General features: G+C 48.3%; 1 protein-coding gene across 1 annotated transcript; it reads left to right on the plus strand.

The window, feature by feature from the left end:
• The first annotated feature begins 23,287 nt into the window (after positions 1–23,287).
• Positions 23,288–55,890, plus strand: MYT1 (myelin transcription factor 1). Its single transcript, XM_057365897.1, has 21 exons — positions 23,288–23,342; positions 25,189–25,219; positions 28,365–28,427; positions 29,136–29,385; positions 30,188–31,058; positions 31,695–31,829; positions 33,158–33,248; positions 33,745–33,858; positions 35,291–35,505; positions 38,093–38,217; positions 39,123–39,392; positions 40,090–40,244; positions 42,143–42,205; positions 42,418–42,486; positions 46,483–46,545; positions 47,127–47,210; positions 51,795–52,016; positions 52,722–52,813; positions 53,694–53,797; positions 53,918–54,061; positions 55,698–55,890. The coding sequence occupies exons 1-21, from the start codon at positions 23,288–23,290 to the stop codon at positions 55,836–55,838; spliced, it is 3,357 nt and encodes a 1,118-aa protein (XP_057221880.1). The 3' UTR covers positions 55,839–55,890.
• Positions 55,891–57,893: the final 2,003 nt, after the last annotated feature.

Here is a 57,893-nt window from a genome sequence, read left to right on the forward strand (position 1 = left end):
TTTCCTTGAATTGATGTTGTGTGTCTGTAGGATCGCCGCCACACAAAGAGTAGGAAAACTCCTAAAAGTTGTGTTTTTCCCTTCCCGGAAAGCCGACGGGAGCTGTCCTATGTGTCCCGGCGGATTTGGGGTCCGGAGCGCCTGGTCCGTCTCTGTCCCGGGTGCTGTTACCGAGGCTGCGGTCGGGGTTGGCGATTTCCCGGGGGTCCCGTCGAGAAGGGGTTTGTGGGGGCAGCTCCGTTTGTCCCCGCTCAGTCCCGAGCGAGTGGTGCTGAATCCCCACCCCCTTTTCATCCAAGGATTCTCCATCCTTGCCGTCCCGCGGCAGCTCTCGGGGGGCGAGGGGCAGCGGGGGCGCTTCGTACTGTAGGAAAGAGAAACTCGGCCCCTCTGCTCCTCCGGGGAGCTCCGGGGCTCGGTCAGCCTGGAGGGGTGTCCCGCTGCGGGACGGTCCTTAAGGTCACTGCCAAGGGTGGCGTTGGTGACTTTGGGACCGCGCTGCCCCCTCCTCTTTGGGCAAATCCTGGGCTGGAAGTGGGAGAGGACCCCTTTCACCTGGAGAACCCAAACCTCCCCCTTTCTCCCCACTCCTCCACTCTCCATCCGTCTGAGCTACTCGGTCCCTTTGCCCCCGGAACTGTCCTTGTCCCCAAATCAGGAGGGACAGCAGATCGGGGGTCGGGACACTGCCACCCCTCCATCTCCCGGGTCCTGTTGAGGAGAGCCGGGCTGTGCCCGTGAGTGTCCCGGGCTGGGCTGGGGGAGAACAGGGGCACAGTGACTGCCCGGCGGGGCCGGGACTGTCCCCAACATTCTGGAGTCACAAACTGGGGGCTGGGGGTGGGCAGGGGCAGGCGAAACCCCGGCTCTGCTCTTCCCCCGCCCCGTCCCGCAGAACCCCGGGAGTCGGAGCAGTTCCCGGCAGTCAGATGATGATGATGATGATGATGATGAGGGCAGGGCTGACTTCGCAAGACGTAGCTGGGCGTCAGAGCAGCTGCCATTTTAGCAGACAGTGCTAAACCCCCCCTCCACCCCCCGGAAAGCTCGGCTTTGGGGTGCTGCCTCCAAACTTGTGTTCTGGATGGGACACGCTGCTCCTCTTGGGCTTTGGGGGGAGCAGCGCGCCCTAAGTCAGCAATATCCTCGGAATGACACAGCTTTAGGGCTCAGGAATAGAAACTCTCTCCCCCCGCCGGAATCCCACCCTAGTTTTGAGTCAGGGCTTGAGGAGGACAGGTGAAGTTACACTCCTAACCCCCCCAAATCGTCCGTGCAATGCAAAATGGTCCCTCCCTCCCTGTCCGGCGAGGGGCAGAGCCCTCCTTTCGCAGCCTCGGGGGGTTTTATTTTGCAAGAGATGCTCCCATCCCCGACTCAGAGATTGGGGGGACCGGGACCCTCWGCCCCCCGAGAGCAGAGCGAGGAAGGGGAAGCAGAGGATTTACAGTAAAGGCTGGAGCCAAGGCTGGGCTGGGCTTCCCAGAAGACACGAAATGAGGCGTGTGAAGGGGAGGGAGAGGCGGGGAAGCATCGCCTCACCACGGGGAATCAGATGCYGAACTTTAATGGAGAAGTGGAGTACAGGGCCCACTCCTGCCTTTGCTTCGTGTGTTTGTGTGAGTTTGTAGATGGAAGGGCTTATCTTTTCCAGCTGTAAACTGCATGGCTGAGTTGTCAGAGCTCTTCCCTTCGTGACAAAGGGCATCTCCTGTCGTCACTTTATGGCTGTTCCTCTCTCTATGCACGGGAGCTGAACATGGAGAATTCTCGTTGCAAACTTCCAGAGCTGGGAATTCACTGCTTGCTGTGTGTTACTCTTCTTTCCCCAGCAAATCCCCTTTTGGGTTATTTGCTGTGCAGATGCTGTTTGCTCCCTGGCTGTGCAGACCAGGAGGGAGGCTGAGATGGGGCCCCAGACTCAGGGTTTATTTGGCTTTTGGGGGGTTTGTTCTTCAGCAGCTCCATGAAAGGATTATCAACCTGGGGTTAAGTGCCACGCAGCCTCTCAATTTCCAGGGATTTCTGGAGTTTTGACAGGGCAGAACTTGCTGCCAAGAAACTCTTTCCACCATTTTCTCTGTCTTTTGCTTCTTTCTCCTGTCTTTTGCTGGTTTCTACCCAGAAAAACTCCACTCGTGCTCATCCTGGTTCTTCCTGGGTGTGTGGTGCAGAGTCCAATGCTGTCTCTGACATCCTAAAGGCTGGGTTGTGTGGAACTTCCCATCTTAAAATATTCTGTATCACTTCTGAGGCTATTTACCTTTGCAAAGTGGAAGTTGATCCATAGCCCAGACCTTAGAGAGGAGAATCAGGGTGGGAACAGAGAAATGGTGTGATAAGCACAGGCTGGGAAAAGTCTCTGGGGTGGAGGAATGCCCCRAAATACCTTGATCCTAGAATGAAATTAATTTATGTAAAAGTTTCCTCTCTGGAATCTGAGTGCCAGTTCATGAGAAATGACAAAGAGCAGGGCTGGGCCTTCCCTTCTGCTCCCTTCTGCCACCTCCCACTCTCCCCAATATTTTCATCAAGGAGAAAAGGGCTTTATGGGTTTATATTTGGAGTTTCCCCTCTTGGCAGGTTAATCTGTCAAAGGGGATTTCTGGAAGTGCAGCGTTTGTCCTKGCAGAGCTCTGGAGCTGTGTGGTGGCTTTGCCCTTTGGGACAGGACTTGCACTGAGAAGGTGAGGAGCATTTCCAAGCACCTCCTGCCCATGCAGGTTCCCCAGGAGGGCATTCCTTGGCTCCCCTGAGCTGCTTTCCCACAGAATTTTGTATGGGAGAGAGGGTATTTCTGCCTTGGGAGCAGCTGAAGTTGAGCACTGAGGTGAGGACATCTCAGGGGCGTGAACATTTATTGAATAATTATGTTTAAAGGCTTTAAACACTAAAAACCATCRAAGTGGAGCAAATGCTCAAAAACTKTAAACACTGTGGATTTTCTATGGATTCTTTCATAGAAGGCACACACTGGAGTTTTTAGGAAAAAAATGGTTGAATATACAACACAAAATGAGTAGTTTTGTATTGTTGCAGTTACTCAATCCTGMAATGCTCCTGAGAGGCCTTGCTGTGGGAGCAGGTGGGGAGGCAGAGAATGTTTCTGGGCTGGAGAGGTCCAGACAAACACTGTGGGCTCTTGCTGTAAAATCCCTTGGTGAAAAAGGGAGTTTGCCCTTTGAGAGGCTGTATTTTGAACAGCTCTGGCTGCTTTTTAAATCCATGCATCCCTCCGTGCTACAGGAGCCTTGGTGGGGTGGTGCCTGTAGGAAACCGGTCCAGGAGCGCCCTGGATGGACCTGGTGCTGGRAATTGTGGCTGGATTCAGGCAGACCCATGAGGGAACAGGCAGATGTGGCTGTGGCCCGTTTTTGGATGAGTTTAGGGAGAAGATTTGGACTGAGAGCGTGGCTGGGGCTCCATCCCAMCCCTGCTCCTCTGCTGCTCCCATCAGAGCATCCTGGAACATCACACACACGTTCATGTCTGCCTCAGATGTCAGGAGTGTTTTGTAGCAGCAAGGAAATGAATTTAGCTGAGAAAGCTCATCCAGGGAAGGGTCTGGTGTGAAAAAATGTCAGGAAAGGGAAATAGGGAATTCCCAGACATAGTTTGGTTGAGGAAAAAGTGTCTGGGATCACCTTGTTCTACCAGCTGGGTGGTTCCTGGAGAATGTCAGTCTTAGGGCAGAACAGTGAAGTGCCACGCTCTGCAATCCTCTGATTTCCAGTTTGGTTTGGTTTAGGGAAAAAAAAAAAAAAAGAGAAAAAATTTCACTTGAATTAATATACTTTTGATCTTTGTCTTTCATTGAACTTTTTGCTTCAGAGAGAATAGATTAATAAACACTTTCAAATGGAAAAACATAGTTTGGAAAGGTTCTCCTTTCATCTTTAACACAGAGCTTTAATGCTAACCTGGGCATGAGCCGGCTGTCTCCCCCCATTCCTTTTCCCTTGCTTTTTTTTTTTTTATCTTAACAACAATAACTTTGCTTTTATTGTGATTACGCTGGCCTTTACTGGTCACTTTTTATTCTTTCCTTTTTTATTTTGAAGTCAGCACGTTGGAAAAAAAATCGCAATGTTATTTTAATCAGACCAAATGAAAGAGCAAATCAGAGCGAGAATTTTAATCTGCCCCAAGCAAAACTGCCTTGTACATCTGTCATGTTGGGATTAGTGGAACTCTTTAAAGAAGCTGAAGACTTTTAAACAAAGTATTAAACATTTGTGACCTGATTTCCATTCTTACAATATTCTCATTAATAAGAGTGCAGGCTGAAAAGACATCTGTTAGGTCCTATTTGTTTTAAGGATATTAAAGGCTAATAAGAATATTGGAGGGTGGGGGTGTGTGTGTGGGGGGAGTTCAAGTGTAATATTTAGAGGTAAATCTCGGAGCTGCAGTTTTTCAAAGTGGTTTTGGTGCAGGTTGGAGTAAATACAAATCTTGGACCTTGAGTTGGATGCTGCATGTTGTTGCTCATGGTCAGTTTAGGCTGTTGGTGCTTGGGTGAGGCTTCTCTTTGAGCTGGGAGCTTTGGCTGGGGATCCATCCCTGCTTAGGGAGTGGAGAAGGAGAACCTTTACCTTTCCAAGATAAAATTTAGGCTGAAATGGTGCAGAAGCAGAGATACAGCCTTAGATTGTACACAAATACAACCGCTGTGCGTGTGTCACCTGCGCTCATCCAGTKCTGCTTTGGACCAGCCAGGAAACAGAGTAGGGAGGGAGTGAAAATGCCCTCCTTGGGTTTGCTGCCTGTGTTTTGCTTGATGGGAAGGCAGTTAAAGTAAATGGCCCAGCTTGGACCCCTAAGGAAAAGATAAAGCCAGGCATGTGTTGGGTAAAGCACTCACTGAAAGAAGCCTTCGCTATTAACGTGCATATATGGTTTAAGAGAAGGTTGCTGTCGACTGCAATCTTTGCATCTTGTTTATGCTTGCTGGGTAAAATATTAACTAAAGCATCTGAACATAAAGTTCTGGTGTGAAAGAATATCAGCAGGGGAGAGCCATATGGTGCCAGGCTGCTAACAAAATACCAAACGCTGGAGATTCCTTTTTGCAGAAGCCTGAAAACTCTCGTTCCCATCCATAATACATGAGTTCACGCCTTTGATTACTCCAAACATTAGTCCAAGCGGTGCAGGCGTCTCTTTGGAGCTTACACAACTTAGGGCACGCCGTGCTCTTCCCCCCTCTTCCTTTACATAAAAGAAATCGATGTCGAGCTGTTAAGATACAAATATCCAATATGCTGTAAGACAATATGTTTCCAAAACTGCTGCGTAAGCTGCCTTCCCCTCTAATTAAATATAAACTGCAGTAGAAACTCGGCTTTCTTCGTTCCTCTGCTTGAAATCGTTTGGCAAGCGTGTGGCTCTCCCTAGGACAGCATCTGCAAGCGAGGTTGGTGCCAGTTTTGGGGAAGCCTCTCGCTCCTTGTGGGTGCAATCAGAACCTTTCTGATCGATGCTGAGGGCTGTAATCGTCTCTCTGAGCTGCAGCTCCCAGGCACGTTTTTCTGAACCCTCTCTGCAAGTCCAGGGTCGGGTGTATTCAGCAGCAAAGGATTCAAACCCAGCATTAGGGGGATCCCCTGGTGAATATTATTATAAGGTACCAGAGATGGCTCTGGGGGAGCTTTCATGCAYGCAGTATTTAAAAACCAAGTGATTGCTGGCAAAATCTATAGGTGATGGTCTGAGCACTTTGGAAAACCTTTTTTTTCTTTTTTTTTTTAAACAATCCCTTGAAACCAACAATTTGATGCTGAACAACTTGTGCTTGTCACTGGGCTCCCAGAGTGTGGCTGGTTAAGGTTTGTGGTGAGCACCCCATTCCCTGAGCACAGAAACACCTACAGAGTGCAGAGAAACCTCCCCAAAAACCCTTTTTGGTTAACCCAAATTTCAGAGCTGGGGCCTTTCCCTGCTCCTGTTGTTTCTCCAGCCTGGGGGATGCAGCTCTAGAGGAAGGAAGGCAATGGTTCTCTGGCAGCCCTGGGTTTGGGGCCAAAGCTTGCATTTGAGTCACCTGTTTCAGCTCTTGGATGTCCAAACCCTCTTGGAAGCACATCAGGTTTAGCACCTAAATTCAGAATTAAGCTTTCCTTTCAGCACTGGCTCTTCCTGTTGTGGCTCTGTGGGCCATTGCAGGGTGATGGGATGGGAGTTTAAAGTCAATGCCAAAATGCTGCTGGCTGAATGTCTGTCTGAAGTTTTGGGTCAGGGAAGGGTCAAATCTTCAGTGTTGTGTCCCAAAAAAAGGCTGCTCTGGGGAGCTGCTGGGATAAGCAAAGGTGTCAGATGAGCTTTGAGAGAAGTTGCCTGATTTCAGGTAGAAACTGCCTTCTAGTGGGGCTTGAAGCCTAAATTGAGCCTTTTGGGGGGATATATGTCCAGTCCTTGCTCTGCACAAGTCCAAGGCACTAGGTGGGAATGAGAGGAAAACAAATAAATTTACTTCCACAGTGAAGGAAAAAAAGTCTTTGTTTGTAAAAAATCAAAATCTTTGGGTGGGTGAGATTCCAGGTAAAATTATCTTAGCAAAGTTAGCCCAACTTGAGAGGCTCTGAAGAGAAGAAAGGGTTCATCGCCCTAAATGCAGATGTGGGCATGAGCATGTGTGGAATTCCAGCTTCTCCTGCTTTTGCATAAGTTTCTCTTCCATAACTCTGAAGCTTTGCATCTAGCGAGCTTCTGGCAAGTGGAGTTAAAGGTTTGTTTGTTGCCCTCAATATTTTGATGTAATTAGTCAGCGAGCAACTCGCTGCTTTTGCCCAGAGAAACGCGCTCTCCAAGAACACAAGTGACAGGAGAGGATTAATAGCCTTCTGGAGAGAGCTGCTCCATTTTTTATTTAAAAAAAAAAGGGAAAAAAAAAAAAAAGTGCCTGGGAGCAATGCTATTGCTTTAAAAAAAATGACATTCAAAACGGTTAACTGTGCCTGCAGTGTCTCAGCAAAGCACAGAGTTGTCAGCTCCTGTCCCACATTCCCCAGAAACTTTCAGCTCCCTCTCATCACAGAGTGGCTTTCCTGGCTCCCAGGGAGGCAGGTGGCTCTGGCAGGGTGGCTGCTCCTGCTCTGCTCACACCCTGCCAGAAAGGGGAGGGTTGGGGTAAAATGGTTTGGAGCAGAGAGAAGCTTGTGACTTGTGGGATATGAGCTGGTCCTTGGGGCCTGGGGCTGTCACCCGTGGGTTTTCCCTGCTCCTGGCTCTGTTTTGGGGCAGAACGTGGAGCACAGAGGGTTCAGCTCATGAAAGAGGCTGAGAGTGGGGATGAAAGCTGCTCTGAGAGCAGCGCCCATGGGCATCCAGCTGCTGCCTCATCCCTCCTCCTCGTCATCCCTGCGCTGTATTCCCGAGCAGGCAAAGGCTGCAGGAAGGACAGAAAGGTATCACTCGCCTCTATTTAATTCCAATTACACGGAGCCCGCAGGAGCGCTCAGAGCGCTGCCAGCAGGGCTATAAACTCAACGGATTTGATGATTCTCCTTTTTTTTCAGGCAAATGGTGCACAGCAGCCGCCCCATTCAGCAGCAATAATCCTGGGGGGCTGTGACACTCGTGCTGCAGTGGACTCCTGTTAATGAGCTGACCCTTCAGAAGGCATTAATTGCCTCGTTTCGTGGTGGGCAGCGTGGCACTCTGCCCCTGCCCCTGGTCTGGGGGGCCTGGCGAGGGAATGGTTTGGTTTGAGTGTGCCAAGCCCAGCAGGGGGATGCCTGGTGGGGGCTGAGAGCCAGCGGGCACRGAGCAGAGCTGCCTCGTAGCCCTGGGGAGTTGTTGCTGCACGATGATCTCACCTCCTTTTATGCCTTATTGCTTCTGTCTGCCTGACTCCATATGACACACGCTTACGTGTCAACTTTTCACTTCTTATATGGCAGCAGAGAGAAAAGGCTTAATATCATAAAGACAAGCTGGCAGCTGGGAAGTAGCCCATTTAGTCATCTAACTTTGCGTCAGAGGCAYTGCCAGCCCCTTCCCTGGCTCTTCCAGGCAGYTTCTSCCTCCTCTGCCCGACCTGGTGTCACATGTGGCAGAAATTCCTGTCAGRAAATCACCTCCTCGAGCAAAAGCTGTTGATGGACCACAGTCCCGTGCTGGGGGTGAGGGGGTTTGTGTTCCACAAACATCATATTGGGCCAAATTTGGGCAGAAACTACGTGGAGATTTTAATTTAGCTTTTGGGGGTTTGCAGCTGTTTTTTACCAGAACCTACAGGGCTGAGGGTGAGGTGCCACAGCAGATTTGAATTCACCTGGGCTGTGACAGTCAGCACTGGGGAATCTCAGGAGGTTTGGAGCCTGGAAGGAACACACGAATCATTGACAACTAAATCTCTGGATGACTAAAATGATAAACGAAAGAGCAGTTAATATTTCCCCTGTTTCTTCTATTCTTTCCCTGCACAATAGGGTAATCTGTATTTGCTCCTCACARGCAGGTACTGAACCCCGTGCTGCCCCATCCCAAGAAGGTTGTCTGTAGCTGAATTTTTACATTTGGCTTCTCCTGAGTGCTCAGCCTTGTCCCCACAGTGCAAGCACCGTGCTGGGGCTCTCCCTTCTCCCTTGGTTTCCARGCTGATGATGGAGAGGTTTGGATGCAGCATGTCAGGTACTCGAGCTGGATCAGTGCCTGCAGCTCAGTCTGACACCCACCCCTGCAGGGAGTAGCTCCCTGTGTGGGTTCAGAAGAGCTGTGGGAACAGGGACTTTGCTTTCAGCAGTTTCTGACACCTCCTTTCACCCCTCAGCCTGYTGGGGTGGGCTCCTGTTAGCAGTTTGGTGGGACAGCCCTGTCCCCATGGCTGAGATGATGCTCAGGGTGCTGGTGCTGTCACTGCTGCTGTGGGGGGGGGTGGAATCAGCCCTGTGCTGCTCTCCCCAGAGGTTTGCCCTTCTCCCAGCAGCTGGGAGAACGAGAGGTGAATTAGGGGTGYCTTGGAGCTGAAATCTCCTACTCTCATTTGTTCCTCTTAATGCATCATCTCCCCGTGGTTCCTTCCTCACTGCCCCCTTCTTCAGCCACACTTCTCCCTGTTCATCTTCAGGCCCCGGGGTCCCAACGCTGCCCTGGAGCCTCTTTGTACCTCACAGAGTTCACACACAGCCCTAAAGCTCTTCCCAGATGTCCTCAGCTGGGGAAGGACATCGGTTCCTGACAGTGACACTGCCACTGGACACAYTCCTTGTTCCTCGTTCCTGTTCTCACCCTGGCTTACACAGGTTGTTTTCCCACTCGTGGGGGCACCTGTGCATCAGCAGCACAATTGGCAGGGTTTTCCAAGACTCTTGTAACCTCCCCCTGAGCCATCAGGTTGTTTTCCTTCAGCAGCAACACATCTTGGAGCTGCTTCCTTCCCACTGGTCCAAGATGTGCTTATCCAAAAGCATCTCCAAGAATTTATCTGCCCTGAATTCTCCTGCTGCTGTTTCGACACGTCGGCTCCACAGAGGCTTTCAATTTGGTATGAAAAGTAATTATTGCCAGGCTGCAGTTTAGCTGTTGTGTTTTACAGTGCTGGTAAGGTTAAAAGAAATAATAATAATAATATAAGAAAGACTCAGCCAGAGTAACTGCCTGCAACATGCTATTTGCATTTTTAAGGAAATACTTCTTTGAGACAGCTTGGGTGAAAGGTCGGCATTTGCATATAAATGGAAAAGAAAGTGTGTGATGCTGGAAGTTACATCTATATTATTTTCTCAGCAGTGAGCTGCTGTTTTGGAGATTAAGGGACGCCGCTTGCATTTGGCTTTTGTTGAATAGAGAAGGTASCGGGAAAGGCAAATTAGAACAAAATAATGAGGGAAATGTGCAAGAAGAAAGAAGCAACATCCTGTTACTGGGAGATGCTCTCCTGCATGTCTGGCACCTCACATGCCTGCTTGCACACGCACTGGGCACGTGTGGGTGATGTGGCTGAGAAGAGCTCCCTTTGCACGTACAAAAGGATGGATGCTGGAGATGAAGCCAGTGGCAGGAGTGGTCCCTGCTGTGAATAAGCCTGGCAGAAAGGATGATGATGGTGCTCATCATTTGGAAGTGATATGCAAGGGCTTGCTTGATTTTATTTTTTTATTGTTATTTTTTCTTTTCACTCAGGCTCAGGTATGTTTGGAGAGGAATTATCAGCCTTCTCAGTGAGGTTCCTCCAATYGCAGTAGGAACATTCACACTCAGGGTAAAGGCAGGAGGCAGAGAAGTCCACAATTCAGGTCTTGCTCTTGCCTTGGAGGGGCCAACATTGGCTAAAAGATTTTCCAGGCCCTGCAAACACCAGAAGGATTCTCTGGTGGAGAACCCCAGTGCTTTGTTTCCCCTCTTGCTGGTGGCCTCGCTCGCCACACTCAGAGCAGCTTTGTGCTTTGACAGCTCCCCCACGGAGCTGGGGGAAAATGGGATGTTGAACAATGTTCCCTCTTTAATCTTTTTGATCAATACTTAAGAACACTGAGCAGACAGCAGCGGTGCTGTGGGCACGCAGCTTTTGTTCCTCTCGCCAAGAGTACACAAGTGGTGCGAGGATGGAAGGTGAAAAACACCTCCTTTTATACCTTCTGCTGCGTCCTACTGCTGCGTGCTGCGCTGCTGCCACTCGGCAGGGGAAGAAAAAAGGCACTAATAAAAACTCTTATTAACCGGCCATGAACACTGGAGCATGAATATTGCTCTTAATGAGGAGACATCGCAGCCTCATTTGYTTCCCTCGCATTGTAGGTGCACAGGGCTTCAGCTCCTGCAGCGCTGGGTGACACAGAGAAACGGGATGGAATGCTGCTCCTTCCCTGGAGGGGCTGGGAAGGGATGGAAAGAGGGYTCCAGGGGAAGTGTGACAGCACAGCCATCACCAGGGTTTGGGTGTGCCAGGACCCATGGCAGGGTGATGTCTGTACCCGGCTCCTGGTGGATTCTGAGGTGGTAATGGCCCCCACCACTGAGGGTTTTGCTCCTTCCTCAAGGAGCAGTTTTCAATGCTTCTCACCATTGCAATATTTTTTTATGTTTGGGAAATTKGAATCTTCTTGTGATTCAACCAGTTGCTCACTGTCCTGTCCTAGGGCTGTGTGGATGAGATGATTCCCTTTTCCCATCAAGGGGTRGACAAAGGGCTCAAGAGCATGCAAAGGTGCCAGGTATGACAGGGCAAAGCATGAGCTGGCATGGCTGAGGTGACCACAGGGGCTGACACAGCCTGGGGACAGGGGGACAGCTGACAGCATCAGCAGCAGGATGAGCCAGGAGGTGAGGTGGCAGGGGCTGGGAAGGAGGACGTGAGTCACTGGTGCTTCAGGCAGTGCTGGAGGAGGGAGCTGAGCAGGGGATGCTCCCTGGGCTGCAGGAATTGCTGGAAGGAGAGTGGCAGGTTCYTGTGGCAGGAGATGGGGAAGGAGCAGCACTGCTAGCAGTGACCTGCCCTCTTTCCCTTGGCATAGCCTGGTGCTGCCCTGCCCTGCCCTGTGCCCYAGGAGCTGCAGAGCTGAGCAGGATGTACTCTACTGTGGGCATCCAACCCCTCCGAGCTGGGCTGCTGCTAAACCACTCACTCACTGTGTCATCAAGGCATGCTGTGCTGTAGGGAAAGCACTAGAAAGGCTTGTTCCTGCTGAAATCAAACCCTCCCCTTCCTCTGGGTATGGGGAAATGGAAGGTCAGAGCGCACATCACAGAGGTTACGATGTCAGTGTGTGGTTTGGCAGCAGGGTGGGCTAAGGCAGCACTGTGTGTTTGTTGGGTCAGTGGGATCAGCAATGCAGGGCACTGGTGCAGTGAGTTGTGGGGTCTCTGGACAGCCATGCAGGGCACCCTCTGGCTCTGTGCTGCTGTGAGAGGAGCCATGGCTGGCAATGATGAGGGGATGAGGAGCAGAGGGCTCAGAGCAAATGTTGTGAGCTGTGCAAACACAGTCGCGGGGACAGGCCCCCAGCTCAGCCACAGCTTTTAGGAGGAAACTGCTCATGACCCTTTAATTTTTCCTTTTAAAGAGATGATGTGTTTAAGAAAAGATTGGATGTGGCAGTGCCATGGTTTATTTGATGAGGAGGTGTTGGGTCATAGGCTGGACCTGATCATCTTGAAGGTCTCTTCCAGCCCCGCTCATTCTGTGTGTATAAACCCTCTGGGACTTGTCCAGTTAAGCTCCCCGGGGTAAGATATCATAGCTCAACCTCCCTATCCCTGGAATTGTCCCAGGCCAGGCTGGATGGGGCTTGGAGCAACCTGGGATAGTGGAAAATGTCCCTGCCCATGGCAGGGAGGTGSAATGAGATGATCTTTGTCCTTTCCAACACAAACCATTCAATAATATCCCTGGTGATGGCCCAGCTCCTTCTCGAAACACGATAAGCAAAAGTATCTTTAGGTCAGTAAGTGAACAAAGCAAAAYCCCAGTCCAGCCAGCCATGCTGCTTCTCCCATCCATACATCCCATCTTAACTAATTATTAAATCATATTTGCTGATAAGTATGAGATGTAATATCTATTACACAGCTGTTAAACCTCAATTAATATGTTTTAATGATCAGTCGTTTGCTGTGCAATATACAATTAACATCCGGTATTAGATCTTAAATTAAATGCGTGTTTGGGAAGCTAAATTTGCAGCACTGAACACAGCCCTGCTGCAGTAAACAGAGATAATTGCCTGCAATAGGCAGCATTCCTGTGCCCTGAGAGGGGGCTAAACCAACACTCCWGGCAGTGGAGATGAATGGAGAATTGCTGAAGAAGCTGGGTTCTGCTTTTTCAGTGTGTTTTGGTTCCTACAGAGGTTTTAATTCCTTTCCTTTGGTAAAGAGCACCSTGATGCAGAGCTGCTGTGCTCCTGAAAATGGGAAGGTTGAGCTGTGCAGGGTGCTGGCTCAGAGGGCTCCTTTCTTAGCAAAGGCTGGGCAGGAGTGTGGGGCAATTAATTGTACAGAGTCCTGGGGCTGTGTGAGGGCGTTCAGTGTTGCAGTTTGGAGCTGAGACTGAGGCTTTAAATCAAAGATAAGGCTCATGTTACCTGCCAGGAGAAAAGCTTTCATTGCAGGGAAGTAAATTTAGTTATTGGTGCTCTCCAGGCAGTGGCCACAGAGCCACGTGTGTGGGCAATGAACTGCAAAACCAYAGAATACCAGAAYGGKTTGGGYTGGAAGTGACCTTAAAGATTTTCTTGTTCCAGYTCTCTCCAGGCAGGGACACCTCCCACTGTCCCAGGTTGTTCCAAACTCTGTCCAGCGTGGCCTTGGACACTTCCAGGGATGGGGCAGCCACAGCTTCTCTGGCAGCCTGTGCCAGGGCCTCAGCACCTCTGGGTACAGAACTTCTTCCTAACAGTGACTCTAAATATCTCCTGGCTTATCTTTAAACAGTTTCTCCATAACTTATCATTATTTGCCCACGTAAAAAGTTCCTCTCCCTGTTTTCTGTAAACTGCAGGGGTGTCAGCCAGCCAGCAGCGCAGAAAGCTACAGCAGCCCAGGAGTGGCTTCTCCAGATTAGAGAAGGCGTAAAATTGGGGGTTGAGATTTTTTCTTTCAAATTCACATAAAAATTGGGGTCACAAAGTGCCCCCTCTGATCCCTTCCACTGCTGCAGTGTCTGCTGTGAGAAGTGAGCCCACATTGTCTGGTGGGATGCTCAAAGACCCAGGCTGTTCTCAGCACGCTGCTGCCTCGTTAACTCAGGATTCACCTTTCCCATGAAAAATGCGCCTGAGCAAAAATGAAGAAAAATCTTCCTCCCTTCCTTTTTTCTTTTCTTACACTTGGAGGAACAAATGAAGATTGATATGTTTTCCTTCTAGTCTTTCAGTTTAAATATGCAGTGATGCATCTTATGAGGAAAGGAAGCCGTCACCCCCCCCCCCCTCTTTTCTCTACAGAACCTTCCCCTCACCCCATCACTTTCCTAGAGCAAGTGTAACCTCTGCAGAGATTTGGGGACAGGGTGGGGCTGCAATTGGGGCTCCCCTGTCACTGTGAGGACATGTGTGAGAGCTGATTGCCAYCAGGCAGCCCCCTCCTCATTTTCTATTCATCCTCACTCCAAAGCTTCCTATGACATTCGTTGTGTTTATTTTGAAGGGAATTTTCTGCTGTTCTTTGGAGGGTAAATTTTTTTTTCTGGCAAATTAATGCTTTCTTCTCTGTTTGGAAATGTAAAGTACAATACACATGAGTCTGATTAACACTCCAAATTGCTGTGGTCTGCCTCCCAAATTTCCACRTCATCTTGCTTGGGGTGGATGAGGGTGACCCAAACATTTCACCAAACTTTCCTTTTGTACCAGGATTCTATACAACTTGCAATGCTTTGGTTCACAGCTGTCTTTTCCTTGTGGATATTCCAGAAAGGGACTAATAGATTCAAGGATTGGGAAAGAAAATAATTTGGCAGAGGATGGTGGTGGCTTGTTGTTGATAGTGAGGGGGAAAAGCAGCCTGAGACTCCAGTGTGTGCTGCAGTCCTGAGCACTGAGAGAGGGGGGAGTGGGGAAAAGCTGGTGATTTCCTTTGGGATGTGAACACCAGGCTGTGTGTGATCCATCAGACCAGCTGAGCATCCAGACATATTTTCCAAGGGGCAGTGGATACAAGTGCTCCAGGCTCTGAGGTATCCCTGTCCCAGCTGAGTGCCAGGAAGGGACCCCAGAATACGCCACTCTCAGGGGGTAAAACCTGAATTTAAAGCCAGATCTCCTCGTGGGTGGCCCAGGCAGGGGTTAATGGATGTGTCCTTCACATGACCAGTGAGCTTCGTTTCTGCTGAAGCCAGGATCCAGARGGAGGTGGAAAGGGCAGAGCCAGCAGTGCAAGATGATCCTCCCYGGGGAGCAGATGCATTTAAGCAGCGTGGAGTAGAGGAAATCTGATTCCAGTGTTGATGGAGCTGCCTTGGCCGTTCCAGCTGGGCTGGGCAGAGGGACTGGAGCAGGCTGGAAGGCGCTGAGCTACTGTGGCCAAAAACACCTTCAGCCTGGCCAAGGCTTCTTGCCCCAACATTCAGTCCTTTCCCTGCCTCCTGCTTAAAGGGATGAAGGCAGAGAACATTGGGATGGGATCTTTGGCAAGGACAAGCCGACACCTTGAGCCAAATTTATCCACAGCAGCATGCAGAATTCACCCTTAGCCTGTGATTTGGGCACAAATGGGAAAACAGGCCCCAAGAGAATGAGTCTGCACCTGTGTTGCTAATTTTTCCGCGTCGTGGTTTAATCTCATGACCTCTCAACACTTAAAAAATCTTCTAAGCTATCTTTGGGGTTATCCAGGATCCATTGTTTCTACAGTTTAACCCTCTCTCTGCTCCTGCCCCCACTGCATCCCTCAGAGGATGCTCCTTTAAATTGTGCTGCCTGGGAGAAGGATGCTCAGGGACACGCTTCAGATAAGCAGGCAGGAAGTGCTGGCCTATGAATGTGCTATCAAAACATCTTTATTTCATCTTATTTAATATTTCCCCCCCTCTGTTCTCCTTTCCTCTGTCCATTGCTAGCTCCYTTCCCTCATTTTGCTTAGTTTTCATCATCTGCTTGGCCATCTGTGCCTCCCTGCTCCCTTTCCTCAGAGCTACTCCAAAGCAGAATAATGTTTCAGCAACTCTTGGATTTTCTCTCGCAGCCCTGCACCTTTTCTGAAACACAGCACTTCAAACAGGGTTTGAAGTCTCTAACACAAATCATTCTCCTGTGACACCTGGAAAAGTCCCCCCAGCTGCCCTCCTGGCTGCAGACAGCAGTTTTAGGACAGGTACATAAAGGTGACTGTGAGAGTCACCCATTTTACAGATTATCTTGCATGTACATCACCCTAGGATTGAATTACCCCAGTCTTTCAATGATCATTTTTAACTGTTCATACTGTGTTTTCTGACTCAGGACCGAGCTGAGCAGAGTTGTGAGGTTTGGGGCAGACTGAGGGTGGAAATTCTTTATGGCTGGGGCTCAGATGTTGGCACAGAACCCCGGGGTCCTGCTCGGGGCACGGAGACCCTCAGGACTTGTCTGGCTATTAAAGAAAACAGGCAGGGAATAAATACTGCATTTTCACGCTGGTTCTGACCCCGTGTTCCTCTTTCCCTCCCCAGAAAATGAGTTTCGGGGTGAGCTGCTGAATCAGAGGTGGACCTGTGGAGAGAAGATCAGCAGCTGCGAGGGAGCCGCCAGCCTGCACGGCACACGCATCAAGGTGAGCGCAGGAATTTGGAAATAGCAGGGACATCTTTTGGACAGCAACCTCCCCCCCATGCCACGAGTGACCGTGGGACGAGGGCCACGTGTGCTCCAGCCCCACATGGACCAGCTGGTCCTGGGGGAACGGAGCCTTTCTGGGAGCACAAAGTGATGGGCAGGATTTGGAAATCTCCATTGCTACAGCCAAACCTCCTGTATAGAGAATCCGGGCAGGGAGGGCTTCCAGCTGCCAGAAATTGGCTTCGAGTCCAGATATTTAAATCCTTGCCTTCCTCTCCGGTGCCATCCTTGAAGGGTGKCTCAGATCTGGGTGTTTAGGTCACTCCCATGTTAAAATGGGCTCTTTCTCCGAGGCGCCGGCTGGTCGGAAGGAGCCCCTCGAACGCCAGGTGAAGCTGTGGTGGTTTCAGGGGGGACAAGAGAGTTATTCATCCTCACCGGGACCCTGGACAGCTCCCGGGGCTCAACAGAGCCGCTCATTTACTGCTGCAGCTGTGGCTGATGAAAGAGGTACAGCCAAGGCTGTCAAACCTCCTGGCAGATTCACTGCCAGCAGATTAGGAAGCTTTAATTAAGCAGAGAACTGGGCTGTTCACTGCACAAATGGTGCTTCCTGTCCTGTTTTGGCCTCTCRGTAGTGAGGCACCAACCCCAGTGAGTGGATGGACCCACCTGGGTGATGAGGAAGCTTCCTGAGGTGACTGATGTTGCTAACACTTCCCATATCCCCAGATAAACCAAACCCTGGGAAAACCCCAAACCAGCAAAAATCCACCCTYAAAAACATCCTTCTTCTCTAACAAGCTGTCAGCTGCACGCAGGTGTCGCCAGGAAAGCTCACACCTTCTTAGAAAGCAGAGTAAGCAGTTGTTGCTATATTTAAAATGAGCTCAATTAAGGCTTTTCTATTGAACCTGCCAAATAAGCACTTAGGTTAGATTTAATAAGATTGTCGTATGTTAATAAAGTCATGATTACAAAAGGTAACATTCCCAGTACCWGGAGCTCATCTGGTGCTCTGCCTCTAACAGGCACATCACAAATATTCACCATTTCTTGCAATCCTCAGCTCATCTGTGCTTTATCTGAGTGCCTGGCTCAGGGCTGAGAGCAGGAGATGGGGAGGGGGAGTCTGAAGGGAGCCTGGATGTTGTGTGAGTGTGTGCAGCCCTCTCACCTCACAGGGGGAGAGGTCTCAGCCGCTCTCTAACCTTTGGATCTGCRTTGTGTGCACATGCTTGCACTTCTCTGTGTGCTCATAAATATATATTGTATTTAAATGTGGTTTTTCATGCCAGTCACAGCTCGTAATGCGCAGGACGCGCAGCGGTGAAGGACAATGGGATGTGGGGCACGTTTACTTATTTATTTTTGCCTCTAAAGAAGTCCAGGCATGGGATAAAATTTCCCATGACAGGTTTGAAATGAGATCTCTGCAGTGCTGGGGAGAGCTGATCTCTGCACGGAGCCAGCTGAGCCTGGACGCTGCTGCCAGGGCTCGTCCTGGACCACGGCATCTGCTGGCAAAATGAACCTCAGCCTCCCAAATCTTTGTTTTCCTGTGCCATGAGGGTCTAGCTGGGATGCAGCTGAACAGCAGGCAGGATGCTGGTGAGGGCTGATGGTGGCAGGGCCACCAGAGCCCATCCCTGCTGTCCCCTTCAGAGAGATACACCTCAGCAATGCACTCACGTTGTGCTGCTCGAGGATAATCTTATGGGAAAGGCAGCTGGCTTATCACTGAGCTGAAAAACAACAAGATTGAAGAAATATAATTTCCATCCCCTCTTCCTTACCCCCTCCTCTTCTGCCGTGAGAGCCTCCCGCACATTCGGAGCCACTTTGGCCTGGCTGGCATTGGGATTGCACTTCCCAACAGTCGAGAGGGAAGTGTGTGCCAACTTCACCCACGGCCCCTGAGATCAGCCAGCCCAATGCTGGGCTGTCAGCGCTGCCCAGGCAGCGGTGCAGCTGTGCCTGTGTCAGATGTGATGCTCAGGAGCAGCTTTTCTGCTCCGCTTCCCTCGAGTGTGGAGGACGCTGCTGCCATCGCCGCGGAGCAGCGGCTCTCGGGAAGCGCTGCGCTCCCAGCACTGGGTGCTTTTGAGAGGGGGGCTGGACCCTTCCTGCAAATGCAAAGTGACAGCACGGCTTCAGGAGGATGTTTGTGACACAGCTGGAGTGTCGGATTCGAGGTGGGTACAAGCTGTGGGTTTGCATCTCAACATGTCAAGGCGAAATCCTCCCCCTCCCGACTGCGAGCCCRGGAACACGCGCAGGGTGTCCTTTCCTGGAAGCAGGCAGAGCAAAAGGCAGACGGGAGCTTATTCAGCCGAGAACAGGACTCACAATAGGTGGAACGTCAGGAGGATTTAAATCAAGCAGCTAGGAACACCCTAGAGGAAGAAGAGGGAAAAAAATCCTCCTAATCTCAGAGTGTGGTTATAAAATAGCAGCTGGGAGCTACTACTGAGCCTTTTTTTAAAAGTAAAGGCACACACTGTTGATCAAAGGTTATTCCTTCCTCCTTCACCCCTTATTTATTTATTTWAAAAATTCACWGATRGAGAAGGTCCAGCAGGACAAAGTCCTCCTCATTTTCTACAATGACCAAAGGTGCCATGGCACTTCACAGAGGGGAAAGGAAATTTGGAGACCCAGATCCAGGTCTCTCCACCTGCATTCAGCCTGCAACAGCCAAGGAGGAATTCCTCATATGGAAACAAAACAAGGGAGAAGAAATCAGGATAGGCCATTCAAGCCCATTGTCACTGAGAGGCAATTTAGCTGCCTTTTCCCTTTAGGAGTTAAAGAAGGATCTGCAAAAGCRGAAGGACCAAGTAGAAAACTTCTTTTCAACAATTCTGTAGGAAAATGTGTAATTTCTTCTGGCATTTTCCTTCTGCTGCTAGGCAAATATAAGTTTAAACAACTAAAAATAGAGGCACTGTGTGTCTGTCTGTCCCTCTGAAGCTCAGATGCTGCTTCTTGCAATTGGCATTTTGCTATGTCCACAAAAAAGCACCGATGGAAGCTCTGCTGCTTGCAGTGTAAAATAAATATTCCCGCTGAATCCTCACCTCCCTTTGTCCAGCTGAAGGGYTTTTCAGCGTGTTTATTTTCTCTGAGCTCCGTGGTGCTCTTGAATACATATAAAGTATTACTGCTGACCGGGGGGAATTTCTGCAGGGCCTTTAATGGCAGATTTGCATAGAGCTGTCGAAACCCTGGCACACCTGGGCATCGGCACGTGCTGGGCTCCCAGCGGGTTTGTGTTCTGTTATGTTCCTCGGGCTTCCATCAGAGAGGAAATGTGTATTAAGATAAGAAGGAAGAAGAAAATGTCAACCCTGTAGGTACTCCGTAAAATGAAACTTCAGATCCGTGCTGTATTGCTGTCTTGGCAGCAGAACAAGACCYTTACTGTAGAATCTGGCTGTTAAAATTCACATTGTGCTGGGGTTAAACTCTTTTCAAGTTTATCTGTCTGAACCTCATTGATTTAGGTCCGCAGTATTGATAAATTATCTTTGTAACTTGTATTTTTCTCATGTCAGGGAGTTCCTTAGTGTAGGGTAAACACATGGGGCTGGGGATATTTCTTATTTTTAGAGAGAAAAGAGCGGAAAAAGGGGCACTTAGAGCTCATGTTCCCAAAGTTACCCTGACTACCACAGCAGAGCACTGAGCTAAATCCTGGAGGGAGTACCCTGAGACCCAGCACAGGGTCCTCTCCTGTAGTTTTGGGTTAGGAAATTGGCTGGATGCTTATTTTGATTTAATCTTAGAGATAACCTATTAATAAGGTGACAAAGTATGGAGCAAACCTCTGCTCTTTCTAGCTGTTCTGATGTGCTTGTGGCTGGCATYTGGCAGCAATAATTCATTTGCAGGTTTCCTTTTGGATTGCTTTGTTTTCTTTCGGACTTAAAGCAATAAGCCTGAAATCCAGACAGCTCCTCAGCCTGGCTGTTATGTGAACAAGAGAGAGACCTAATGAAAACACCCTGTCAGTCTCCAGGACTGCAAACATGCACTGTGTGACCTGAAATTTCGCATTAAAACGATCTGTCTAGAGGGCTTCTGGCTGAGAAGGCAACAATAAAGGACAATGGTTTCATGTAACCTTCCTGCATCTGAGCCTGGTGTCACGGAGGCTCCAGTCATGGCTCTRCCAGTTGTTTAAGTTGCCTGGGAGGAGCAGGGGCTGAGCTCTGAAATGGATCTTATTCCTGGTGTTTCTGCACTTTGGAGGGAAATGAGGATTTTTGAGGATGAKCCTGCTGTTGGTTTAAGCTGAGAAAAAGAGCTTGATGGTAGAAAACAGAATCTRGGAGTGCAGAGCACACCTCATCCCRATGGTGATGTAAGTGAAGCATTAGAAATGCACAGTGGAGAGGCTGTGTCAAGTTCTCTAAACAAGTAATGGGGTCTTCCCTATGTGGGACACCTCCAATAATTTAGAAGTTTGAAGTTGGTGTTTTTTGTGGGGTTTTTTTTGGTTTGGTTTTTTTTTTTTTTTTTTTTTTTTTTTTTTTTTTTTTTTTTTTTTTTTTCTGTATAATAGGCCAGGCAAGGCAGCTTATTTGGCTTTTCCATTCTTTGGTCCTTAGCAAGGACCAACTCTGGGTCACCAGAGGTGCCTTTCAGTCTTGAGAATTCTGTGATTCTGTGAGTCTGTCCCTGCCTTAGATGGCTCCTGCCCCCTTTGCCCATGTGGTGACTGAGTATGCTTCCCAGGATGTTTGATCTTGGCTTGAAAGAGGTGTGGAAGGAAATGGGAGGAATTGCTCTGAGGGGCTGCGGTGCAGTGAGGAGCCTGGATGTCGGCTCAGACATGATCTTTAACTTCTGAAGGCAATTGTGATGTGAAATGTAATCTCCCCCATTTACAGACAAGCAGCTTGAGCCCATCCCACCTCTCGGGCTAAGAAAAATTTAATTTTGCTTTGTTTTCCCATGCTGTCTGYGTGGGTCCCAGTCCCTCTTTTTTGGCCAGACAGGGGCTGCTCTGCTTCTGGCCTCTTGCAGGGGCTGCTCTTCCCATTGCTTCACCTCCTCTGCCGCTTCAAAAATCTGATCTGCAGGAAACCCATACTGCCAGGGCGCCACCCCAATACGTGCCATTTCCCTGGGACAACTTCCAAAAAGAAAAAGTAAAAAAGGGAAAAAAAGAAAGAAAACTCCCTCCCTGAAATTGCTGTTGGCTGGAGGCCTCCAGCAATCCAAGGCTCTGTTGGTATCAGCAGCGTGCAGTGGCATCGGGGAGCGAGCTCAGCGCACGGCGGCGTTGAATGGCTCATAAATGTAATGAAGTCCCCGTGACACCTGCTCCTCTCCACACTTTAAACGGGAGCCATTGGTCCACAGGGAACCGGGGCTTTAAAAATACAAATTATAGTAATTGTCTGCTGTGTTATTGGGAAGATTGTAATAAACGTGGAGCACAACACCGCCGTGCCATGAGCTGAATGCTGACAGGATGCATAAATTGCTCCACGTTTTGATTCCCCCCACCCCCCTGTATTTTTTTTTCTTCTTTCCTCTCCCACCTCCCTGTGTAACAAATCATTGCATGTTAATGCTGAATTTCTGGAAGGTGGCAGTGTGAAGGAGAGAGGAGCTTGGAAAAGCTTCACCCCTCTTCTCTGAGCTGTTTTTAGCTGTGGTGCCCCATGGGCTGGGGACTCTGCCTGCCCCACCAGCCTCCTTCCCTCCCTCCTTGCTGCTTCTAAACCCAATCAGTGCCTCCTTTAAGGGTGAGGAGCCCTGGTCTGTTCCCTCTGCTGGGAACTGGGAGCAGCATTCAACAAGAAAGGTTTTTAGGGTGCACATGGGGATGCAGGGCAATACCCCACCTGCACCATCCCCCTGCCAGGGGAGCAGCACGAGATCTCTGTGCGTGTCCCTTGCTGTCCCTGGACCATGGGGAGCAGCTGCTGCTGTCCCTGCTCTGGCAGGGCTGCTGGAGCCATTGAASCTCCTCATYTGGAGCTGATACAGGAGCTRGTTTGTTCCTTCACTAGCTGGGCCTTGTYGAGGATGTTCCAGAGGGTTTATTTATAATGTCAAACACCGCTTCTAAATGGTTCTTTCACCTTCTCTTCTCTCTCCTTGTCCAGCATGGTAACACTCAATAAACCCAAACTCTGTTCCCAACCTACCAGGCTCTGAACCCCCTCCCAGCTCACACCCCAATTTTGCCAATTTTGCCATTCCCCCTTGGCATTTGCTGCCAAACACTCCTGCCTGCAGAGAGAGCATCTCTGCGTCGAGGGCAAGACGTAAAMCAGCTCTTTGACCACTTGAGCAGCTCATTTGACAACTTTAATGAAATCCCATTTATATTATTCCAGCCATGTCTTTTTGCCATGCCACGGAGATCCCTGCTTTCCTGCTCCCACCTCCAGGCACTGCCTGGTTTCAAAGGTGCTGCACCCCAGAGGTGGCTGCACTTCAGCCTTCTGCTACCTTGTGGCATGTGGTGATGTTTAATTAATATCCAGAACTTTGAAGTCCCCGATGTTACTTATTCATGCCCGTGTTCCCTGCAGACCTCGTGTTTGATGTCCACRTTGTGGGTTATTTAGATGCAGTCCTCTTTGTGGCAAATTTAAGCAGAGAGGAGAGGTTGTTCTTCAGGGCACTTGTGAAAAATTGCCCTTTCCGGGCAGGAGATCAGCTGCAGACACATATTSAGAGGTTTCTGATTCTGTGTTGGCATTCCACCCAGGTGCTCACAGCAGTTCCGTGCTGTAAATAGAGAAATCAGTTCTGCCCTTAACAAGAGCTGTCTCAGGCACAGCYATTGTGCATCGTGGGCCATCACATCTGGGTGTTTGTCCCTCTGTGCWACTCAACAGGCAAAGTCCTTCCTGTGCCCCAGGATGTGGAAATTAATTCAAAATTGCTAAATCTGGGTGCTGTGGGTTGAGCAATAACATCGAGGCAAGAAGCCTCCATCTCAAAACACAGGGAAGCTTTTCCAGCYGCCCAAGTATTTACACAAAGTGACAACCACAGACGACATTGTCCTTTAATGACAATCTTCTGGTCATCTTTCAGTAATGATTCTTTTCTTTCTGTTGCAGATGAGTTTAGAAAATGACGATAAGAGAGCACGCACGCGATCCAAGTCTATCCGAGGTGAGCAGGARCACTGGGCTGTGCAGAYCTCAGCTCCCTGCACTTCCCTTGTTCCAAACAGGCTTTGGTTTTTCAAGTCCAGGCTTAGCTCTTTAAGTTRTGTTCACTGCCCTCACCCCAACCCCACTGAAATTTGGCTGAAAAACCCGCAAACATCACAACCACAAAACTTTATGATATTTAACCCTCATCCTCTCCACCCAGCTGAAGGAAAATAACAGGCAAATAAGGCAAAAACATCCCCGTGCCTGCTTTGCTGTAGGGGATGGCAATCACTGGAGCTTCAGATCAGCTCTCGGGGCTTTCATCAGGCTCACTCTGCCAGCAGCTTTGAAGTCGCACATCTGAGAGAGCCTGGCAGAAGTAGCTCACGCTGGAGAAGCAAATGGGCCATCCCCCGGCAGGGATGGGAGGACAAACAACTGGTTAATGCAAAATTTGATTGCTGTTTATTTCTTGATTAAAAAAAAATTAAAAAAAAAAAGAGAACTGCAGCTCTTTGCATGCTTTCTCTCCGGGAGAAGGTGAAAGGCTGTGACAGAGCCCACGGTGTCACCTCAGCCATGTGGGATGGTTACAGAGCAGTCCCTATTTTTTGGTTCATTTTTGTGGCTTTAAATGTGACGAGTGACAAAGGTGGCTGGAGGTGAGGARCCAACAAGGCTGGAAAGGTGTGATRGCTGCAGGGACTGCAGCTTCCTCCTACARCTGGGCTGGACCCCTTTCCTTTTGTCCTCACCTTCCTTCCTCCTTGCTCTTCACAGCATCTGCACCTTTTAAAAACAAAACCAAACCCAGATGTTGCCAGCTGTGTTGAACCGAGCTGTAATATTTGGATTTCATTGCTTTGTTGCACATACACAAAGGTGCTCATTCAGGTTGCAAATGAGAGCTCCCTGATTCTATTTATTTTCTCACACCCTGCCTTCCCCACGCTTGAATCCGGGTTTCTCGATGTGAAAAGGTAATTTATTGCCTGCACCCTGGGACTCGTCACTGCCTCCAGTTTGTTGAAGCTTGTGAGTCATCCCACCGGGAGCTGCATCCCAGGAAACCCAATTAGCTCAAACAAATTGAGAAAAYGTGTTATGGTTTTTAGCCCGGGCAAATTTAGACTTGTGCTGAGGGATTTTTTTYTTTTCCTCTTGATTATTTGGATTCCTGGTTGTATGTAAGATTTCAGTTGTGATGTGGTTTTATGTTTCTGTTGAGAGCAGTGAGAAGCCCTCTTATTCACAAGTGGGGAATAATCCCTAAAAATCCTACAAACTGTTGTTTACCCTAAACCCAAAGTACCAAAACTCAACCATATGTCTGAGAATTAGCAGGGGCTTCTGCATCAGTCCAGTGTGACGAGGACAGGAGAAAAAAAAATTGGTGTTGTAGAGGTGAATGTGGCCATTGCAGCAAAATAGTTGTAAACTGTGAAAGAATAAATCAAAGAACAGATTTAAAGGGCAAAAAGAGAGATGAAGGCATAAGAAAACTTAGTCTTTATTTGGAAATGTTTGAGTAACATGCATGCATGTCAGAATAGCTCCATTGACTTCAAAGTCATCATGGATTCAAAGGAGAGAGGTGGTTCCTGATGCTGCCAGTGCACTCACCTGCTTCAAAATAAGCACAGGAGTGAGGATTCACCAGGCAGGATTATAACTCACTACAGGCTGGCATGCAGCAAAGGACAGCAGGATAGATTGGCCCTTTCTTTGCCAAATGGGATGCCAGGGGAGGCAATAGAAACCCAGCTGCAGGCAGGAGAGTTTCAGTCCTGGGGGGGACGGGCACCCCGGCGAGTTTCTGACCTTGCCTTTGTTTCCATTGCTGCCTCCTGCCCTCTGCCCAGTGCCCACGGAGCTCATCGGCCAGGAGGTGAGGTAAGGACCCTGCTCCTGGTGGTGCTGGGAGGGATGGTGGGGTCACATGGGAGAAGCCTCTCATCCCAGGGATCTGGGTGAAGGGAGCAAAACTGTGGGATTTATGGGGCCTTGCTGTGGGGCTTCTGTTGGTGGTCGTGTGCAAGTCCTCAGGGTACCACTTGACAACACATCAGAGYAATCACAAGAGTTAAAGAAATGAAAACAGGAGCTCTGAATGAATCACATCAGACTGGAGACCCTCCAGCCATCGGCCGTGCTATCCCAGATCTAAACCCAAGCAAAACCTAATGCCCACATTTCGTGTTTCAGGATCATTAGGGTCAGCATCCTATTAACCAGAGGGTTTTTCCACATATTTGTCACATCACTCGTGGYGCTGGGTGCTGCTTTGGCCCCATGTCCCCGTTCAGTCACCGAGGTCCTGTTGTCACCCATCTGGCAGTGCTGGGATGCCACAGCAGCAGCCAAAAGAGCAGGAGCAGAGTCTGTGCAGCCCTGCAGAACTCCTCATTAGATCTGATATCCTCCCCCATCTCTCAGCTCCCGTTAAACCGCACACAGGGGTTGTGCCAGAGGTGGGACCCTTTAACCCGGACAGGCACTGATAGCAGGGACCGCCTCTCCTCGCAGCCTTCCTCGAAAAGCCGCGTGTGTCAAAGAGTGATTGGRCCCAAACCAACCCAATTTCAGAGCATTTCTTCTCCTCCACTCTCCTGTTACTCCGGAGAGCCGGGAGGAGTCAGCGCTGGGCATGCCCCTTCTCCAACTTTTATTGCTGAACACTTGAGTGGAGGTGGTAATTGGAGCAGGTGACATATCTAAGGGGCAGGACAGAGTGCTCCACAAAGCCATCTCTGCAGCTGTCACCTAATTGCCTGAATAACTGGACGATTAATCGACTAATTGGAAGCAGGGCATCGTCTGCATAACAATAAGAAGCCCTTTTGTCAAGCAGATGAAGGCTGYGGAGAGGGGGAGAGCTGGTCGCTGTGGTGGCTCTTGAGGGATGGAGAGCAGCGTTAATAGATCTCGAAGCTCGTTTCCCCTTTTCGGGATTGCTGCCAAAACACACGAAACTTCCCCAAAGGAGGGTGGGGAGGGAAAGCCTGGCCCAGAGCGTGTAGAGCATCACCTTTGTGCTGGTGCATTTTAAAGGCATTAAATCATCAAATTGAAGGCAGAAACATCCCAAACCGACACCTGCTTCGGCAAACCWCGGTGCTGAAGCACTTGGCTCTTTCCTACATGCTTTTTACTGCAGGCTTCATTTAACTACATCAAAAATGGGGCGATGGGTAATCAGCTTTAATTGATACAGGAAAACTTATAAAAGCCTGCAGCATCTTCATCAGAGCTGCTCTTGTTTCCCATTGAATAAGGCCTTTTTCAGGCAAGTCACTGGTGACATAAACACCGCTCTGTCTTTTGGTGTGCAGTCACTGAAAGTGTGGCCAGGGCTGCTGGGGACAGAGCAGGACTGAGGGCAATTAAAATTAAATAGACTTTTAGATCATAAGCAGTGAAGAGGGAAGCTGCCTCTTCCAGTTGTGCATGTTAGTGGGATGAGATTTGTTCTCTATGACCTCGAGTGTCCTGCTGGAGAAGGGACAACCCCTGCTGGGCCAGACAGCGGGTAGGGTGGGGCTGGGGCTGTGTGTGGATACCAGAAGAGCTGGGAGCCATCCACAAGAGATGGCACTGGAGGATGTTCAGCACTGTGGGTTCAAGCCAGGTCATGAGCCAAGGGGGCAGCAGCAAGGGGGTCTTGTCTGGAGGAGCCATGAGGTGCAGGTTCCCCCACTCTCAGGGGATGTGCTGCCACCATTTTCCCTCTCAGCATTGGCTTTGCCCATCAGTCTCCCCGAAGGAAGAGCTCCTACTCTCCTGACAGCTCAGCAGCACCGTCCTGTCCCTGCTTTGGGATGAATCATATTCTTTGAACACAAAGATCTGACTTGTGTTCTGGGGAGTTGAACCATTAATAACCCACCGGTGCTCCCARAGCTGCTGCACCCATTAGTGCAGCCAAACCCTCGGTGTCCTCAGCTTCCTGCAAGGCCTGAGCTCTGCTGAGAGCAGAAATTCGAGTCCCTAAAGYCTGACTTGGCACTTGGTACTATCTAATGCTGTCCCATGGCTTTTACTCTGAGAATAACAGGCTGGCCAGATCCCCTCCGGGCTGGCTGTGCCTTCTCCCTCTGCACTGTCATCAGGAGATTTCATTAGCACTTCCAGCTTCCCAGGCTGAGGGTGATACAGTGCTAAATGAGGTTATTAATCCTACACGACTCCAGAATTCCTCAGACATCAGGCAAGTCACTTGGGCATCCTGTAATCAATGCCATAATCTGGTTTTGCCAGAAAATGTTTGCTTTAATGCTCCTTATCTGGAGCCCTTACAGCTCCTGAAGCTGGGACTAATTATCCCTGCAGGGGAGGTGTGTGGTCCTGGCTGAGGGATGCTCAAGCCAAGGCAGCAGTGGCTGTGAGCGGGCTCAGAGCTCCCTGCAAGCCTTTAACTCATCATCTTCTGCAGRGCAGCAGGAAAAAATGCAGGGATTTGGGAGATCTAGCCACCTAAATCCTATCCATTCCCCCAAAAGTGAGGTTTTGAGGATTTTAGTCTTGGTGATCTCCGTCCAATGTGTCTGGCTAGAACCTCGTTGATAAACTCCCAGTTCTGTCCAAAAATTCACCCATTTCTTATTGTAAGGAGCCCAGTTCCCTGATGAACCACCAGATAAGGGAAAAGYCCACGTTTTCCTCTTGAGAAAAAGAAATCTGGAGAGTGGCAGCGGGGAGGCAGAGTGCAGTAGCTGTCTGCCTTTAAAAGCTTGCTCTTACACATGCAAATCTTTAATTAAACATACTCATAAAACCACAGCGAGCCGTTCATCTAATTAAATGAGGTGAGTAATTTCATTAATTTTTAGCAAACTGCAAGGCTGCTCTCCTGCCCTCCTCCCCTGGATTTCAAAGGGACAAACGCAACCATTTGAAGGAAATTATCTTCCTCTTTTCAGTTTGTTTGTTCCTTGGGCACAGCACCTGTTTAACTGACCGTAGTTTACACGACTCTAATTAAAAATGAATTCTCCCTGTCCTCTTGCTGTTCYTGATGGTTGTTTGTTTCCATCCCAAGCTGTCCAACCCCAGGCTGTAACGGCTCAGGACATATCCGTGGGAAGTATGCGAGACACAGAAGGTGAGGTGGGCTTGGAGGCAGTGGGGATGGAAAAATGTGAGCAGCAGACCCAAAGTCAGGCTTTGACTGGAGGAATTCTGCTTCAGAGCAGCAACCCAACTTGTCTGCCCCAAATCTGCCTGTTTCTGGCTCTCTGTCTGTCCCTAAGGCATCCTGAGGGGGATCTGCTTCTCCAGACTCGCAGCAGCCTTTCTACAGACCCCAAACTTGGCCAGAAATACCTGACTCCGTTGTCTGGGGTTGGTGGGAGATGCTAAAGGGCAGAGATTTTGGTCTACCTGGTGCCTCTATGGATGGGAAGGGGAAATGAGAACTCAGCAGCTGTTTTGGAGGCCATGCCAGCCTTAACTGAGGGTTTTCATCACCCCATGATGCTGAAATTGGAGCAGCTGGTGGCCTCATTTCAAGGTSCCCATCACCAACATTGGTGCTGGGAGCTGCTGCTCCCCAACAACTGCAGGGATGCTGCATYCCAGCACCTTTGTGCTGATTTCTGGAAAAAAGTTGATGTCGTTGCACAAAGTCAAGGTCTGAGAGCRCAGCTGTCCATTAAGGGCTAAACCAGCTAAAAGTCTGGGGTGCTGGATGACTTTTTAGGTAGAGTTTGTGTATTTGTCTCACTTGCATTTGCCTAAGCAGTTGGGATGAGGTATCCAGGCCTTTCTCACTCAGCAATTCCCCTTCTCTGCTTCTTGACCCCATCTGCAGTTTACAAAGCTGCCCTCTAGCCAAGAAGAGGAAACTTCAGGATGCGGAGGCTGAACATCTGGTGTCGAAGAGGAAATCCCACCCGCTCAAACTGGCCTTGGATGAGGGCTACAACGTCGACAGTGATGGCAGTGAGGAGGCTGAGGCCAAGGAGGAGTCTGGGTCTGATGAGTCGGAGGGGATGCTGGAGGAGGACGAGGCGGAGGCGATGGAGCAGGAGGAGACCCGCAGYCCCGAGCCAGCAGAAGGTGCTTTATCATTATTGATTGCAGAGCTGTGTTCTGCAGATGAAGAAAGGGYAGGAAGTGTTAACAGCCAGGAGTTATAGCTCTTCTGAATTATGTACAGGATGGGTTCTTCAATTATTACCGTGGGTAGAAGCACAATGGCAACACTCTGGTTAAGTTGAGAGGGACTCCAGTGTCCTAAAAGTGAGAGCTCTTCCATCAGGGGTGCTCCCTAGGGAAAAACCCATGGAAATCACAGAAATTTTGCTGTGTGGCAGGGAAGACAGCCAGGGTCCCACACTGGTGCCATCATGGTCTTAGCAGGAGCCTCCTCCCTGGCTGGATCTGGSCACTCTCCAAGAGAAGAGTGACTGGAAAAGGACATGGATGTCCATCCAGGGTCCTGACACTGCCTSGCTCACTGGGTTGGAGGCCTGGTCTGGGGGATTCTGGGACTGGGTATTGGGTACCTGCTGATGGGGCAGGGGGTGGGAAGATGGGGCATCTGAGTGCCATGACAGCTTCCATGTGGAAATCCCCTTTCTACCTGCCATCCCCAAATGCAATAAATTAGGCTGCTCCAGGGGTGGAACTGCCAGGCTCTGGTTTCAATCACGTTTAAGTATGACAAAGAGATGTTTATGAGCTTATGTGACTACTTTCTTTGCCCCCTTTTCTCTCCCGCCTCCTTTTCTCTTTTACCCCTTTCTTCGTTTCCTCCTCTTTTAATTGCCTCCTTTTTTTTTTTTTTGTTTTTCCTTTTCCATCTTTTTTTTTTTTTTTTTCTCCTCCTTCTTCCTATTTTTGATTCCCCTCCCTTCAGAGAGAAGCCCAGCAAAATCAACCCACTATGGACAAAACACAGCAACGAGCACGTCTGGGCCCAGCAAGGCCAACTACAGCAGCTACCAAGAAATAATCGCCAACTCTCTCCTCAACTTAGGCCAAATAGCRGAGGAAACACTCGCCATCGAAGGGCAGCTGCCTGAAACGGAGCTGCAGGGCTCCAAGCCGGCATCCAACGTTGTGCATTTGGTCCATGAGGATGCAGGAGAGGAGTTGGTGGAGGAGGAGTGCGACAAGGAGATCATCATCCAGACGGAGGATGCCGAGGAGGTCATCGAGGTCACCAGCGAGCGCAGCAGCGAGTTGTGTCCGGAGCCCCGGGATGACACGAACGGAGAGGAGTCCTGCAAGCTGGAAAAGGCTGAAGCRGAGGAAGAGGAYGAGGAGGATGAGGAGGAGGAGGATGATGACGAGGAGGAAGAGGAGGAGGAGGATGAGGAGGATGAGGAGGAAGAGGAAGAAGAGGAGGAYGAAGAGGAGGAGGAGATGGCTCCTGAAGTGATCTGCGAGGAGGCTCCTCACACTTCTCAGGACACGCAGAAAAGCCACTGTGAAGGGCAGTTCAGCCCCAAGCCCGAGTACTCGGTCATCGTGGAGGTCCGGTCGGATGATGACAAGGACGAYGACGCCCGCTCCCAGAAATCCGCCGTGACCGACGAGTCGGAGATGTACGACATGATGACCAGGGGGAACCTGGGGCTGCTGGAACAAGCCATCGCCCTGAAAGCCGAGCAGGTGAAAATCGTGCGGGAGCCCAGCCGGCTGCCAGGAGAGCACGTGAAGCACTTCCAGGTGGAGGACAAACAGAACAAACCGCTGGACAGCATCCGGAAGAGCTACTACGGCAAAGGTAYGGGACAAAGCTTTGTGTATCTGCCTCTTTCCAGCCCTGGGGAAAGARCTGGGCTTGTCTGCTCAGCACACATTATTAGGCTGATGGGGGAAGGAGGCTGCTCATAGCCCACAGGTGGAATTTAACCCCAAATCCTCGATGCCCAYAGGGATGGGGATATCCTAGAGGTCAGCAGTGAATGCACACAATGATGGTGTCCTCTACACTGTCTCGAGGGTTCCTCCCTCTGAGCAGRGGATTTGCTTGGCTAAATTGTCAGTTAACCTTGAAAATCTCAGCCTGAGCAGAAGAGCTAATTTAAAATCCAAGGGGGTTTTAGAGTAGAGGTAGAAATCTGGCCACAGAAGCACAGGGGACGTGGTAGGGGCTTCAGCATCCCCTGACTCTGATCCAGTCTCTGTGAGCGACTTTGTGCTCTGAGTCGTGTTATTTCCTCAAATGACTTTGCTGATTTCAATTTTTAAAACTTCCAATGTTACACTTGCACCTCCAGAAAAAAAAACCCCTCTGAACACAAAGATTTCTCCCTGCTTAACTGGAAAAGCGGTGAGAAGCATCCCCAGCACTTTTTTCCACTTCTTCCCCTCCAAATCCATTAACATCCTTCTCACTGCCCTTCCCCACCATCCTTAGATCCTTCAAGACCTGAGAAGCGAGAAATCAAATGTCCAACTCCTGGTTGTGATGGGACTGGCCACGTCACGGGACTTTACCCTCACCATCGCAGCCTCTCCGGTTGTCCRCACAAAGACAGGATCCCTCCCGAGAGTGAGTACATAGTGGGACACCAAGGCCTGCTTCAATCAGTCTGGACCCTAATTTCCTAGGGGAATTTCTCAAATGACATGAATTTTATGACTGAATCCCTAGAGAAAGTCTGATGTTATTCCTTGGAGTTTTTGGCATGGGATGGTGTTTTTCCAGGTTGATCCTGGATGCTGCTATCCACCAAATTGTTATCACTACTTGCAGGAAACACGATGGGGATTTACTTGGAAGTCCTGTCCTTCTTAAGGATTTTTAGCACCATCCTGTGGAGAAGGAGGTGCCTTCTCTTGAAATCAAAGAGGGGCTTTAAAAACGCCTGCCCACCTCAAGGTGTGTTCAGCAGCGCCCATCTTTATCATAAAAGTCACATAYTTTTCCCTGCTTGGGTCATCATGTTAGAATAAAGGACATATTGCTCTACCTTGCTGTCCAGATATGTTGCCAGGCAGGAAGGGAGAGGAGYCATTCAGGATATGCAGGATTGCTGGGTCTCCTGTGCTTTCATCACTGCAAAATTCCCAAAGTGCTATACCAAGATTCTACAGAAAATATTTATCTTCCTCATAACAGGTTTTTATATATACATATGCACAGTGAGAGATTTTATTTCTACCTCTCTGCCAGCATCCTAAATAGCCTTCCCTGTACAGATACATAAAAATCAATGTTGTATGTTTATGATAATGGCATAATAGACCAAAAAAAAAGAGGAGTCTTTCCTTATCAGTAATTTCAAAGGTTGCAGACCTGACATAAACACAGAACTGGAAAAACAAGGAGAAAGTAAAGCTATCCTCACAGGCTGGAATGCAAGCAAAAATATTAAATAGCTAACACAAGCTATGGGCTTTACAAAAGCTTGYAGATCAAATTATTTTCTTTACTTTTAAGGTCAGCACTGCTGGAAGCAATAATCCCAAAGATTAAAAATGAAAAAAAAAAAATAAAATCAAACAAAGACTAGTCCTAAGGATAAAAGCAGAGCTACAACTTCAATCACTTAAAACTACCTGAAACTGGGAGACCTGGTTCCAAAACAGGGGTGGGGAGGAGGGGCTGGATGGGGGAAACTGGATTGCAATCAGAAAACGAGGAGAAAGCCCAGGCTGTGTGCAGAGATGCTAATCTAGCGCTGACCTGGGCACTGTTGCCTTGTAAATCTTTTATTTTTTCCTCTGCTAATTCTAATTACAGCATTTCACGTCCCCTGATTTCTAGGAAACCAGCGTACGAGGCTTGATGATTTTTCTCTTTTTTCTTTCTCTTTGATTTTGATTAAGTTCTTTTTCTCTCCCTTCCCTTCTCCTTTTCCCCTTCTCTCCCCGAAGTCTTGGCGATGCACGAGAACGTGTTGAAATGCCCCACGCCCGGGTGCACAGGACAGGGTCACGTCAACAGCAACCGCAACACGCACAGGAGGTACCGGCTTTGGCTTCTTGTGTGGGCACGGGGTGACAGGACAGGGGGAATGGCTTCAAACTGGCAGAGAACAGGGTTAGATTGGAAGAAATTCTTCCCTGTGAGGGTGGGGAAGCCCTGGCACAGCTGCCCAGAGGAGCTGTGCTTGCCCCATCCCTGGAGGTGTCCAAGAAGAGGTTGGATGAGGCTTGGAGCAGCCTGGGATAGAGGAAGATGTCCCTGCCCATGGCAGGGGAGTTGGAAGAAGATGATCTTTAAGGTCCTTTCCAGCCTGAACCATTCCATAACTCATGATTCCATGATTCTGTGTTGATAAGCTGGAAGGTGAATTTGTTGGATTACTCACTCAGCGTGGAGGAAGCAAACACTTTTCTCATTGACTCAGTGCAGCTCTGGGTCCCTGAAATGAAGGTTTTCCTGCTCAKTCCTCATGCTTGGTTTCCTTCTCTCTTTTTTTTTTCTCCTTCAAAAAAACCCCCCAAACCAACTCCCACAGTTTATCTGGGTGCCCCATTGCTGCTGCTGAAAAATTAGCCAAATCACATGAAAAGCAACAAACCCAGTCTGGTGATCCTGCAAAGACCAGCTCCAATTCTGACCGGATACTCAGGTAAGGGGGACAGCAAAGCTCAGCTCCACTCCCCCACATTCCCCCAGCCCTCCCCACCCCGCCACGCTCGCAGGAACAGCCATCACGGCTCCCTCCAGCTGTATCTTGATACTGCTGAGTCCTGTTATTATGATCATAGGTCTAGCCAAGGTGGGGAGATATTTAATTGATGATCCCAGGGAGAGCATTGAGGACAATGAATTGCTTCTGTAGCATCAATTAATGCTGAGGCTACAGGCCAAAGGGTTTTAGCAGTGCAGCGGAAGGCACTTGTGCCGATTGCTCCTCAGCACAAACTGCCAGCGAGGGCTGGTTATTATATCAGCATTATAWGCAGGGTGGGCTCGGGGAGGGGGAGGAGGAGGAGGAGATTTAAGCTACACACAAATCACCCCGTGGCAGTTGTGTGTTAAAGTCCACCTGCTTTTCTTCCTTAGCCTGCACATTTCAGAGGAGAGGAACCCGCCGCTCGTTTCCAAACGAGTCACATTAATTCCGATACTTTGCCCGTCTCTCTCTTCCYGGGAGAAGGGGCTGCCTCCCATTAAGGATGTCCCTGATAGATGCTGGCTTCCATAGCTGATGCGATTCACGAGGCTCTAGATGGATTGGAATATGGTTGGTTATTTTGCAACGAGAGCAGGATAAAAACCGCAGTGCGAGCCCCGAGCAGCCCTCCCACAAAGGCATCGGGCTCTGATTCATTTATTTATTTGCTCCCCAGGACCGCTGAGCACCCTGGTGCTCCAGCACTCGCTACTTTGGAAAGGCCATTTAGGGCGATTACTTATTTATTTGCAGCAGAGCCCACGCCGGGCGCAGAGCGCTCTGAGCGCRTCACGAGGACGGTCCATGCTGCAAGGAGCTCCCGCTCCGACGACTCTCTGGTGGAAAGAGGTCACGGGAAGGAGAATAACAATAGGCCATTTATATACAATTTATATGCAAGACAAATTGATTCATGATAGGCAGCRGGTCTCCAGGAGGGGCTGCAGCAGGGGAGAGGCCCTGGTGYCTCTGCAGTGAACCTGCAGCRGGRAGAGGAGCTGAACTGGGGTCCTCASCCCTTTGTGTGCCATCCTGTATGGGGAGTCCTTGAGGAGGGGATGTACCCTTCTGGCAAACACTACCATGCCATGACAGCCTGCAAGAACATGGTGTTGGATGAGGCTGACACCTTGCTGTTTTGCTTAAAAAGAAGAAGGAAAAAAAGAAGGTAAAAAAGCATAGAAAAAAATTAAAACAGAGTCGGAGAGATGCAAGCCAGATATAGACTTGCTGAGGGAGAGCGAAAGGGCTGTCATTGCCTCCTTGTCCCCAGTAAGTGCTCAGGAAAAAGGTGCAGCTGTGCCCCCACCGTGTCTGGTCCCCTCTCAGCAGTCACCTCATCAAGGAAAAGAGAAATAATTGCTGTTTGTTGTTCCATCCTCAGGCCTATGTGCTTTGTGAAGCAACTGGAGATCCCTCAGTACGGAAGCTACCGGCCCAACATGGTCCCAGCAACCCCCCGGGCCAACCTGGCCAAGGAGCTGGAGAAGTACTCCAAGGTCACCTTCGATTATGCAAGTTTTGATGCTCAGGTTTTTGGCAAAYGCATGCTTGCCCCAAAGATTCAGACTAGCGAAACCTCACCTAAAGCCTTTAAATGTAAGTTGGGAGCAGGGATGGTCTCGGTTTTTGCATTTTCTGCCTTTCTCAGCTTGTTGTGAGCCTTTTGCGATCGTGGCTTTGGGGTGATGGGAGGGTTTTGGGGCTGAGCTGCTGGACCTTCTTGGGATGGGGAAGGTGAGATGAGTCCCAAGGTGAGCACTTTTGATGGTGAGAGGAGTCCAYGGCTGCTGGGAAAGCTTTGTCTGGAGGAGAGTCTTTTTGGCTTTGGCTTTGGGAAGAACTGTGTTGGGAACATTAATCTGAGTGATGTCTCGAGGTGGGATAAGTTACACAGTTGTCCTCAGTTGGTCCCCGTTGCTTTGCAGCTCATATCTATTGATCTGGCTTTCCTCATCTGGCTAAATGGATTACAGTTTTCTTCCCTTCCATCTTATATATGACCCACTCCCCCCATTTGTCTTCCCTGCCGTGCTCTGCTCTCCAGCTCTACCTATCCATCACCCACCCCTATCTTCCAGCTCTTTCTTATCGTAGCCACCCACTCTGTTCTGTTCCGAGGACCTTGCACTGGTTATAACTCCGTGGGTGAAAATTAAATGGTTGGATAACCCCTGAGGGGCTGGGCTGCCAGGGGCAGAGGGACATAGCCYGTGCAAATGTGTTATTAGACACCAACCATGCACCTCAAGACATCTTTTTGAGGGGGAGAAATAAATATTTAGGAGCCCAGTTCATAGAAGTCAGCAGCCTCAAGAGGGCTTTCTGTCTGGCTAATCCCACTTCCACAATCCTGTTTAATCCTGATGCAGCTGCTCTCTAAAAAAGTGCTCGTACTTGAAAGCATCCCGGTTGTTGCACTACAATGGGAGYGCCCTTTATTACAGTACTAAATCTGTACAGGATCAGACAATGAAATTGGATGGAGGCCAGAGAGCACAACTGCCACTGTCATACTGGGTTAGGGCTGATGGAAAAGTAATTTGTTTCCCAGTACAAGTGATTCCCTCGCTGAATAGATTGTGTTATTTGCAATATTAGCGAAGAATTTTCAGGGTAATTGTACTGACAAAAATAATTCCAGCAGACTCACTAGGATAATCCTTTCTATTTTTTCCCATCACTTATTTCACTAATTTGCTGATTGCGAGTCTATTAGTGGTAGAAATACTTATGAAATGGAAAAGCATCGCTGAGCCTATGGTGTGAAATTGAAATTGGCATCTCYCGATCCTGGATATTGTCAGGTTGGGTTGGCGGATCCTCGCGCCCCGCCTCGAAGACACGGATTAAACCGGACAGGAAAACAAGCAGCCAGACACAAGAATAACCRTGTGGGCAAACCTCCAATGAGTTAATCAAAGCGACAAGATGAATATGATTGCCAATCATAGCAGGGAAATCTGCTCCTTTCACTGAGAACTTATTTTAAAGAGATCTTCATCCAGAGGGATTTATATTCCCCCGCATGTGTGTGCATARCTCCCATTAATGTCAATATGCATTATATACGCACGCAACGAGGAAGAAAGCAGTGCTGGGGAAGATTAGTATTTTATAGTGTCTTATATTATGAGTTTGTAATGGGAATAATGAAATCACTTTGCTCCGTGGATGCATCAAGCGAGGTTGGCTTTGCTTTGCCATGATCAGGCCAAAGCTTATGAATCTTCTCTGGGTGAGCCTCCCGCTAAAGGGGGGATGGTTTCCCCCAGAAAGAGCACAGTGGAATGAATTAAGAATTTGAAGATTTTGATAAAAATTTATTGAGAATACAATCCTGTGATTGTTCAAAATCAGATGATCCCCTGTTTGCACCCACTGAGGGCCCACTAAACAGGACAAGCTTCAAGTTTTTTTTAATAGGGGATTATTAGTTATTATTAGGGAAAGTTTTATTGTGCATCCACCCTGAGTTACACTTTCCTTTCACAGAGTATGAAGACAAATTGCATCTCCAGGCTGGCACTGCTGCTGCTGTGACATACAGGAGCAGAGCAGCAGCATGGCTGTGTGCAGCTCTGTAATAAATCCTGTTATTCTGGCATATTTAAATGACATGTCAGCTGTCAGAAAATCCATATTTCTCCAGTGTCATCCTTGGAAGCTCATATTTTATGGCCATGTTTTTTCTATTAATRTAATTTTATGAATTTTAAGTTTTCAAACATGCCTCTAGAAATCTCCCCATAAGGCAGCTCTGCAGATAAGTTATGGACGGAGAGAGAACAATAAAAAAAAGAGCCAGGAAGCTCCTTTAAGCTTTCTCCTTTAACTGCTTCCAAGGAGCAGCTCTAATGAAGAAAAGCACTTGTGTTTTGGGTATTGATGGCAGAGTCAGTTAATGAATTAACCTTTCACACCGAGCACAGGCTGCAGTCAGCACCGCTCCTGTTGCACGTCCCAGGCAACAAACCAGCCCTTGGATTGGGAATAACCCCAGGAACTGTGCATACATTAACYGTGTCACACTGACTTAACCTCTCCCTGCTGCTCATGCCGCTTATACATTAGCCTTGTGTTGTTCCTTCTCTTTTTATTCCAGCCAAACCTTTTCCAAAGGCCTCTTCCCCCAGCCACAGCCCCTCCAGCAGTTACGTGAAGAGCACTTCATCTTCCTCCACAGGCTTCGACTACTCCCACGACGCTGAGGCTGCACACATGGCAGCCACTGCCATCCTCAACCTGTCCACCCGCTGCTGGGAGATGCCTGAGAATCTCAGCACCAAGCAGCAAGAGGCCCCCGGCAAGGTGGGTGACAGAGCCCAGGCACCACTGCCCAGGGGAAAGCCTTGAGGTTTGGGATGGGAGAAACACCTTGGTTTGTCCTCCCTTTCATTCTGTTTTTTATTTTTATTTTTTTTTTAATTTTTTTTTAACACAGAGGGAATGCAGACACTCATCCCAAATCAACTTTTTGCTCCCTGATTTGAGTTGGGAGGAGGGAATCTTKGCTTTTTGTGTGATCTGGTTCAAATTACCCGTGTGAGATGAGCATCATTCCCAAGCCAAGTCTCAAGTTTAGATTGGATATTAGGAAAAATTTATWCACTGATAGGATTTTCAAGSCCAGGAAGTGGCTGTCCAGGTCTGRGATGGAGCCACCATCCCTGGAGGGGTTTAAAGGACATGTGGACGYGGCACTTAGGACATGGTTTAGTGGAGGACTTGGTGGTGCTGGGTGAATGTTTGGACTTGATGATCTCAGAGGGCTTTTCCAATTTAAAGAATTATGTAATTCCATGATTCTCAGAGCTGGTTTCAGCTGCTCACTGATCTGTATCTGATGCCATTTGAGATTCCTCAGTTRTATTCAGTCTGACCTCCAGCTATTTTTCACAGGAACACTGGTTTTCCAGAAATCCCACATTGCACCTACAGCCCTGGGCAGATGTTTTGGATGCCATGGGGCATATGAAGTGGCACTAGATGCTTGTGTCCAATCAATTAAGTTAAAATGCCACATTGCTGGTAGTACCAGGGTTCCTGAAATATTTAGGAGAGAGCATCCCTTTTTATTCRGTTCCTCCTACCTGACTGTGGAGAGGACAGGACATGAAAACCTGCCCACTGCACTGCAAAAGACAAATGGAGGCAAGACCTCCACGGGGAATTTCTGGCAGCTGCTAACGTTGGGTTTGTTTCCAACCTTTCAGTCCATGGACATTGAGGTGGATGAAAATGGGACTCTGGACTTGAGTATGAACAAACACCGCAAACGGGAGAGCACCTTCCCCAGCAGCAGCAGCTGCAGCAGCAGTCCCAGCATGAARTCCCCAGACGTGTCCCAGCGCCAAAACAGCACCAGTGCCACGAGCAGCACCATGACCTCGCCCCAGTCCAGCCAGACCTCCCGCCAGGATGAGTGGGATGGGCCCATTGACTACACCAAACCAAACCGGCAGCGGGAAGAGGAGCCCGAGGAGGTGAGYGGAGCCTCTTGGTGCTTGAAAAACAACTCAGGGGACATCGAGGGCCGTGTTTGCCTGCACAGTTGTCCCATTCCCCGCCAGACCTCCCAGCCTGTCCTTTGAACCAAGGAGAGAAATWGTCCTGGCTTTGTCAGGGCTGTCAGATATCAACCAGAGACAGCCAGGCAGGAAGCTGGAAAGAAGGAACCCATCGCTTTCCTTGCCCTGGGTCTGCAGTGCTTTTTTTCTCTTTTTTTTTCTTGCAAATCCTTTCAGGTCCCTTGCAGCAGCGCTGCTCCTGGTGGTGTTTCCCGGGATGATTTATATCTGCCATTAGCAGCTACAGCCCTGCATGACACTGACATTAATCCTGCAGGTGGRGAATCCAGCCATGACCCCTGGATGGGGTGAGGGGCCCAGTCTGGGGGCATCACCTGCCTYCCTGCTTGAGGGGAGGCTGCTGAGGAATGGTGAGGGGGTTGCACTGATCATCATCCCTTCAACATCTCAGAAAAGCCACGTGTAAATCCCTGTACATGTGTTTTACAYATTTCTCCTACAAAGCCAGGAAATTGCAGACTGTTGGATCTTTGGGCTGGGTACTGAGGTGCTTGCAGGGGTTTCAGGACCTCAGCTGGGATGAATTTGGGCTCCTTTCCYACCACAGCTCAGCAGCAATGAGCACACCAACACTCTGCCCCTTCCCTTGCAGTCAGAGCCTGCTGCTCACTCTTTTGCCTCCTCGGAAGCTGATGAGCAAGAAGTGTCAGAGGAGAACTTTGAAGAGAGAAAATACCCAGGTGAAGTTACTTTAACCAATTTCAAGCTGAAATTCCTCTCCAAGGACATCAAGAAAGAGCTGCTCACGTAAGTTCTGCCTTCTTGCCTCTTCCTCCAAAATCTATTAATACGTACTTAGCCAGCATGGCAGGAAACAAAATTAGTAAACACGTTTTAAAAATGAGAACTGTAGCTCCCTTTCTTACTGTGATTGATCTTACTCATCCTCCTACAACTGCTGATCAGTGAGGCAAAATATGTTCCTACATGGCCTCATTTGCAGTGGTGAAGGGAACCTGAGAGCTTGGTGCTGTCAGGATTCATGGACAGGGCTGTGGAGAACTCCTTTCAGGGCCAGTTTTTCCTGGTATTTTCCTGCCAGAGTGTTTCTGGCACAGTGATGGCACCTACCCAATGTCCTGGTCCCCTGTTTTGGGACACTGGGTGATGCTGTGGAGTCAACAGAACCCAAGGAATCTCAGCACCTTCTTGAAGGGTGTGTTGAACCACAGGATGTCTCATTGAGAAGAGAGGATTTGTTGGCTTAGAGCAACGAGTCCCATCATGATACTTCAGTGTCACAAAATGTGACCTGAGGCTGCAGCAAGTTTGCTGTTGTGCTGAGTTTTGCATTGGAGAGAGACCTTGACCATCTCACATCTGTCTGTCTTTTCATGATGAGGGTGGAAGCACAGACCCAGATCTGCCCTGTTAGATGAGGTATGGCTCTGCATCCACACTGATTCCCCCAGGAATGGTTCATGTTTAAAGATTTGAGCCATACACGGCAGCTTGGACCTGGCTCTGCTCTAACAGCACGTCGGGATCAGCCTGGAGGTTGGGGTGGGGAGGTTTCCCCTCCCAGGCATCCCAGCYGTTCCTGGCTTCTTTCCTGTGCATCTGCCCCTCCTACACGTTACAGGGACAGTCAGTGGGCMCTGCTTTGCTGCTCTCATCCAACTCATTCCTTATCTGCAGGCAGGAGGTGGAGGGAGCAGCCAGGCAGGAGGGGATCTGTGGGGGMAGAGTAGTGGCAGCATCTTCCCTAAACGAGCAAAGCTCAGACCAGCTGCCCTCTGAAAGCTCCCAGGGGTTYCTTAAAATCCAGCACTGATGTGAACAGCAATTTCTCAGGCAGAGCCTGAAGTCCTCCTGTGTTTTAATTTTATTGTGATGGTAGAGAAATTTCCTAAATGGAAACAGCCCTGGAATAAATAAATGGTGCCATGGGCAGCCCTGAGCCTTCCCTCCCAATTCATATCCTTTTTGCTCTCTGGCCCAAGGGCTGTAATGAATTAGCTGTAGTTAACTCAGAGCAGACTCTCCCACTGTGTCTGATGCCCTGTGTTTGGGTGTAATTCTTGCGTTCCAGGTGGGTGTCCCTCACCTGTATCTTCCCATCACCCCTGGGCACAGCCAGAGGTCACTGCCATTCCCTTTTGGCAGACAACAAGCTTTTCCTTGCAGCTATAAGGGCTGGGAGGAAAAGAAAATAATTTCAGAAATCTGAAAACTGAAGCACCTTGTTCAGACCTGAAATCTGAATGAGAAAATTCCTGCAGCCAGATCTTCAGCATTGCAGGAATTATCCAATGACCCAACCTGGCAGCAGCAGCCAGGGGTGGCCAAGCCTCCCCACTGCCACCAAGCCCTCCAGGCAGCTGAGGGCTTTAAATGCTTTCCTCGCCTTTGACACAATTTTTTTCAATTTTTTTTCAAATTGCCATTTAGGATCTTTATGATCTTTTAGTAGCAAAAAGGGAGGAAGGGCGGTTGAAAGGGAAACAGCTGATTATACCCATGCAAGGCTATAATCACACTTTGAGATCTGGTGGATGGGGCTGGTGTCAGGGGTCTGGCAGCAGGGCTGGACTGAGATGCCCCAGACAAACCTCGAGGGGGCTGCCCTGGCTTTGCCCACCCGTGGGTCTTGGGGAATCCATTCCTTTCCCACATTGACGCTCTTTGTTGTTGTTGTTGCCCAGTTGCCCAACCCCAGGCTGTGACGGCAGTGGACACATAACGGGGAACTATGCCTCTCACCGCAGGTGGGTCGACATTTTTTTCATGSTTTGAACTCTAAAGACAACTTTTTTTTCTTTTGGTATAGTTTGTGACCATGTGGATAGTTTGGTTCTGTTTCCTCCCCCTTTCTGTTGCCCCTCTCCCTCCCCACGCCCCAGCCCTTTTTCTTTTTCCTTTTTCTTTTTTTTTTTTTTTTTTTTTTTTTTATCCAGATATTCCATCTCTTCTCTTTCAGCCTTTCTGGTTGTCCTCTTGCTGACAAGAGCCTCAGAAACCTCATGGCTGCCCACTCTGCTGACCTCAAGTATGTTTGCGCTCAACTTGGAACTCCTTTTTTTTTTCTTTATTTCCACCCTTTTTTCCTCTCTTCCTGCCCCCACTYCTCTTGCTCTGCTTTTGCTTTTCCATCCCCTCCCTTCTCCTTTCAAAGAGGTGATCAAAACCTGCCTGCAAGGATCTCTGGTGGAGTCCAGCTTCCAGCTGCTGCGTTGAAGAGGCAATGTCAYGGAGGAAGGATAATTTTGGGGAGGGGGCTGATGGCAATGAGTGGAAATAACCTGGACACATGGCAGGKTTCCTCTGGGCACTGTGGATATGTAATTTTCTTGTTCCCTTGGCATCTTTTCCCAAGCTCTTGTTGCCTAGTTCGGGCCATAACCCTCTTCATTTAACATTTTTGTCCATCTCAAATATTCCAAAGCCTGGATAAAGGCTCACATTTTATTTTTGGGTAGAGACACAGCTGGGAACTCACTGCCAGCACACAGCAAAGCCAACTCTTTTGGAGAACCTGGGTGCTATTTTTATGCTACATTTTAGGAGCTGTTTTGGATGTAGAGAGAGAAGTTCCTAATAATTTCCATTATTTGTGTGGGAATGGAAGAGGGAGTGAGCAAATGTTTGGTGAGGCTGGATCCTGARCCAGTGGTCAAGGGCTCATGGGCATCCAAATTTCCCCATTCCCACTTCTGCTCCTGAAGGGAGGAATCTGTTTTGGCATTTTCATTCAGATATCTTCCTCTGAATTCTGTATTCAGCTTTGCTGCTGTCTTCTCCAAAGTCCTCATTTTCAGTAGGGACTTACTCTTCACAGGTGGGTTTCCCTAAAGAGAGGTGAAATTGTATTTAAGGTGAAAATTGAAATTGTGTTTAATTGGGGTCACTGGGGACACTCTAACCTTTTCCACCCAGTCTGCATCTTTGAGGTAAAGCCCATAGTGAGTGTTTTTCACCATCTCCTTTGTGGGCCCAGCCTATCCCTTCAGGCTGAGTCTCCTCTGAGCTCCCTGCTTTGCTGAATCCAGTTTTTGGGTCATTTAGACACTGAGATATTCATAATGATAACTGAGGAGCCTTTCCTGAGAGTAAAACCTCATGGAGGGCCTCACATTGCACAGGATCATAATGAAAAAGAAATAATTTGTGCTGTGTCCTGTGTGCAAGCAGGGATTTTTGGAGTTTTAGGTGAGTCAGTGGCGGCCCCCTTGGTCAGTAAGGTCATTGGAAAAATCCCAAATCCCTCTGTGGTGCCTCCCGGACTTCTCTGTGCCCCATGCTGGTGCCAGGAAAAGTGTTAGTTAACCACCTGCTCCTTACCACAGAGGTGGAAAAAGTGKCAGGATTAGCTGATATTAATAGAAAATGCTGGTGGATGGCAAGGGCTGYTGTGATTAGTGCTAAGCACACTTAATCACACACTGTACACCGTGCACATTGTGAAAGAACCTCTTCAGAGAGCTTTGCTGGACTGGTGTTTCTCCAACAGCCTGAAAGAATAGCCAAGTGATCAGGCAAATTAGAGTTAAAGATATGAAAAACTCTCAGGAGCAGTGCCCATTTTCAGTAAGGGCCACACAAAAAAAACCATCATGCCCAGCCTTGCTGTGCAGCATCCCCTGCTCCCCTCGGGCATCTAATATCAGTGTCTTTTTTATCAAAATACTCTATAAAAAAGGAGATTTCTGACCCCCCAAAAAGCTTGTTAATATTATTTCCTCAATAATACTTTTTTTTTTCCATGTCCTGGTAAAGATGGGAGCAGAGGAGGGAGGAAGGAAAGAGGATTTGGAGATTTTATAGATTGCACAGTCACAGCTTTTCACAACTCCAGATAAGACCATGTCAGTGTTTCTATTATAAATTCTATTTCAGGGGGTTAATATTCCTGATRCAAAAAAAATAGCTCCAGGCTGGAACATGCAATAAAAGGTCTCTGTTGGTATGATTTGTCTCCAGATAATTAAAAATAAAAATCAAATTACTTCTCTCTCCTCTTTAAAAGTCCTGAAAGGCAGAAAGAGTTTGGTGTTRGTGTTTTCATAATTTCCTCCCACCCTGAAGCTAGAACATCAGAGAAATAGTTTTGCTTTCTACTGTARCAGTGTAGAGCTGGGAAATGTTGCAGTCATCTCCCAAACCTGTTATTTCTAAATGAGTTGAAAAATTTGCACCCTTGTTGAGGTCTTGCTGGATGTGTCCCTGCTCTTACTGCACCAGAGCTATGTGCACTGATATTTTCCTGGCTCTGAGCCTCCCCATCACCCTTCTAGGACCAGGATATGTCCCTGCTCTCCCACCCGACGTGAGGTGCCAATTTTTTTTGCCAAAGGAGACTATTCAGTGTCTTGCAAATGACAAAGTCTCTCTCAGAGCTGCTGCAAAAAGGAGAATTTTTATATTTTCTGAACAAAAACAGAAAAAAAAGAAGGCTTTAAAAAACGCTGTTTTCCAAGCTGTCAAACCAAAGTCACCTGTGGAAAGCATTGTTCCACTGACTCTCAGGGACCAGAGCACCAACACAGAATCACAGAATARTTTGGGTTGGAAGGGATTTCTAAAGGCCATCGAATCCACCCCCCTGCAGTGAGCAGGGACATCTTCAGCTGYRTCAGGCTGCTCAGAGCCCTCTCCAGCTTTTGAGAAAGCATCTTGCCTTTCCAAGAGCGCCTGTGCACCACCACGTTACCCCTCAGTCCTCCAAACCGGGCACGGGCGGCTTTAAAAACAGGAATGGAGAAAGTGAGGACACAGAAAACCCCTCCCTCGAGGGGATGCGCCCCGAGTTTTGCTCGCTGTGCTCAGAAGGAGCAGCCGAGCATCTCCCGCCGGTCCTGCGGCAGCACCGTGGATTCCCTCCCCGCATCCCCTCCCCCGGCCCGAATCACTTGACTCAAAAAGCCCTGGCTAATTGGCAGGCTGGCGTGCACATCCCCTGCAAACACTCCTCGACTCACTTCCTTGTCCCCATGACAACTTTTATGTCGTTGGCGTCACCCACAGGCTCGGGAGCGGATCTTTGTGCTCGTGGTGCTTCTCATCCATCCATCCATCCATCCCCGCTCTCGCTCCGAGCCCTTAATGATGCTGTTTCTCTCGGGTCATTATCTCTGTGCCGCTGGGTGGGCTCGMAGCCCCCGATAGCATTTTTGCAGCTTGGGGTGATCACAGAGCATTCTCCAGCCTTTGCTGGAGAGCGCTGGATGCTCACCTGGAAACTCACAGCAGGGGATGCACCTTCAAAGGTCACTTTGTAAGGCAGAGAATGAGGAGTGAGGGGCAGGTTCTGCACCAAAAGCTGCTGGTGCACCGTGTGTGGGGACCTGGTGTCCCCAGCCCAAGGTCCCTGAGCTCCTGTCCCCCTGCTGACCCCCTAGGAGGTGACCCAGGGCTAACCTAAMTTTTCCTCCTGTTCCTTAACCATTYTCCATCAGAAGCTGTGGTCTGTTTTGCACCCTGAGAACCCTCCTGCCATGGGCTGTCCACCCTCCCTGAGATTATGCCCCACAAGCCACCCAGACATGAGTCAAGATTTTCTGTTGGGCTTTCTGTTGGTGGTGGCCATGGTGGCCTCACTGTCCAGAGTGGTTTTTAGGGTTTCTTGTCCCTGTTTGTGTCCATCCTGCTGGCCCTGGATGGCATCTGCTGTCTCCTTAGGGCTTCCTCAAGATGACAACACTGTCCTGGAGGGGTTTTTAGCTCATTATCAGCTCCTGAGCTGTCCCCTTGATGAGGGTGGGGACACATGCTGAGACCTGTGTCCCTCCACGGCAGAGCAGCCACCCACTGTGCTCCCAAATCCCACAGATGTCCCTCTCCAACACCACGCTGKGCAGTGATGCATTGACTGCAGTACCACTGGTATCACAGACCAAATCTTGTCCTTACAGAGGGACAAGGGGCAGGAAGGAAAAACCTTGCTCCTATGTTGACAGTGCCCAGATTTCTCTTTGAAAAGAGCTGTCACAGAGTGGATCCCCTGCTCTCATCCCCAGGCTAACCYGAGCCTCCCTTGCCTCCGCAGGTGCCCTACTCCTGGTTGTGATGGCTCTGGTCACATAACAGGAAATTATGCATCGCATAGAAGGTAAGATCTCTCTTAAATTATTTTCTCTCTAGCCTCTTTCTGTGTTGCTTTCTTTTATTTTTTTCCCCTGCAGTGGGCAGAGTTGTAAAGTTCTGAATAAAACATTAATGTTACTGACAACTGAAGCCTATTTTCATCTCTTTAATCTGACTTCTCCTTTTTTTTTTTTTTTTCTGATGTTTCCAGCATCTGATTAGAAGCTCCTTTCAACAGAATAAAAGACAAAGGGTCAGATTTTAGCTGATGCAATGTTCCTGTTAATATTGCTACCTATTTATGACTTCTATTATCGCTTTAGAACATTAATAGCAGAGATCTGAGCCTTCTGTTTCAACAATTCCATTAAACATTGCAGGCTGTTAGCAGATATCTTCTTATCTAGACACCATTAATTACTGTCCATCTCCCTCAATTTTTTATTATTTTTTTTCCTTCTGACTTCTCCTCGTGATGTGAAGCTGCAAAACGAGAGAGATCAAAAACACTGTGCCAAATTCAAGGGAAAGATGACTGAAGCGGGGGAATAGCAAATGCAGGGATTCTGCCAGTGAGACAGGCCTTTCTTCTCTTTTTAACCACAGTCTGTCAGGCTGCCCTCGTGCCAAGAAAAGTGGGATCAAGATCACCCCGACAAAGGATGATAAAGAAGACCCAGAGCTGATGAAGTAAGTCTGGAAATAACTCCCGAGAGGAGCTTGTCACTCCATCCACWTTGCCTCACACAGATTTACGGGGGGATCATCACTCACCCCACATCCCTCCTCCCTAGCACTGCTTGGAGCATCCTCAGCTGAAGCTCTTTGCTGTGTTTTGCTGTTGCAATTTTGATATTTGATGGGGAAAATTGGGCAGTGGGGAGGTAATGATGTATTTTTTCTTATTTTTTTGTGCAGATGTGAAAAGTAGGTTGGTAGGGCACAAACAGTTTCTGTGCTACCTGTGCTTTATATAATCCCTTAAAGACCACAGCAGTGTTTTAAATGAGGGTAAAAACCCATAGTCAAGTCAAGCATTGCAGGTTTTTGGGCAGATGAAGGTGGACAGACTTGCTTAATTCCCAGGAAATTCACAGCAGAAATAGAAACTGTCCAGCAATCTGGTAACCAACMCTGAATAAACTGTGTTTTGTAGAATCTTTGCCAGGGCAGAATATTTGAAGTGAACTGAAAAAACCTTTCTCTGCTGCCTCAGGCTGAAGTTTTCAAAACATCCCAGGGGGGTTGTTCCTGTGGGGAACAGAGATTTGAGATCACTTAGTCCACCTCAGGAGTTTTCATGAGCTGTGAAATCCATTTATCCTGACTTTTAGCAAGTCTGAGCATCACAGGCTCAGCATGTGGGGTCTTGGATCTGTGTCTTTACTCCTTACACAGCTTCAAGACATCAAAGGCAGCACTGACTCCAGCACCCTATTTTTTTTTTTTGTTAACTCAGAGCATCTCCAGCCTTTCTGGAGCCTACCCACTCCCCCAGCAAGTGCAGGTGGAAGGGGGTAAAAAGAAACATGGAAAAAATTATCAACCACCTCCAAGYGTTTCTGGTTGTCCATGAGTGCTGGCATGTCTGTCCAAACCCCTCTGGCTCARCAAACTGTTTCCAAATGGATTTTTAAAACTTATTTTARTCTCAGGGCAGGTCTTGCCCTCGCRGARGAGCAGAGGTGGAYAACTCCAKGTGCCCAGGTTTTGTCCTGGAGCAGAGGCTGAGGTGAAGTGGGACCCAGTGGGTGTGGAAGATCCCTGCGGGGGCCGTGGGAAGCCAGGATGTGCCTGCTGGGGGGAAAAGAACCTTTCAGAARAAAGATGATATTTGAGCCATCTGCTCTGTTCTTCCTCCTCAGTCTACAGGAAGGAAAGCCTCCCAGTTAAATGAGCCGTGTGATAATTAGCAGGAGTTAGCAGAGTTTATTAAAAATTAAGCAACCTACTCGAGAATCTGCAGGGGAAAAAAGCCTTTTTTGGCTCAAATACCCTGAATTGCTGGTGGTGTTGCAATGCTGTGCCATTAACCAGGGACACAGGGAAGGAAAGGATGAGCAGCAAACTGGTGTGGTGTTGGAGCTCCCAGTTGGGAGGTCACCCCCCACCATGGTTTCCCCAGGGATATGTGCCCTATGTGACTGGGCAAACTGTGGTTTTGCTCATTTGTGCCTTCTCCATTCAGGGCAGGACAGGGCTAAAACATGCCCAGCAGTTTTCCCAGTGTGGTTTCTCTGCAAAGAAATCACTTCTCAGTGCAAGGAGAGAGGGATTTTTATGTGTCTGTTTTGTCACGGTGCAGCTGGGCCTTGTGTAGGAACATGGCATGAGCTGTCAGAGCAGAGTGAGGGTCCTCACCAGGGCTTGGATTTCTCCTATTCACCCTAAAGATTCAAAAGCTGGGAAGCTAAAGTGGSAAGAAATTGTAGAATAGTTTGGAAGGGATCTTAAATCTCACATCRTTCCCTACCATGGGCAGGGACACCTTCCACTAGACCAGATTTCTCAAAGACCCATCCAGCCCARCCWTGGACACTTCCAAGGTGGGGCATCCATAGATCTTCTAGGTTCCAGGCTCCAAATGGGGCTGGAGCATCACCAGAGCTGCATTTTCTGACTCCTAGAAAGCTGATGACACATACCCACCCCCAGACAGGCCATGGTGGGACGATGGACATGGGTGCAGGAAATGCGGGATGGGCTGTGAGGGGTGAAGGTACTCCCTAACATCCCACGGCCCAGGCAGAAACCCCCACTCTCCCAGTACAGCCAGGAGCACCAGAAACTCCTGTGAGATGTGCAGAACAATGTGGGACAGCAATTCCTGGCTGGTGCCTTCCCCCAGCCCGTGGAAATGTGTGTCCCACCGCCCACGGCAAGGCGCGCCCGCTGCGGGTTCGCGTTAAGGAGCTTTGGCTCTAAATCCTCGCTCCGTCTGCACCGAGCTCCRCTTGGAACCCGGCCGAGTTTTGCACATTGTCACCGAGGAGAAAGTCATTTAGTCCCTGTTGTTTCTGCTGTTCATCCTTCAAGTAATTTGCTGCAGACGTGATTGAACAGATCACCTCAACCTTCAGCCCRGCCCTGGCATAGAGCGGAAGCATCCACAGGTGTCTAATTGATCAAACGCTACTGGTGCTCCCATTAAATAATAATAATGTAAAAAAAAATAATTTAAAAGATGTCCAAGACAGCTGTTTTGCGCAATAAGGCTCTGGTTTATTTTTTAACAATGAAAATGTAATAAAAGTTAAATTAACGGTGTAAAATATGTAATGGTTGGGCCGTAACGGCTGCATATGAAATGCAGGGGTTTGTCTCTTTCTCTCTTGCTCTTCCCCCTTCTCCCCCTTCTCCTTTTCCTCCTGAGGATTCAGTAATTTGCTCGTGATCATATAAAAGCAATGATGTTATGAATTTACTGAGGATCCTGCTGGCAGGGATATTATAAGTGAATTGTGCTGCATTTGCAGCTGATTAAAATCGAGATCAGCATTTTTCAAATTATCTTGGGAAAAGGCTGGGTGTAGGGCCCCCCCCTTGCTGTCATCTCTCTTTTGTGTGGAATGTAAACAATCAGGGCAATAATTTCTGCGGAGAAACGCAGCTTGCAATTTTCAGGAGCAGCTACACGGATGTTTTTGCTGGGGAGCCTCAAAGTCCCTAATTGCTTCCAAACTGAGGACAYGGGGGTTATTTTTGTCATTTCTTCCCTCCTCCCACCTCCCCTATTTTTTAGTAACCTCCCTTGAGTAATAAACTTTTAAAATATACCGTATTTATAATTGACAAGCATTTTTAAAACAAATGCAAACCACAGCAGAAATCCTGATAGATACACCGGGCTCATGGGATGGCTGGATTTAGGGAGAATGTCATCAGGTGAGGAGGGAGGAAAGAGGTGCCTTTTAGAGAGGCACTTTTAGAGAGCTTGGCAGTAACACAAGCTGTGTTGGTGCTTCCACAAGGTTCCCTAAAGCTCCTGTGTGTTTCAGCCAGCCACAAACAGAGGCAGAAGTTGGGTAATGGCAGGGCTTGTGTGCTGCCTTGATGATAATTCCCACTTTATCCCCCTGTGAGCGTGGGTTGATCTCTCCCCGGAGGCAGGATGTGAACYRGGAGGAGGAGGAGGAGGCAAGYGAGGCCATGCCKTGGCTGCAGGATCCAAATYACTGAGTGATTTGTCCTATCTGAGGGGGTGCAKCCTCAGAAACCCCTGGGACACCCTCCTGCAGGAACAGGGGGACAGCTCTTTGTGCACAGCCTGGCCCAGGGACCGGCTCCCGGCGAGGGCTGTCCCCAAGGGCACAAACAGTGCTGGGAAAGGTGACAAAGTTGATGAGTCTGRGCTCACCAGCAGTGACATTGGGCACAGCCAGCAATATCTGTGTGATGGTTCAGTGTGAGTGTGAGCCTTGGGGTACATTAGGACCCATATCAGGCAGCCCAACCTGCTGTCTTTTCCCCCTTGAGGCACCAAACACAGAGTTTCTGACACCACTGGGATCTACTTTTACTGCGTGTGATGTGACCTCCACCGAGTTTTCCCCTGCAGAATTCTCCTTGCTTCTCTTTGGCTCCTTTGAAGGAGCAGTCGTAGCTCTTAATTTCCCATCTGCCGTTTCCATCAACCACGTATCTCCCCTGTAAACTCCAGATGAGACCCAAATGCAAATGCTCTCTTCCCAGGCTTCCTTRTTCCTGCTCATCAATAATTTCCTTATGCCTTTATTCCTTCCTCCTGTTCCTTCCCCTTTCTGCCGTGTTGGGTGATTCCCTGTGCCCAGGCTGTCGCTTTTGGTGTGGCCATGACACCCATACAAGTCAGTACCTCACAAAGGGCCAGCCTAAAGGCATTTATTCCAAAAATCAGTTTCRTTTATACACTTTTGCATGTTATCACAATGTGTTACACATTCATTGGCTACTAAACTACTGCAATTGGCTATTACTCAACTACAACATACCAATATTGGCAACCTATAGCATAAGCATTCAAGCATTCAGAAAAACACCATGTGCAGCCTTGTTGCTGCTTTTCTCTTTATATTATTTAAATTTCTACATTCTCAGGGTAGAAATCCACTGTTTTCCTCCTCACGTTTAGCTAAATCATCCCCAGAATCCTCCTCTGGTTAGCCAGAGTAACAGAAGGGAACGGGAGTTTTACAAGGGGAACAAGACCATTGTTTTATAAGGTTTTATAAGGTTTTATAAGATTTTATAAGGTTTTATAAGGTTTTATAAGGTTTTATTATCCACAACTCGCAGGTGTCCGGTTCCAGGCTGTGTTGGGCTGGGACACATCAGCGGCAAATACGCGTCCCACCGGAGCGCCTCGGGCTGTCCCCTGGCAGCTCGCAGGCAGAAGGAAGGGTCACTCAATGGYTCCTCCTTCTCCTGGAAGTCCTTGAAGAATGAAGGCCCCACCTGCCCCACCCCAGGCTGTGATGGTTCTGGCCACGCCAACGGGAGCTTCCTCACTCACAGAAGGTAAATCGGGGGTTTAAATCAGTGTGAGAGTGATGGCGCTGCTGTGGACTAAACTACCTGCCACAAAGTGCTGCTTCATGTGAGCTCAAGAATTGCTTTTGATGCTGAGCTCAGGCAGGGTGAGGTTTACTGAACAGAGAAAATGTGTGGTGGTTTTAATATTGACAGAATCCTAGAATGGTGTGGGGTGGAAGGGGCCTTAAGGACCATCTCRTTCCASCCCCTTGCCATGGGCAAGGATATCTTCCACTATTGCCAGGGTGCTCCAAATCCCATCCAACCTGAAAATTCCAAGGATGGGGCAGCCATGAGGGTGCCAGGGCCTCCYCACCCTCACAGGGAAGAATKTCTTCCTAACCTCTARTTTAAGTCTCTGTTTGCATGCTAGTACAGAACTCTTGCACCACAAATAGGGGGTTTAGTGCCCAAGGCAACAGGACTCATCTCACCCTCCTCACCTGGCACACCTCCTCTTTTAGGAAGCAATGTGTTTTTAATCTTTGCTTAAAGAAAATTGCTCCCACTTTATAAATGGGGAGTTTTGTGGCATTATTCATAAAGCAATTTCCTCTGTACCATAAAAAGCTTTTAGAAGAACTGTCTCGCAGCTTGAGTTCCACCAAATGGCACATGCTCTTAATGCTGGGAACACAAGCACCTATAAATACTGAGAGTTTATGAAACCCATTTTTACTTGTTTTTCAGTTTGTCAGGGTGTCCWAGAGCTACTTTTGCTGGGAAGAAAGGAAAACTCTCAGGGGATGAAATTCTCAACACAAAGTTCAAGACCAGCGACGGTAAGGTTTTTCACTTCKTTGCCCTGCAGGTGTGTCAGGCTATTAAGGCCATAGATCTTTTTCTTTATAGACTGGGGAGGTTTCAGCTGGAATCTGGCCACAGCTTTCAAGGACATCATGTGCTTTGAACACCCATTCCTTGAGTTTTCTGTGTGTTTGGGGTGGCATGGTACCAGKCCCACTCTTTGAGTCTTTGAGGGAGCAACGATAAAGAAGGCAAAAGAAGTAATGCTGAAATTCAGATTTTTTTTTTCTTCTTCKTATATTCACTGGCATTTTTACAAATCCCTTGCAGTCATTCAGCAATTTTCACCTATTCAGGGCTTTTAATACTGAGATATTTCTGGATCTGGAATTTTGTTGGCGATGGCACTTTGCATTTCCAGTGCTATTACTGAGCTTTCTGTGGTATTTGACAAGGTTCAAGCATTGAACTTGAATACTTAGATAGTTTGGAACCTATAAATACCTGCACTCTTCTGGAAATATTGCTTCCTTTTATGGACCTCATAATTTCACATCAAGACATGCATTAGTTTTTTAAATGGCATCTTTCCAAACTCAGGACTGGAGAGAGTGACCTGATTATTCAGGACAATCAACCTTGCCAGGTGCAGGGATGTGTTGGACTCCAACTACTGTGCTGTCCTTTGCTTTTGCATTTACATTTTGACCTATTCAAGTAGCATTGAACTGTGATGATAAAAATATGAATTAAAAAAAAAATAGGAAAAAAAGAGGAAGGTGAGAGGCACATCCTATTTAGAGGCTGTAAGAGTCAAGGTGAGGATGATGCAGCAGGATGGGCTCAGCAGAAAGCCCAACACTTTTGCTTTTCCCAAGAGCATTTGCTGACTGCCCRTGACCTTCCCTCCTGCAGTTCTGGAGAATGATGAGGAGATCAARCAGCTGAACAAGGAGATCAGTGAGCTGAACGAGTCCAACTCGGAGATGGAAGCRGCCATGGTGAAACTCCAGTCCCAGGTTTGTGCCCCTGGCCATGCATTCAAGCCCAGGGGTGCGTGGCCAAGCCCCTTGCAGGGTGTTGGTGGGTGCTGCTGGTCACAGGGGATTGGTAACCCTGCTGTTCTCCTTGCTCTGCAGATCTCCACCATGGAGAAGAACCTGAAGAACATAGAGGAGGAGAACAAAATCATAGAGGAGCAAAATGAAGCCCTGTTCCTGGAGCTCTCAGGGTTGAGCCAGGCTCTCATCCAAAGTCTTGCCAATATCCGCCTTCCGCACATGGTAAGAAAATTCRACAGTGCTTGGTGCAAACCAGTGTGATCAAGGGAGCTCTGCCAAACCAAATTCATGATAAGGCTTATTCGCAATTAAAGAGTGGGAGAATTTCTTTCCATACACCCATGTGTCCTTTATAAGATCAGTACTTTCCCCTTATCTCTGAAGCTTGCATTATATCTCCCTTTTGTTGTCGTTTTCTGCTGATCTCCCTTTGTATCTATTGTTCTGTCTCATTACATCTGGGAGCACTATCACAAAATAGGAAACTTTATCAAGGGCACCYAGTGCCTTTTAGGCTAAGACAGCACAAGCAGAGATCAGGAGGGATTGGATTTCAACGTCAGAAAGATCTTAGAGYTCCTATTATAATGCAGGTAGTTTCAATTCAGTTTTGAATAGCTGGCAGCTAAAGAATAGCATTCTTAAAGGGAGTGTATTTTGTTTAATTTAACAAGGTCTAACAGCCCACAGCATGTTACCATAGAGTTACTGAGAAATGAAAAGACTGCATTAAAATAGTAAAGCCACAAAAGGCTATTAATTACCTTCTCTCTATTCCCAGGAATGTAATTACTGTTGTCAAAACCAGGTGTGTGGAGGTGGGGCTCGTGTTGTTGAGGAAGCTGTCCTCTTGCAACTCCAAAAGACCATTGCAATGATCAGAGGAATGAGCTTTTGATTAATTTTTTCTTCCATATTTTTTTCTTTTTTTTCTCTTTTTCTTTTTTTCCTTTTTTTTTTTTTTTTTTTTTTTTTTTTGAATCCTTTTCATTGGGGTTTGTATTTAAATTCAGGCTGGTTGGAGAGAAGCCATCCTCCAGCAGAGCAGTTTTGGATAGTATTCACCCAGCTGCCTAACTGGCAGAAAACCACTTGCTGAGAGCTTTTTTGCAAAGTATTTGACACATAAAGGTCAAATAAACTGTTCAGCAAATATTTTTTCAAGGTTTCAGGCAACTCCAATTAAATGATGCCCRTGAGACTTGTATGCTCATTTTAYTCCCGTTCTTTTTCTTMYTTCTCCCTCTCTTTTTCCCCATTAAGTCCAAGTCAGATCCTTGCAATGCTGCTSAAAAGCAGAAGCTGTGCTGCAGCAGAGAGCTGGGCTGGGCAGCTGTGAGCCCAAGGTGAYGTGACTTTGCCTTTGGTTCCCTTGCTGATGTTACAGCAGTCTTGTCGTCCTCCAGCCCTTCATTTCTGTGCCTTAATTCAGCCTCCAGCCTGTCARGCTGCCTGCACACACTTAACCTGAAGCTGTTAATTGTTCCACAAGGCCAGTGCATAAAGTTAAGGACCTGGTTAAGATCTGTGGGATCAGGGAGATGATGATGAGATTCCTGGAGGTGCAGCATCACACACAAAAAGGCTCTGATGTGGAGATCTTTAGCTGTCTGTACATACAGAGAATCATGGAATGGTTTGGAAAGGACCTTAAATCTCATCCTGTTCTAGCCCCCTGACATTGATAGGGGCTCCTTCCACTRGGCCAGGTTTTTCCAGGCCTGGCCTAGAGCACTTTCAGAAATCCACAGCTTCTCCGGGCACTAAAATATTCAGACGATTTATTACAAAGAATCTTGGCTTCTTCCTGCTCCTCGCTAACGCTTTTATTTGGCTTTTTTTTTTTTTTTGGCTGCAGGAGCCAATTAGTGAGCAGAACTTTGATGCCTATGTGAACACGCTGACAGACATGTACACCAACCAGGAGTGCTACCAGAACCCAGAGAACAAGGACCTGCTGGAGAGCATCAAGCAAGCAGTCAAAGGCATCCAGGTGTAGTGCCCTGGGATGGAGAGGAGCAAGCAAACAGACTGTAAGATGGAACTTTCCCTCYAAGTATTCAGGTTTACAAGTTAGAAAACTTGTTTAATGAATGAAAAAAAAAAGGAAAAAAAAAAGGACCAAAATGTAACCAAGAGGCCATTTCTGAGACATGGAACTGATTGAACTCAATGTTCTCGTTTACTTATCTTTCTTGACCTTCTTGAGAAAAGTGGGATTTTTTCTACCTGGACCATGAGGTAGATCAGGATGGAAGGTTAAATTCTCCAGTAGGCTGTGGGGCTTGGTAGCAGGCGAAGRGCAGGCATCTTTCATGAGTTGCTGTGCTCTTGCAGAGTTGATCCAAGGGTTAAAACATTACAAGAACAGGGTCTTGTCTGATCCAAGACTAGTGTATGACTGGCTTAAACCCTCATGTTGTCTATGGTCGTATGTCCAGATCACCTACTCACACATGAGTTATGTTCTATGTTGCTACAAGTGCTGGAGCTGCAAGCTACCTGTAAATCTGAACCTGTGCTGGGCCTCCCAGCCCTGAAGTGTTCAGATATCCACTGGGCATGGGAACTCTGAAGTATTATAAAGTAGCTTATTTTTATTTTCTGAAAGAAATCTGAAGAGCAGTTCTGGATCTCCAGTGGAAAGCGCAATGGAAAAAAAGGTTCTCAGGGAAGCTTTTGGAGTTTGCAACTACAGTATTCCTTTGTCTGTCTTAAATATGAAAGTAGCTGTTATGAATAGGCCAATTCCAGAAATTTCAAACAGAAGAATTTCTTTAATGTGTCATGGTCCGGTGTATATGATTTTTTGGAAATCTGTTTGATGACAGTTCTGGTTCTTTTCATTATTGTGATCATCCCTACAGTGGCGCAGTACTGCCAGTCCAGAGATCATACATCAATGCCAGAGAACGGTTGAGATTGCGATGAACAAAACAAAACAAATCAAAAARRARSMAAAAMCMAMMAAAAAGAGAGATRCTAATTGATGGCCAGCAAAGTGCTTACGTACCATGAACCAGGAGCTGATTTCTTACACGCACCCACAGGGCAATGAGGATGGTTTGGTTTGGTGTTCTGGGATTTGCGCAGAGCCACAGTTCGAGCACCATCCTGCAACAGGAAAAAAGGGAAAAATAAAAGATGATTCAGGTATTGGGAATTCTTCCAAAGAAGCAGTTGTAAGCAGCCCTCTGTGCACTTAGAGAACAAATCTATGAATGTCCATGGCCAGGGCCGGCTGTCACCACATGGGGCTGCTCCCATCCGGAGCTCGCTTCCTTCTCCAAACACTTGAGTGGGGTAAAACCCCCCGGGGGTTCCCAGCATCCCACATCCCACATCCCACATCCCACATTCCACATCCCACACCCCACATCCCACATCCCACATCCTGCATCCCTCCCGGCAGCGGGGTGGGCAGAGCTGGGGAGGATCTTGTCGACCCCAGTGAAAGGCAAGACTGTGGTGTCATTTTGAGCCAAATCCTGCAGGTATTTAGGGTGTAATTCATGAATTGGAGAAATCAGTGGAAAGTCCCAGTGACTGCCATGGCCACTGGATCCACCTGGAAGCCCACGAGTGGCGTGGTTGGAGTCGTTCCCGTGTTGAGTTCCATAGGGCAGTTGGCCTGGGTGGGTTTGCTCCCRTACTTAAGTGTTTGCAGGATCAGACTCCACGAGTTCACTTATTTTAGAACCCATTCCAAGTGCAAAAAATACAAAAGAAAGGGAAAAAAAAGTATAAAATTTGAGGTGTTAAAAACACAATGTTCTTAACATGTAAATAGAGTCCAAATTGATTGTGACTGCAATTCAGTTAGTATTTAAAAGTAGAGAAATTGCACTTACTGGAAGAAAGAGAAGAAAAAAAAAAGTAGTTAGTTTAATTATCCTGTAAATTATTTAATTTTGGCAAGATGTATGTAATTTATATTTACAACACCTTATGTTAACTTTTTGCTATTTATTTAACTTTTTTATTTATTAATTTTATACTTATTTTAAACTGGACACTGCACCATAGAAATGAAGATAAAAGAAGCAAAAAAAAA

This window comes from Malurus melanocephalus, unplaced genomic scaffold, assembly GCF_030028575.1.
Source record: "Malurus melanocephalus ecotype Western Australia unplaced genomic scaffold, MMel_1.1 scaffold_59, whole genome shotgun sequence".
NCBI lineage: Eukaryota > Metazoa > Chordata > Aves > Passeriformes > Maluridae > Malurus > Malurus melanocephalus.